Source organism: Lonchura striata, chromosome 5 (assembly GCF_050655825.1).
Source record: "Lonchura striata isolate lonStrDom1 chromosome 5, ASM5065582v1, whole genome shotgun sequence".
NCBI lineage: Eukaryota > Metazoa > Chordata > Aves > Passeriformes > Estrildidae > Lonchura > Lonchura striata.
This window is the reverse complement of record NC_140707.1, coordinates 45,563,772-45,635,860: the sequence shown is the minus strand read 5'-3', so window position 1 is coordinate 45,635,860 and position 72,089 is coordinate 45,563,772. Positions and strand designations below refer to the sequence as shown.

The 72,089-nt window shown below is 34.5% G+C and overlaps 1 long non-coding RNA gene across 1 annotated transcript; it reads left to right on the top strand.

Moving 5' to 3' along the window:
* The first annotated feature begins 26,651 nt into the window (after positions 1-26,651).
* LOC146767351 (uncharacterized) lies at positions 26,652-60,242 on the top strand. The gene is made up of 2 exons (XR_014955624.1): positions 26,652-39,063; positions 56,148-60,242. It is a non-coding gene; the product is annotated as an uncharacterized LOC146767351 (long non-coding RNA).
* Positions 60,243-72,089: the final 11,847 nt, after the last annotated feature.

Below are 72,089 nucleotides of genomic sequence, written 5' to 3'. Positions count from 1 at the left end.
GCCAACATTTTTCAAAAAAAACAAAAATACTGATGTAAGAGTATAAAATAGTAGATTACTTGCAAATAAATATTGTGCCTTCCATATAATTCTGCATTTTTTTGTTAAAACCTCTGAACTCACTAGCTGCAAATAATAAGTAGATATCTTCAAACTACTTCACTCTGACTGCTTGAAATTAGGTTAGTATGGTTTGATCTACAGTAAAAACAAGTGATTAATTTCCTTATAAAAGTTTTTTCAAGAACTTCACTATTTGTTTAAGCCCCTTGGGCTGCTTTATCATTGTATCAGTACATCCCAAAAGGAGCTTTTTTCTACAAATTTCACATTACAAAAATATTCACGTATGGAAAATTATGCTATTTCTCCTATGTCTGGGAAATTCAGGAAATTTACTTTCATATAAAGGTTTCAGAATAGCAGAAATATTGTCTTCATTTCATTCCTCAGATAATTTCTTCTTTTCCCAACTGGCCATGGGGCATTCTGTCCATGCAATATACAATTAAAATAAAAGGGAAAAGGGAAAAGGGAAAAGGGAAAAGGGAAAAGGAAAAGGAAAAGGAAAAGGAAAAGGAAAAGGAAAAGGAAAAGGAAAAGGAAAAGGAAAAGGAAAAGGAAAAGGAAAAGGAAAAGGAAAAGGAAAAGGAAAAGGAAATACTTTACTTTTATTCCAGTGTTACTAGCCACTTAAATCTGATCATTGAGGAGAATGCTTTTTTTTGCACACATGTCTTTCCTCTGGGGTATTGCACACGCATTTTGTTACAGTACAGGAGAAAAAAATCAATCTGTGCTTGCTTAAAGGTGCAGGTAACAATAATTGCCCTTTGATCCTTATATTTCTCTGTGTATTTCATATGCTCCATTTTGATAATGTCAAACTGACTTTCTGGAATTCTTCTTTTTAAATAACTTTTCACCTAATTAGAACTGTCCAGTTCAGTTCTCGCAATGAATTTGCAACATTTTTGCTGTTTCTCTCTCACTTTCAGTTCCTAAAACAATGGGACAAAAAACCCCTCTTAGCCATATGAATAAATATGTACCTGGAATACTTAATCAGAAGAAGTTAAAAATGTTGAATCCAGGGACTAATATTGCATAATACTAGGCAATGTTGCAAATGGTTGATAAGTATTTAACCCCAATGTTTTATAAAGATAACAGTTTATCAGTGTTGGCCAACAATTGGGATCTTTGGGTAGTCACAATTTTTTATTAAATGTTTAGTCATTTTTTGTGGGTTTTTTCTGTGGTTTTGGGGTATTTTGGTGTTTGTTTGTTTGTTCTTCAGTTTTATTGTAGACTTTTTTAGATTTGGTCATGGTTTTTTTTCAGGGAAAGGCTGTGTCAGAGTCAGCTTGCTTTCAGTTATCTAGACTGTATGCTTCCCTGCTTGTTGTGCTCCTTCAAATTCAAGGTGATCTGTTAGGGTCAGAAGAACACCTAGAAGACCAGACAACTATTCCATCATAATGCTTTGTGTTAGTCTCTTTATGCCCTTACTGTGCTTACTATTTTCTTGTAACTGTCTTTTCCCTTTTAATTATTCCATTTTGCCTGACATAACATCTGACTTCCACTTCTGCATGGAGAATGTGTTCCACTGGGTTTAGAAATCTATGGGTACATAATACCACTACCAGTCCCCAGTGGAAATGGGAACACGACCACACCCTAACTAGTCATTCCCATGAAGGTGTAAAATAGATGAATTAAGAGAAACAGACCCTTCCTGAGATTCATTGGTTAAAGAAACAAATCAGCTTGTTCTGTCTCACTTCAAATCCTGAATGCTATTACCATTTAAACTATCAATTATTGCTAAAGCCAAGGTTAGGCATTGCAACAGTGCTGCTATACAGTGCAAACAGAACTCTACACAACAGTTGCTTCTGTCTGCTCCATATGAGAATGTTCCATTTGACTTCTCACCATGCTCTAGAAATAATGAGAAAAACTCTTGACGTCAAAAGAAATATCAAATTTTAAAAGAAAATATTAAGAATTGTGAAATATTGTAATAAATATAGCCCAAACATGGAAAGGATAAGTGATTCTTTCAGGTACCACAGTATATTTCCTCCTGTGAAGGAAATAGAAACCCTGAAGAATACAATTTGTTGCCCCAAGGAAGCTATGCACCATTAAAATTTGTTTCCTCCTGGAGAATGAAAATAGGATAAAAACTTTAAAACTGAGTAACAAAATTATTGCCAAGAAGCTGCAGTTGGATTATGATTATTATTTTTGTATTTTTTTAACCACAAAAACTTTCTGAACGACTGTCTTTTGAAACCTGCATGAAACCCCAAATAAATTAAATTAATACCTCTCCAGTAACTTCATCAGGTAGTACACTTTCATGACTGTGAAATTTGTTTTGCAAAAAATAATCTTTCTATATAATTTAAAATTTAAAGCTATTGTGCAGTAATATGTATATATTTTTTCAAAATGATGTTGAGTTTAAGTATTTGACCTTTCTCATTGTTTTATCAATCTTGTCTTCTTCTTCCATTTTGTACCAGTTCATCCACATAAGGAAAAGGCTGAACTGCAATGCCCATGATGCACATAATTCTAACCCCAGAAAGTGAGCAGACACAGCTCTGAACAGTGAAGAATTTTATGACCACTATGCATGGTTAGTCAGCATGTTACTACTTCACAAAAGAAGACTAAATACTGGGAATAAACCTGTAATACAAATCACAGACAAAATTATGAAAATGAGGTATATACAAATTTGTAGCAAGTCAAAATGAAGTTTTCTTCAGCAAATAAAGAAAAATTAAAGTATCAAATATATTAAAGTATCAAAATCAAAACCTTTTAATTTTAACCAGAAATTTCTTAATTAAGGTTTTGGCATGACAGTATGGTATGGAAACTTTTGCAGAAATTCTTTATTTGGCATGACAGCTACAAATGAAATGAATGCATTTTCTGCAAGATTTTTTAAAACCCAGTCATATTAAAATTATGTATATGACAAAATACTTTATTGTTATATGTGAATATAGAGTCTTTCATAATTGAAGAAATTCATGTGAATATATCTGCAGTCTGTGACCTAAAATTAACCAGTTTTTCATTTAATCCTTTTGAATTGTAGGGTGTTCCCACAAATAATACTTTAACATTCCTAAAGTGTTATAAAATTTCCAACATTTGCTGGTTGCCTTGGTTGCAGGCAGTAACAGATGTTTCAAAACATAAGCCAGGTCATGAGCCACAGGACTGAATAAACAGCTTAAAATAAATAAATAAATGAAATGCTATATTAATTATACTAGCTAAATTGCAAAATTTCCACTGGCTTGACTCTTTACTTTCTTCTGCTGTAAACAGAGCCAGAAACTTACTCTGAGTCAGACAAGCCCTATTCTACATTGTTCTGCAAAGTTGCAGACGCCATTTATTCTCTACCATTAAATTATAAACAGACTTTTAATTTACTTAATATCTAGAAGAGAGGAAGTATGGTGCAAAACATTTACTTTGGAGCCACAGGTTCTACAAAAGTTTGGGATTTCTAGTAACCTTTGATCTCTAGGAGAGAGAGACAAATAATACTTCAAAAGTGTATTTTGTTCTCAAATGTTCATAGCATGATTTTTTTTTCATAAAAATAACCCATTTTCATGTGCTGCATCTTGGGGCACTCTTTTTTGGTTGATTTCTTCTCTCACTTGCATGTCTATATTTATAAGTGCTAGTGGAAATATTTGCATAACACCAGCACTATCCTTTATTTTTCTCTGCTTTTGCAGGTACCTTCTTAGTTCAACAAAAAAAGCTGCTATTCTTTGAGTCTTACTGGAGATGAAGGTGTTTATTCTTGATATCATATTTTAAACTCCCATTGTTTCTACTGGGAAGCAGAAATGTTTATGAGGTGCAGTGCTGAATTCAAAGTGTTGTATGTTACTACAGTGCTTTTCATCAAGTGATTTTGATATTAAAACTTTGGAATTTATATTGGGCAGACAATAATTTCAATAGAAAACTATTTAATATATTCCCCCTTTACATCTGTCGAAATTTGACAGAGTGGTGGTGCAGAGAGTGACCCAGAGGTCAAAACATTTAGAATGCTTCCTTTCTAATAATTTTCTATTGATTTTGTTGAAATTTGAAGAAGAGTAGTGGATGGTACAGATCTTTAGACTTTGGAATAGAACCTACAGCTGTGTGAAGGAGACTCTTAGAATCCAGTTGAAAGAGTTTTATCTGACCATTCACCAACTTGTCTTCACTGGTCATGAGCTGCCTGTGACAAAGTGTTTCTCCTTGGGATTGTGAGGATAACTCTCCACAATGCTTCTTCCAACAGTGTAACTACTGACTTGCACTTATAAAGGTCAGGCAGCTCCTACAGTTATTGGAAGGGAGAACACTAACTCCAGCAATGCCCTCTGAGAAGAATTTAACCTTCAAATGACAAAAAAAAAAAAAAAAAAAAAAAAAAAAAAAAAAAGCTCAAAAGAGCCAGAACTTCAGTCAGCTTGAAAATTAATCTTCTCTCCAAACAGATATGTGGACTTCATTGTTGCCCCAGTAAAATAAAAATAAATAAATCAAACAATTAAGTGGATAAAGAATCCAAGAGTTATGTACCTCTTAGACATTTTATTTTTCATTTTAAAAAGTTGGTAGATGGTATGGAAAGAGTAATTTTTGGACTTCTTAGCTTCCAAAACAAATAATGACTTCAACTTTTAAGAGCACTGTGCACAAAGATAAAGCATTGCATACATTTCTTTCTATTGTTCTGATGTCAGATCAAAGGAGCTGATTCCCAGTGAAGCACAGCAACCTAGTTAGCTCACCTTTGAAAATTCTTCTTTATTTGCTATCATGCAGAGTCAAGCTCAGAGCACAGCTGAGGTAATTGAAGGTCTGTAGGAATCAGGCTGTTACTGATCAGGTCCTGTGGTACATGGCAAGAAGGATGACAGTGTGGTAGCAGAGCTGCAAATGAGAATGAAGGCTCACTTTTCATCTTGATGGAGTGTAAAAAATAATATTTTTAATTTTTAATGCAACACATTTATATTGTGTCAGTTGTGGCAGTAGGCTCATATTGCATATAAATGAAGATGATTATTTGGTTTGTAGGAGAGTAAAGAAGACATTATGATGAACAGTGTATCACGGATGCAATAAAAAGGAAGAAATGTGTGCAAGTCTTGGCTGTTTAGAAAAAGCATTGCTTTCTGAGTTTAGGCATTCATTTTAATGCATTATAAGTTTCACAGTTTTAAGTTTGGTATCTGGCAGATTCGAGACTCTGTAAAAATCATCCTTAATGGCCTTTCTGCCTCATCAGTAGGGCCACCATTCAAGTAACAAAGTGCTAATCAGTTGCTCTTGTTTTCCTTTAGCGTCAAGATATTGCTGGAGAGCTTTTTGCAGAGATCATGATCTCTCTGCTTTAGATACCATTTATTATAACTATAGTTAGAGATCTTCAAGCTTATCCCTTATAACCCCTTAATTTTTTGACTGATTTTTTTTCTCCAGAATAAGACATAGCTTGCTAAGTTTCATTTCCCCTTGACCATCCTTACCTTCCTTCACAGAACAGGTTTTAGTATATCTGAAAGACATGGAAAATAAAAAATAATAAAAAAGATAACTGTGTAGTTTTATTCAAAATATGAAAAGGAAAGAACAAATAGGTTCTTCTAAGGTGTTTCACTGTATTGCTCCAGATCTAATTAAATTGATTTTTTAAAATGAAAATGAAATTTCATGGTCAATTAGTAAGCGAAATAAATCACTTATGAAAAAAAGAATGCAGTATGAAATCAGAGAAAATATGTGAATTATACACAGTTCTTATGTTGAGTGAAGGAAATAAACAAGTTTGTTCCTCTTCTCTGGATGGTTTTTAAATTCATCTGCCTCAGTTATCACTTATTTTTGGCCTATCAAGTTAATTTACAGTGTTATTTTAGTTAATAAAGTGTAATTACAGTGTAATTTTAGTTAATACAGTCATACAGTGCACTGGATAATACAAGTATTTATTTTCAAAACATGTGCCAAATGGTTTCCTGTGTTTCTGGAAATTAACCAGGAAAAAATTACAATATTCTCTTGGTATAAAATAGAGGAAATACTGGTCTGATTTTCAGCCATTACAACATGGCAGTCATTACCATAATAGACCAAAGTAGTGCAGTTCACTGACACTTGAATTAAATGTAAATCTTTATGATTTGTCATCATATTTGCTAACACCTAATTCCTACAAAAACAACATAGTATTTAAGCATTTGCTTAAACTTAAGTTCCAGACAGCTTTTTGTATTTTATTTTAAAACTTGCCTTATAGTTTACAGAACAGAAAGGTGCATTTTTTATATACTATTGTGAATAAAAATATCCTAGTCAAACTGTTATTTACTTGAGTGTACCAAAGAGAAAATAAACCAAACTCTCAGAATAAACAATGAGAATAACTCTAAGTTATTATATAAAGAAAACAACCCCACATTCTGCAATGTAGGACACTTCAATTTCAATATTAAAAAAAAAAAAACCCAGAAAAAATTTACCTTTTTCTCTTATTTTAAATTCCAAACTGTTAATTTCTAAATATTTTCGTATTTAGGAGATTACACTGGAGATAAATATAATAACATTTTATTGGTTCATAAAAAATTCTTTATTTGAACGACCTGCAAATTATATTCCTCATCTTGACACCCAAGTTGCATCCAGGCTTCATCACCTAAATTGTGACTTGATTTATACTAGGACATACACCAAGAATAGATGATGTGAAGCACATGAACAAAATTTCTTAATTACTAAAGAGTTCTAATGCTAAAGAGTCAGTTCAGGATTCCATGAACTTTAAACTGCAAAACCCAACCCAAAATTGCATCTTTTGTTAAATCCCAATTTCAGTTACTTTAGTAATTAATTACAACACTACCCCTTCTCCCAACAATTATCCCCAGTAATTATTACCTCACAATTATCAAGAATGGGCAAGCACAAAGTGATAAACTTTCCAAGAAAAAGGTACAAACCCAGGTCTTCCTTGCTTGAATGTCGTTAGAAAAAATTCATATAGTTTTTTACCAGTTCTTCAACACACTGCTTTGACATTTCTTAGATTAACCTGATGGCTTCAAGTGGTAGTGCATAAAACTTTTCAGTCTACTGTATCAAATGTACCTGAATTGCTCAGGTAAACAAACTATAGTGACTGAAGCAGTTACTGTCTTCTGTCAGCTGACTCAGAGAAGGTTTCAGAATTGGCTTTATCCTGTTAGACAGAAACAGTTCAGAAACTATATTTGTAGGACTGCATTTCCTATTATATGATGGCTTTAAAGCACTTAAAGCACTCTTTAATTTTAGTTATATTCTTACATCATTAGATAATAGTACATTAAATATATGTATTTGGGAAAGACATATCTTAAAGTGTCATTGAAAACTTGTGACTTCCCTCACTTTGTAATCAATTCTTAACTGATGAAAAAAAGGAACTGTGATCTCGTATCAGCAATTGAATTGATATGCAGGAATATGTCACACTGCTGTTTAATAGATACTCTTGAAATTATTTAGGAAGGATTAAATTGCAACAAAGTAACTTAAAATGTGGCTTTTAGAATCTCTAATAATATTAGAGAATTCATAATAGAATTAGAAAATAAGTTATTACTAAGTATTATAAATAATTTTCTTGAAGCATTTTCTAAAGGATAAATCAGTATTTTTCCTCAGCCAGTAGGCTTTGGTTCAAAACCTAAACCTCAGGGCTGCTTTTTAAATAGAACATGTGAGGAAGAGGATTATAAGGACATCCTTAATTGAGAAGACAAGAAGTCCATCATGGTTAGCGAACTCAGTCTGGCAGGGACCATGATCATATACTTATGGAAAGACTATGAGAACAGATAAACATATAATAATAATGCTTCAGTGAAAAACTTGACAGTTTTTATTAGTTTGCATTTGAGGTACTTTTTGCATGCATGGTTGTAGCTGTGTACTAACTAGTGCTGGCTGGATTATTTTTTTCTTCAATTGATGTAATTTCTTGAACTTTTAGTTTTCACAATAGCTTACAGAATTTTGCTCCAGTATAGATATTTAATGAAAATAAAAAAAAAAAAGTAATGTCAAGACAATCCTTGACTGTACCACCAGACATTATTTAAATTTGATGTTTCTCAGGATGTTTTATTATTAGAAATAAATAGAATCATGAATATCCTGAATTGGAAGGGACCCACAAGTCCAACTTGTGGCTCTGCACACCCTGTGTCTGAGTCTTGTCTAAATTCTTCTTGAGCTGTGTCAGGGTTGGTGCTGTGACCTGTTCCCTGGGGAGGCTGCTCCAGTGCCCAGCCACCCCCTGGAAGATTTTCCTATTCATCTCTCTGCCTCAAAACTTTGTAGACCTCTAGTATAAAGTTGACTCATTGCAGTTGCATATCTGTATATTTTTTGGGTTCCTACAATTTTATAATTTCAGTTTCTGTGAATATCTTGCCTATATCAATACCTTGAACAGTTTATGCCATCTTTAATGAAAATATAGCTCTTCCAATTTTCTAAAGAATCTATTTTTTATCCATCAAAAAAGTCTTTAACTATGACACTAGGAATGTTTTTGAATGCAGATACAAAGTAAAAAATCTCAAGCATTTTGCAGACAGAATATATCTCATTTCTATAACAAAACAGTGTTTTCATATATAGAAGCCACTTATTCACAACATCTGTATATGAAAAATACTGATGATGAATTTTGTGTGTATTTGATATTTTCTCATCTTCATTTATTTATTAAAGCTGCATTTAAAATCTGAAGCTTCTGATATAAAATATTCTTACTCATTTTTTTCCCCTTTTTGATACAAACAATACAAGATTATTAAGAAAAGTAACTTTAAGTATGAAAAAAAAATGGCATTTGAGATAGTACAGCCTTACTGGTGCAAATATGTTTTCATTTACTTTGGTTATTTTCCCAAGTGGTAGTTACTAAGTGACTCACTAATAGCTACATTACGCCTTTCAACAGTACATTGATTTATTTCATTTGCAACGACAAGTTTATTCTTCATGTTTTTTGGAGTAGCCTGCCCAAATTTCAGGTTCTGCCAGTTCAGCAAAAGTTAATTTTTCCAGCAGCTGTCCCAGAGGGTTTTTTTTTTTTACAACAAATGGTTTTGTTGCACTAATAAAACAAGTTTATATAGAACTCATTTCAAAAGCTACCCAGCATAAAATGCACCTCTTTTTACTGACCTGAACATAAGATCATAATATAGCCATTATGTTTTCTTATATAAATTTTCTGTTTGCCCAAATGGGTGGTGAAATTGTAGTTTAAATATTTTATTGCCCCTGTTCTCATCTATGGACCAGGTTCCTTTCTATGGCCAGGATCTCTTCCCTTGCTAGGCTACAATTTGATATTATGGGAATCTCTGCATATAGAATTGAAATGTGGGAAACTGGTCTACATAGGCTATGGACACTTAAGACATAAAGACTGCAACTGCTACAAAGGTATTGTTTTTCAACATGTACTCTATTATTCTCAGAGGAAGCTTCCCACAAAAACAAGTATTTTCCTAAGAAACTTAATTTTATTGAAAAGTTGTTTCATTTAAACTGAAACCCAGTATAGACAGAAGTTTTTCAGCTATGTTTCTTAATCTTAGAGATCCAGGCTGAGGCTGTTAAAGCCTTTGTGCAACCTCATAGTGCATCTTTTGCAAAACAGCTCCTTTTTCCTTTGATTTTTTTTTAACATCTGTAAATAAATAGTTTGAAATAGTTTGTGTGTTTTTTAAAGTGTTGTGTTTGTGTGTTCTATTTGTCAGTACACATGAGATTGTACTAAATATTATACCACATCTATGATGATATTCTATAAGTGTTTGATCTGTGAATAAATAAGGGAAGATCACCAGTTATTTGGTCTTTTCTTTCAAAAAGACAAACTTTCTTCCAATTGGAAGCAAATTTATTGGGGCAGGGGACAAGGAGGGCATAGAGAGCAAGGAATAGAAATGAAAACACCTCTCTTAGATTTCTTTTTACATTGTTTAATAGGAGGGTAATAGCTTGAAACCCTTCATCAGTTTTGTTGTGTTGCAGATGCCATACTCAGAGGAGAGAGTGATCATTTTGACAGCTGGAAGCAATGTCATGTACAGGGTGTAAGCAGCTATCTGACACCCTGGGTTCTGAGCTGGAGGAGAGACTTTTTATCTGTAGGAATTCTCAGAGAACAGTGTTACTAGATGTTCAAACTCTCTCTGTGTTCCCTTAGGCCCATTTCTAATACAGGCCCAGCTGCTGAAGTGGAGAGAAAGGAAAGCACAAGGAAGATGTAACTGGCAGGAGCAGAATGGTAACTGCAGCAGTGAGGAGGAGCTGTGGGGTTATTAAAGCTAAACTATAACATGTGCCAATGTCAGATTGAGCAATCTGCCTCCTGTAGCATCCTAGAAATATGTATAAACATAGATGCTTTTCTGAGGACACTAAAAAAAAAAACAACTTGGCTTAGTGAAAGCAAACACATTACATCAGAGAAAACTATGTTACGCATAACATTATGTTACGTTCTATGGAAGATAGTACATGACTTCTGATTCTACAAAAAGTAATAACTATATTTACAGGACTTTTGGCTTATTTACTGAGCAATGTTCATGACTAGAGGACATTCACCATTGCTAAACACTTTCTACTTCCTGTGAATACTGGCTTCTTGGTAGGCACAGTCCTGTTCAAATGCAAACAATATAACTTTTGCTCTCATGTTACTCATTGTCTCAGAGGAATCTTAAATATGTTTCTCAGGTGAACTCGATATTTTTCTCTGCTTTGCATTATTGCTCTGTAGCTCAACAGTCCAACAATTATTAGCATTAATCTGACACCCTCATATAGAATATGTCTTTATAGTAACCACTGGCTGCTGTGTTTTTACTTTTATTCTGTTTATTTTTATAAATTGACATTAACATTCACTCTTTCCTTGTCTGGAGAAGGACAACCAGACAAGGTCCCAGAGGACACAGGACCAAACAGTGAACAGTGCATTTGTTCCTCTGCTGTGGGGAATTGAGGTGTGACCATGTGCAACTCAGTTAACTGCGTGCTCTGCAGTCATCACCACTCCTGAAGCAAAGATCACAAGGACATTGATGGATGGGAAACTATGGATCTTAACACTGATTAAATGCTTTCACTATGCCTTTGTTTTACACTGAGAACTCTTAACTGTGTCTTGAATAACATAGATTTGCATACAGGTAAAACCTAGGCCTTGTAACCTTTCTAATGACTGATTTCGTTTCCATTATTCTGATGGTGCTATTACTAACGGGCCAGTGGATCCCTTACAAGCTCTGTAAGTCACTCTGAGAAAAATTTCACAGCTGTCTTTGGAAATCTCAGTCCTGTGGGTGTTTTATTGTACAATTTGAACATGCACTTACAAATAAATATTTGATTTTCAGAAATACATGGTTTTTTTGCTATTTGTTTTCTATGTGGAACTTCCATTTTAAGGTAACAACGTAAAAGAGCTTTATTACAGAATTTAATACAAATTATTACAGTGGTCTGAATACCAGTGCCACTGTGTCCAGAAAACTACTTGTTCCAAATAAATCTAAGATTCTCTTAGAATAGTAGAAGAGTCAAAAGCTCTGCCAAACAGCTCCTCAGTGGATATAAGACCCTTGTTCACTACCATAGAGAGGATATTTGCACCACACCAGGTGCAGGGCTGCAGGAAGGAGGAAACAATGCTCTCTTGTGGAATTAGAGAAAGAAATAGTCTCCTATCTCCTGTGACACTTGTTCTTTGCCAAGAAGACACACTTGTGACCAAAGTGCTAAAACCAGAGGCAAAGAGGGTAGACGTATAATAGAAAAATAGAATTTTAAAAAGGATTGTTTCTTTCTTGCATTAAAAAAGCCTAGAAGTGTGGAATTGGCTTTTCTACTGATAAAGACCCATCAAGAAACATAATTTGCAATGTTATTGTAAGACAAAATTGAGGAAGAGATAAGAGAAAGATTTGCAGGACATGCCACTAGAATGGAAATCACACAGAGATTGATAATTTTAAGGTCTAGTTATCAAATCCTCACAGAAAGAAAAGTTTTAAGAAATTTCACTAATTTTCCACTGCAGCAACATTGCAAAATTTATGGTTAGATCTTCTCTTTGGCAGCCACTAGAGGACAACCTGATCACATACTTTTAAGTTAGTCTGACATTTATACCCACAGCGGCACACAGGCACCAGAAGCCTTTAATGTACTGCCCCTTCCCTCCGAAAAAGCTCTTTTCCAAATGCTATGAAAAACCAAAATTTTTAAACATATGAAAAAAACAAGTGTCTCACAGGTCTGTGTGAGAATCTGTATGAACCTGATCTATAAGTTTTGATCTCAAAAGAAATGTAGAGTTTTGAACAGCTGTCAGGAAACAAAGCAAAGGAATTTTAATGAAAGTAAATAAACAGGGAGTATGGAATTGTGTGACCTCTGATTTGTTTCACCTGAACTGATTCAGGTATTTTGAAGTATGTTCATCTTTTGTTTTTAATAGCATTTTAAATAACTACCATAAGTAGTCTACTGGAACATATATATTACAGTATTGCCAAAAGGCCTCAATTTACCATGTGTAGCAATAATGTACAGTGTGAGTTTCTTCTCTACAAGCTCTACAGAAAAAGCAGTCAAGGCAGAAAAGGTGATAAAAGAAAAAGGTGGTGGTGGGGGGAAAGGGTTCAGTGCCATGCACCAGCAGAAACAAGGGGATGAAAAGAGATGCTGTAACAGGATTTGTCCATGCACCTGGTACCTCAGAGGTGTCAATGCAAGGAATAGCAAACACTTTCTCCCTGTAGACATTGCTCTTAATTTTAAGAATTGGGTACTTATAGTTTCTGCTTTTGAGAAGAACAAGAACTCTTTTTTTTCCTTTAAATCACTCATCTACATAGTTATATAAATATGCCTGGACTTTTATTCTCATGCTTATTAGAGAAGCTAGCAGAAGGAAAACTACCTGTTCTTCTAGCACCCTGAAACCTTCCAGTTTTCTGCTGTGTACTGTGTCTAAGAGTGAATTTTTCTCTGACTGCAGGTATCTACAAACATTTTTATAAGCCAGGACAGTCTTACCTCCATATATTTGCCCATATAAAACATATAGTTCAGTCTGGAACTTCCCTATCTCAAATATATTCCCTCCTTCTTTCCCATTTTTGTCAGACTTTCCCCTGGAGTAACTCATTACATCCAATTTCCATCTGTCCGTACATTGCACAGTGGGATCGAAAAAGGGCTTGTGTTTTATCATTTTACATTGGATAAGATTTTTCCACAAAAATCAGGGCTTCTAGCCCTTAAAGGGTTAGTAAGTAAATGTGCACTGAAAGCTCACTGGGGTGGGAAGGCACAAAGCATTAAGTCAGAACAGCAACAGGGAAACAATGTCAGCACAAGGACAATAAACACTGTTATTCTTAGTGCTCCAGGAATAACAGTGATTATTGTTCTGGTTTAAACATCATGTTGTTTTCATAATTTTTCTGGACAACAGCATAGTGTAAGAGGAAGCACTGAGGTGACCTATAAGGAGATTTTAAAATTATAAAACAAAGAGGAAGAGAAATGTCTTTTTGCTCATGTTAATTTTGCATTGATGGAACTTTAAGAATGCTGAAACCATTACACCTAGACAGATGTGCATACATATTTATTTATTTCTTCTTGACAATAACAGCTTCTGAATTACCACGGCACACAAACAGCCATGTGTATGGCCCCATAAAGGATCCCTTTCCTCTCCCTCATCTGCCTCCTTGGTCATACATCACTCTCTTACACTATGCCTTTCAATGAGATTGCAGGATTTTGAAAGGAAGATCCTATCCATAAATGATGCACCAAGCTAGTTGAAAGCTGTTGAATAAAGCAGCATATTGACAGTGTATCACGATTCCCCACATGAACACCAGTATTGAACAGGTACCAGGGAGATATCTGCCTTTTATGTGTACCTCTGTATTTATATTCACTGCCACTAAATAGATGTTGGGAATCACTATAAAATTTGTCTACAGTGATACTAGCTCACATTGTAAAATATTTGCAATACCTTCATAGTTAGACCACATCCTCCCTGCTGCTCAGAGACCGCCTCACCATTCTAAGGGATTTTGCAAGTTTCAGTACCTTGTCTGAGGCGTCCATTGTGCCCCACTGCATCGTCACTGGAGATGTAACAGCCCAGTATATAGTGTATAGCAACTGCAAACTAATAGCTCACTTTTCCCAGTGCTGTTCCAGAATGTTTCAACTCACATTTCAACAGCAGTTTGGACAGCAGAGATTCAAGTGCCAGCTGTAGAAAACACCAGTTTCAGGCCTGAAAGCATAGGTCAGCACAGTCCAGGCTTCTAACTTTCCTTAATATCTTTTTGAAAGACTTTTGTTAATGCCCAGTTTTATTAAACAACCTTCCACAGGTTTAATTCCTGAAGTACTGACAGATCTCCAGAGAAACATATCAAAATATTTTTAAATAAAATGAATACATAAAATATTTTTTTCATGTTTGTCTTGAATTTGCAAAGTCATTTGATGAAACCAATCCCACAAAATAGGACAATTAGCTCCATTTATTATGTCATATTAGGATTTCTGTTTCTCTTATTCTCTTGAAAAATCTCTCTTAAAAAATAGGCATAGGTGTGAAGTAAGCCATTATGTATTCCAGCCAAAGGCTATTCTACTTTTCCTTTATTTCCAGAAAATCCAAATTACTCCTCCTATCGCATAGTGTTCTACAAATCCTTTGTCTTTGTCCCTTTTGATTTCAACTGCTGCAGATTTAAAGAAAAGACATAGCATGGACTGAATTAGATTGAAGGAACTTTCACCTGCAGAAATATTCTAGCTTCAGAGCACACTCCATTCCAAGTCCCTGTCAGTAATCATATGAAGGAAAAGTGTAACAGCTAAAGCCATGAACAAGCAACAGAAAGAAGCATCAAGAGAAAAACACAACAGTATATACTCCACAGGCTTGACCAGAAAGAGCAAAAAGAGATAACTTACAAAAATAATTCAAACAAAATTCAAACTAATATTTTTTCACATGAAGCACTTAGACAATCTGAAAATGGTATGGTTACACAACCCTGCCCTAAGCAGTATGGTCATTGTCATTCACAAGGCATGAAAAAATCTTTGTGCATGCCGTCCTGATTCAAATATGGAATAGAGGAGATGGTTGCAAATGCAACAAGAGATTTCATAAAGGAGGCACTTTACACTTACATTGGAAAGCAGGGCCAGGCATTGCAGGGGAAGCATGAATCTGAAAGGATCTACCTACAGTAGATCAGCATTGGTTTTTGCAGCATTGGTTTATGTATCTTTATTGCATAAAGATGTATTGGTGCTAAGCTGGACTGTGCATAAGAGGCCAATGACCTTTTAGCTGATAGAAATGCCTTCTCCAAAGCTGTTCATGGGTGAATCACCTACAAAAAGAGAGTAGGAAAAAACAGGGAGGCTGACATGCAATAAGTTTTGCCATACAGGAGTTTACTTCAAAATCTTGAGCGCTGAGCTCAATCACATAATGTTTGTGAATACAGGACTCAAAAAGCACCTGCCAAAAAACCTTTGGAGCACAAGTTCCTGTCTCCTTCAAGGCAACTGTATGGTTGTGGATGTAACTGCCTGTGTGAGACAGATGTTTACAGAGAGTAGTCAAGCACATGTTTCTAACCTTTCATGACTGGAAAAGACTTTATTGCCAGAAAGAACACAACTTTGCAGCTCATATAAACAATCTAAGCTGGCACCAGACTGTTAGATTGCAATACCATTTTAATCATTACTCATAGTGGGTCTAGCAACACAGATATTTACCCCAGGGTCTGATGCTAGTATTTCAGCTGTCCTTGAAGTTTTCTGCACCCTAACTCAGATAAAATCACGTAACTACACCCCAATAACCCTCAAGACCTAGCAGCAATATTTTGTAGGCCTCAAAAAAGTTCATACTTTCCAATTCACTCAAATTTAAGCATTTAAAAAACTGTTCCCCAGTTTGAACAATCAATAACCTTGATGTTGTTTCTGGAGACTGGCAGAAGTTATCAAAGGCTGACTTTTCATTTAGCATTTCCATTAGGTTGTGCCCATCTCTTATGATTAAGTTTGGTACGGCTGGCCAGACCATGCCAGCAATCACATGAATAATTATAGACACAAAGGGATTTTATAGTGTTGACTCTGTTAGCTAAATTAGCTGTTGGTGGTGAGGGCTGCAGGACATCTGTTATTCTTTCTCTTCCTAAAAGCAATTTGTCAAAACCAGTTGTGTTTGTGGCTGTAAAATGAAACACTGGAATAAATTCTTGATTTCAAACAGTCCAGACATATTAAATTATTTTGTGTCTACTTAACATTATTTCTGGAGAAATTAAGAAATGGGAGTAAAAAATTATTTCTATCAATATATGCCACTTAATGTTTCTGGCCAAAAAATACAAAAGTAACTATTTTAGTCATGTGCCTGAAAATGAATGAAGAAGGAACAGAATGGAGGTAGAAAAGTAGACAAAGAAAAAATAAAGTAAGAGCAATATTACAAGAAAAAGCAATAGTAATTGATTTTAAAATCAAATAAACTCTGGAAAGCTTCCAAATGAAACTGCTTCACAGAAACACAAAAGAGTATGAACAAAGAATGCAAATGTTTCAGAAGTGAGTGCAATAGCCCCTCTGGTTTTATGTTTCATATATCATGTAGCCATTTGAGTAAATGGCATTATTTCTTGGTTTTTCCATTGCTTATTTGCTTTGCTGCTCCTTTTTACGCCGATCTTAGAACAGTGACTTTGGACTTGAGTCCTACAAGATCCTACTTATCAAAGTAGGACTTGAGTAGTATCAGCTAAAATTTTAACTTTAAATCCTTGTAGGATGTATCAGCAGGAGCTCAAATTCTAAGTAATTTTTCTTTTTTTTTTCTGAATACTGTATCTTTCAGTAGTTTTCCTCCTGAAGTGTGGGTGCAGAGGTCAGAGTGTGCTTTTTGGGTTGTCTTTACTCAGTTAACTGTAACAGAGAATGCACCAGTGCTTTTATATGTAGGTAGACTGTGACAAGTAGATTTCAACCAGATTTTTTTTTTTTTTTTTGTGTGTGAAATAATTACTGTTCTTTACATCACTTTCTTTCACTTTGATACAGAAAGAAAAAGGTCACATCTGACTTTGAACATTTCTGCACATGACCTTGGAACACTTTTTATCAGCCTTACTTAGCATTTCCTACCAAGGACTCAACTACATGCTGAGTTTGATGGGTTTTTATTACTAGTGATATCAGACCAGCTTCCCTGCTGGATATCAAGTTCATGTATCTAACTTCCTTCCCTACGGCAGTTTTTTCCTTAACTAACTGTGAGCCTGTTTGTCCCTACAGACTCCTTTTAGACATATAATGCTTTCTTGGTTTCACACAGAATGAAAAACTAGGCCTTGGAGGCATCCTAATTTATATGCTTATCTGAAAGTGTCCCTCCAGCAGAAATCACTTTGTAAAAGTGATACCATGGCATCATATAAACATACTCCTAACATAATTTTTCCATCCCAATATTCATTTACTCATCAAAACAATTTTTATCTCCTTTCTCCTTAATTCACATTCCAGTTATAGTATGGCAAAGATAAATTCAACATGCATCTGATTTATTTTAGTAATGTGCAAGGTCCTTTTCAGTAACTTTGATACCAACGGAAAAATTGCTTCCCAGTTGCACATAGAGTGATGTTTATACTTTGGTACCTCAAGGGCTTTTTGCTCTGCAGTGAGTTTCATTTGATTGTGTCAGATTTAGTGAAACAGGTAATTATTTTCCTGAAGGCATAACAGATTTTTAAGGCTTAATAAATATTCACAGTTTTAAAGTTCAAAAATATTTAGATTAGGTGTAAAGAATTAACAAATACTTCTCAACATAAAACACCCATGCAGGGCAGGAATTTTCATTGCCCCCTTTCCCTTAAATCCCATGTTCATCCAGGCATACAGAAAATAGGAAATCCTTCATGTTATGCATTCTGTGTGTCTATTAGTCCTATCAGTACTGTCTCAGGGAATGTATAGTGTGATTTCAGTAGGCAACTCTTTCATTCACCCTTATATGCATCAATCTACAGATCTTCTGAAGCTCTGTCCCTAAGCAGAGGGGTTCCTCTACCTGATGCCACTAGTGCAACCTGATAATACCCTGTACAAACAGATATGATTAGATTAAATTTAACTCATGGGTGTTTTTGTTTTGCTAGACATGAGTAATGAATTTCCCCTAAGTTTGATCTTTTTAAGTTTCTGATAAAAGGTTAAAGTACTGAACACTTTCAGAAACTAATTGGAAATTCAAAGTGTAAATTAAATCTACCACATAAAATCTAAAGTATTTTAAACATCTCATCTCATAGCAAGAGTGGTACTTACTAAAAGTACTAGAAAATAACACAATGAATGAAAGATTATGTGTTTTACAGTTGTATTTATTTGCCTTATTCTTTTTTAAGGAGAAAACATCACAGAACAAAATTTGGAAATTTAAAATAAAGAACGTGTATATCTAGAACTTATTTCCTTGGGCAACAAAATACCTAAGGCATATATCTCTGCAGTTTCCAATTCTAATTAGAGATAATAGGTGTGAAATGAAAATCCAGACCCAAACAACATTAACTAGCACAGAATATGATTTTTTATCATACATTAAGTTTTCAGCAGGTACAAATCTAAATCTGTTCAACTGATAGTATTTGAAGCCTTGAAATGTTTTTTTTCTAAGCCTTTTCTTCTACCATAGAGTGCCCTACACTTTTTGTATTTCAGCATACCCTTGAGAGTTATAAGTAAAATCTCTTTAAATTTTCCCATCAACTGTTAGTATAGAATTTTAAAATAACTTTTCAGCATTTGCTGATTTTTTTAAATTTGTTTTGCAGAAGTTAAACACTAAACTATATATCTTAACTCTCCTTTGTTATTTAATTTGGTTCCAGAATTTTTTTCCTTCTGTCTCACTCCTTTTCATACAAATTCAATTGATCATCTGGATCAAATGAGGAAATTAATAAATAAGAATAAAAAGTCTGCCAAAAACCCCTACTGTGCTCTCACAAGCAGATGTCATTTCCACAATAAGTTCTGCCACAAAAGTACTCCTAACCCTGAACTTCAAGGCAAAATGGTGTTGAGCCATGAAGTAACTAATCCAGTGATTGCCAAAGCTTTCTCTTTTGCTCATCTGTAGTGCATTGACCTTGGCTGGATGCCACCAAGCCACTCCATCACTCCCCAGTGAGACAGAGGAGAGAAAATAAGATGGAAAACAACTAGCAGATTGAGATAAAGGAAAGAAAGAAAAGGAAAGAAAAAAGTTTGTGAGCATTTGCTCCAGAGGGGAAACAATGTAAAATAACAAATAACCCCTCCCCTCTCAGCTTTTATATCTGAGCTGACATCATGTGGTTTGGAATATTCCTTTGGTTAATTAGGGTCAGCTGGCCTGGTTGTGTCTTTTCTCAAGATCTTGCCCACCCCCAGCCTCCTGATGGGAGGAATTTTGAGAGATGATGCTCTGCCAGCCCAGCTTAGCAGTAGCCAGAACACTGGTGTGTTTCTAGCTACCAGTGCAAAGCACAGCACTGTGAGGGCTGCTGCAGGGAATGCACTTCATCTCAGCCAGGTCCAATACAGCATCACAGCTGTAAAAGGTGTTTTGGGACCTTCCTGCACCCAGCACCCACATTTTGTTTTCAGCGTAGTTAACATTAATGATGCTCTGGCTCATGTGTGTCATGGGCAGACAAATGTATTGCTAATTTCCTGAAAACTTGAAAGGGATAATTTGAACAATTCCCTACACTTATAAGGTTTTGGTTTGTGTCATAGCTAGAAGAGGAAGATTCACCAAGGAAGTGGACTAGATTAGTGTTTTGTCTATTTTTTTCCTTATAGTAGGTCAATTCAAAGAGTAATACATACAGTGTGTACACTTTATTACTATAGGATGGATTTCATATATATATTATTTCATAGTCATATTAATTAATAATATTTCATATTCATATTATATGTATATAATTTCATATGATAGATACAAATGTTCATTTGCCCTATTTGTTATATTTAGTAAAATTATGAAAATGATTACTATAGAAATAACAGCTACTTACAAAAAGAAATAAATAATAGTCTTTGTGTCCAAATAATTATTTATCAGCATGAATTTGCTCCCAAAGCTAATGTAAATGAAAATAGATTGAACATTCAGTGTTGATCAGAGAGACACTATGATGTACTTCTAACAATTCATTGACAAATACAGATGGGAAAGGGTCAATGCATTTATATTCCTAGCTGTTATTTGGACAGATGGCCAGATACTGCAGCTGAAATTTTTCCCCCTTAATTTAAAATTAATGAAGTACAAGAGATCCACTAAATTGTTTTATTTTTTAAAATATTTCCTGAAAGAAATAAATGTATTTCTGTCTTTTTTCTCCCTCCTCCTCCAAGCAGCATTTCTGTCTCACTCTGAAGGTGCTGCTTAGAAAATTAACAAGTGCAGCTCTCACCTATATGAAGCTCATGATTCTAAGATCAGAATAAAAAAAAAATTGCCATCATTTTTTACAGTGAAAAAAAATATCTCAATACTTTGGTGGGGTTTTAGGTGGTTTGGGGTATTTTTTGTTTATTTGTAGGTTTTTGGTATTGTATGCATGCATGTTGTTTAGACTTGGCTTCGATAGAGTATCTTTGGCCTAAGTGAAACTGGGAAAAAAATCCAGATTTTTAAATGAACTTATAGTTTTCTGTATCTATCATTCTCTGAGAAAAAATGTTACATTTTAAAAATTGTACACTTTTTATGTAGTCTTCCAGCCAGAACTGTTACCTCAGAAAGTCTATTCCCAGAACTATGTGAACATCATTGATGATGTAATTACAGATGCTTTTGACAAATAAAATTACAGTCATAACAAATAAGTCACATTGGCTGGGAACCAGGAAGAAACAGGGGAAAACCAATGTTTATTGGAATAGAAATAACCAAAGTGGACAAGAAAGAAATGTTTCTAAGAAGATGGTTAAAAAGAGTGAAAGAAAAGAACAAATATCAAAAGTTCAAGCAAGAACACTGGATCTCATCATTTCAGAACTTAAGAAAAATGAGAATTTGAATATTAACATATCATACCTGTCTCGAGCCATATTTTTCTAAGTTCTTAACTCTTAAACCCTTGGTCTTATCAGTCAGCATTTTTTGCATATGATACACTGATTTATTTTACTTACTACAGGTGAAAATCATTTAGCTAAAAATCAAAAAGCTCTTTTCTCTCGTACTGCTACTTTTGGCTTGCCCTCCATCTGAGTTCCACTTTAAATGTGCTTAGCCATCATCTCTAAGAACAGTAGCAGTTATGGTTTCAATATTGATGTGAGATGGCTCTAGGTGTGAAGTGCATGGATAGACAATGTCAAGTGAACATGTATAAGATTCCTTTAAGAGGAGACAGATGTGTAATGCCACCTTCTCCAAGTGGTTGAAAGAAAACACTGATATTCTGGAAATAACAGTGTACCAGTGTTTTTTCAAGATAAAAATGCTCTGCATTTCTAATTTACCTGGCTTAAAAATAAATAAAAAATCAGTGGAAAAACATTTTTTTGATATTTTTTTAAAGACATCTCTGTCTATTAGTGTTCTGAAGTTATTGAAACAACTGTTTGATGCTCACGGGAAAGTCTCAACTATGTAATCAGAATAGCTTAATATTTTAGACTAAATATGATCATAGATGAAGAACATAGAACAACAGTTAGTCAGTCTAGAAGGTATGCTTCTGCCCACAAAACCACAGCAGGAACATAAAATGTCCCTACTAGGTTGGTAGAGAAACAGTTAATACAAACTCAGTTTGAGCTTGGTGTGTTGACACAGCTGCAGACTATGACAATAAAATCAAGTTAAGGGAGGGTGGCTTTTTGCCATGATAACTTTGGGGTGGAAGCAGGCTTTCTGAGGCACCTCTGTGTGTCACTGTTAGATGAATAAAACCACTGGCAGATCTTTTCAGCAAGCATTACTTCATACTGTACTGTAGTTCTTTTAATTTGTCTTGTGCTCTTACCCAGAAGGGAGTGATGTGATGGACACTGTGTGTAGTAGGACATCCAAAGGTTTGTTTGGGACCTCATGTGTGTTGATGTGAAGTTCTGTATGTGGCTGACAATCAAGAAGTGCTCAGTAGCTCTTACTGGGATGAAGGATTCATTATGAAAGAGGCAAGTTTTTGCAAGGACCAGAGTAGTAGCAAAGAATGAAAGTAGTGATATTTTCTTTAAATAATGGAGGCATTACATTGATTATAGAATACTTTCTCACAGGTAGCAGTACTTCTGCCTCAAGTGGTTCAAGAGATACTGTATCAACTATATATATTATACTGTTGGGAACCAGAAACCATGTAGATACCTTTTTGTAACTGCTGTGATATATGGGCTTTTTGGTCCATAATTGAAAAGTGTAAAGAAATTAAGAACTTTGAGCACATTTTAATAACTAATGAAGTATATTTGTTAGAATTGTACCAACGGGGCTTTGTTTGTTATTTTCTTTGCCACAAACTAAAAAAAACATGAACAAGATGCATTTATTTCTGTCTAGTGTCAAGGCAAACTGCAAGTATAAAATTTGCTATATTCTCCAAATAATAAATCCAAGTTTGTGTAGTTTGTAACTAGCCCTGTTTACCCATAATTTTCACTAGGTCTGAAATTGCAATGCTGAGGCTCAGATTAAAAATTGACTGTGTGCATATGAGTGTTATGATACTATGTTGATTTCAAGGATTGTGGATAAAATCTCTGCCTCTCAACTGATACATTTTTTTCAAACACTGCTCTGAAAGCCACACTCTTTTCAGTGGGATAGAAGGCTGAGTGGTACAACTTACACCTAACTTCTGTTATATAGAACCTGGAGGCAGTTACTTCTTTTGTTAAATCTTTTCATATTAAAAACTTCTAATCAAGTCCATTTCAAGTCATACTTCAGTGGCATTTATAGAAGCCAGTAGACTGCACAATGTTATTATAGTCATTATTATTATAATGACTATAATATTTGCTTGGTAGGGAAGAAACTGGAAATGGAGACTTTCAATCTGTATTACAACCATTCATCCACTTGCAGTGCTACAAAATACTGCCCACATACCACCAAATAATCCCATTCCTCTCTAATTTCAGCTTTCCAAATAATGAAGTGCAGGTATTTGTCAAGATGGAAACTAATTTATTCAGAGTTAAAATGCGGCATTAAGATGGATACTTTTTTTCTTTTTCCTTTTCCCTTATTAATATGAAGCTTTGAGTATGCACATGGAAATTTGCATACATGCAACCAGTAAAGTAATTACACATCTCATAAGATACATAAGTTCCTACCCAGCCAGAGGAATATGAAAAATAACTAAATTATCTGTACTTTATTTAACAGTCCAGTTGAGCATATGCAGAAAACTAGGATTTTACCTATTTACTTATCCTTTCTTATTACACATTTTCTACATTCACATTCTTAACAAAACAAACCAACAAAAATTAATTTTATAAAATACATCTTTACATGATACTGAAGTGCAGCTCTGTTTAATGCAGGTTTTATAAACCTCTAGTTAATGAGGTAGAATATACTTTCAGAAGGCAAAGAAAAATCCTTCAAGTTTTCTTCAAATAAAATTACAAATGATCTTTGGAGGGAAATCTCATCACCTTCAATTGTTTTTAAATGGAGAATAGAAACATAGTTAACTTTTTCTCATTATCATGCACACTTGTGTTAATTCTTTGGGAACAATGGACAAAAATTACAATATTGAAGTAATGATTTAATGAAGAAACTTTCCAAAGCCCTTTCCAAAAAGCTTCTCTGATTGGTGTAGATGTGTGCAACACACTACTACTCAAATTGGAACAGGATACATATGGGAAACACTTAGGACTGAGGCTGGATCTATACTATTCTCTTAAAGGTCTCTATTACAGAGACTTTAGGAGGATTTTTCTTTTTTTTTTTCATTTGATTTCCTCCTGGAGGACCCTTGAAGCTCTAACTAGAGTAGCCAACCATCGTGAAAAGGTCCTCCAGGACTATTCAGGCTTACACATTTCTGAGGCCCTTTGGTTATGACTAATATTCAAGGATATCCCTCCTGAAAAGAGAGAACAGATTTCCAGGTTGCTAAGGTAGAGAACATGCCACTTTAGGTTTCATTATGTTTCTTTAAAAGTTCCAATCCTGTAATTTACTGACCTTCCTTTCCTGAAATGATAGAAATATAACAGGGTTGCAAGAAAGATGCCCTTTGCATCACAACAGACTGATACATTACCTCTCCTGGGGTTTAGTTCCCAGTTGTCCCAGCCCACATCTTTCATCATCTTTCTAATTTATCCCTATCTTTTCATAGTCCTAAGGAACTATGCTAGCAGCAAAGCAAAAGGTATTTGACCTTTGCAATGGATAAAGATATAAAATGTCTTCAGCTTATCCAGCCTTGCTTTTATATATCTATTTATTTATTTATTTCAGAAAGTTGTCTCCTTTAAAACTGTGTCCCTAGTGCCCAGAAATGTCTTCAGCAATCCTTGCCAGGGTAACCTTGGACAGCACTGCCCAATTGCAATGTAATTTTTTTGGCCATTGATATCCTGAGCATCCTTGAAACTACTTCAATAGCTGTCGAATACAGCAACAGTCAATGCTCTGGATAAATTTTCCTTCTCTGATTTATGCTGACTTTTCCAACAACATTATTTTGAACAGGGAAATGAAACTATTTTTTGTGATTATAGGTAGCCATATAAACAAAAGTCCAAGAGGCCTGAGTTTTGACCTCTATTAGGAATAAAATTATCACTGTATTTTACAGATTTTGCTTTATTTGCCTGTCAATTTCCTGCTCTCCTTCATGCCCATCACATGCAGCAGAGGTGAGTACAGTAGAACTCTGTTGAACAGATTGAAAAACCCAGCCTCAGGTTGCTGGGCTTTCTAGTAGAACTATCACCTTTCCATTCATGACATGTATTTTCATCTTTTGATGAAAAACAGCATAGAAAAAGGTAATAGGCCATTGATTTGGAAAATAATACCAATAGAGTAATCAGTATATAATGTTTCCACCATCCTCACTCCATTTGTGGTTCAAGTATTAACACAACCTTTCCGTCACCGCACCCCTGTCTCGAGCATTAGTAGTTTTGTTTTGTTTTGTTTAATTCATGTGATGGTGCTGTGCTCCTGGCAGAGAGCCACTTACACAGTCTGCCACTTCATCTGTAAATCTGGAATCATTCATTGGTTTAATTTACTCTTCAGGCCTGGGAAAGGCTTCATTTTGACAGACTGAGACTATTCCTGCTGGTTCTACTAAGCAGTTTGACTGCAGTTGTTTCATTGAGTCCTATTGTATGGTTTTACTACCTACATGCTTACCCCCAGCAAAACTTCATTTTGTATAGAAGCTTTAAATATTTTTTGAAATATTTTGAAAGTTTTTGAAAATAACTTTATTATGTGGTTTGGAATATGCTTGCACACAAGGAATATATAATTTCAAAGCATACTTGGAGATCCTTGCTATAAAATAAAAAAAAAAGCCAATGTGAAATGTCAACTCAGGCCCTCAGCTGGGTAATAATTAGCATTTGACTCCATGATTGCAGAAGGATGATCAATTGCTTTATTATATCATCTTATACTATATTATACTATACTTATTAAGAAACTCAGTAACCCTTACAACCAGTCTGGTACAGCTTTGACATAATTGGTCAATCCATCCAAACAGCATCCAGTGTCCAATTAAGAAATCACAAAACAAATCTCCATGTGTGCACAACAGCAAGTGCAACAAGTGGAGATAAAAATTGTTTTTCATTCTTTTCTCTGGTCTTCTCACAGTCTTCTCTGGGAAAATGCCTGGGAAAGTCTGTGCCCGCTCTCTGTGGCCAGAGAGCTGCTGCCACAGTGGAATCTTTAAAGACAGCCATCCTACACAGTGATAAAACTTGCTTGGGTTCTTTCCCAGCAGCATCCCTTTCCTCTGACTATCTTCCCAAAAGAGGTGATAATCTTCTATGCTATATGGTTTAACACTCCCTTACTGCATCTGTCTATAAAATCCTACCTCACTATCCTCCAGCAATATGAGAACACTTGGAAATCAAAAAGTAGTATGCTTGCAATTTGGTGGAGTGTTTTTTGCCTTTTCTTAGGAAATGAGACTTTTGTTCTGAAAAGCCTATATGCAGACTGAAAATATATTCAGACCCTGCCCAACAGATATTGGATGGTGAAGAATCTGACTCCAAATGCCTAATGAAGTTATATGATGTGAGAAAATAAGAATCATAGGAAAGCAATATTTTGCAATATAATTTGAAATACATAGTATTATTTTTATGTAATAATGAACTCTTACCTATTTTATAATTCTAATATATTGTCTTTGTGACAATATATAATATATATTTTTACTTATTCCATAATATATAATAATATAAAGTATTAATTACTACTTTTTTTACATTACATATTTACTATATTTCTGTATACATGTTGAATGTGTCTCAGCTTTAAGTCTTCTAAGTCTTCTGTCCAAGGGTAAGAGTCCCTGGTCATACTGAAACTCTACTCTTTTTTTTGTATTTTGTGTTCAGACAGATCTTCCTGAGTAGTTTACCTCTGTTAATAATCACTTTAATTGTACAAGTTCCATAAATAGAGTAGATTAAAACTAATGCAAAATAAATAATAATATCTGCTGCTCATAAGTTCAAGTACCACAGGTAGAAGTTTTACTTCAGCAAAACATTTAAGCATGTGCTGAATTGCTTTTCTTTCTTTTTGTTAGGATATAGTTCTTTTTCTGCTACACTCTTCCAAGAATTTATGACTTTATCTTCATCTATGTTTTAGTAAGGCTGGCATTACTTTTCTGACCTAACAAATCCACTGCTTTTTTTCAAACTCTAATTTAATTTTTGAAGTTGGACCGCTTTGATCATTAATTCAACTCTGATGTAGTATCCATCTAGGCTTCCAGCTAGTGTTAAATGTCTTCTTAGCCCATCTTTTCTATATATCTTATATTCTTATTGAAGTCTTGCAGGTGGTCTTGACATGCTTACAAAAAATCTCAGCAGTAGTGAGAGCTATATAGTAGAAAAGTTTTATATATTCCGAATATAGAGGAGAATAATATGTCAAGCAGGCAAAGTCTGAACCTGTATATTATACCTTACAGAGTCTGGACTGTAAACTTCTTCAGCTTTAAGATGTTTTCCTTATAAGAATAATTATATAATTCTTGCAGTACCTAGTCTTTTGAAGGTACAGCTTAAAACAAATAATTAATTATAAGCAAATATATATAACATATACTGACCCTACATTGAAATAGGTGAAGCAGAGATTCATATTTTATCTACAGACATGATTTAAAATTAGATACACTTGCATTGGGAGTGGAAGACAAAAAAATCTGAAAATCAAGTCTGGAAATGTAAAGAGTGAAAGGAGATTAATGTAAATGGCAGAGAAGTTAGATGGTGTTAAGACTGAAAAATATAAAGACAAAATATATCTCTGAGGTTTTGGATAAATACTAATCACTAAAGATTCCCTCATCTATTATTCTATCTATTGGTACCAGGCATTCACAGACTGTTTCAGACTAAGGACTGTTTTAGTGTGTGGTTGTTGTAAAATGGTTGTGGCTTTAAAAACAGAGTGAAATCAGTATTCTTTATAGCCTTGTTATTAGGTTTCAAAGTTTTGGCAACAATGAAAACTGCTCTTGAAAAGCAATTAAATTTAATAATCAGACTATTAACCAAGGATATTTGCTGCGCATTACACAGAGACAAATTAAAAAGATTACTAAAGCTTCCAGAAAACATCTGTTAAACAATGCCAAATTGATGATAAAGAAAATTGAGTTGCCTTTGCAGTTAAGTTTAATTCATCTGTACCTAACATAAAAGAGCTATCAAATACAACAATTCATTTGTTGTTACTTCAGAAATGTTATATCTATGAATCCTTAAAACCTGAGACCCAACTTACTGCCAAGTTTTTCTTTATCTGAATTGATGGAAACAAGGATAGATGAGTTAAGCTCCTCCATCTAGAGGATAAAGCTATACCTTTATTTTATGACACTATACAAAGATATGGAGCTAGGTTTCATTTTGATTTGACTTCAAGTAAAGCAAAAAAAGAGAAGACAAGCTGTGGGAGAAAGAAACCAACCAAGCAAAAAAACACTGCAGCGCCAAGGAAACCAAACCACAGATGATTTATCTACCCTTTTAAAATACAGGTAATAAAGAATGTAGGTGTAACATTTCATACTAATGAGCTATTATCTGGTTTTCAATCTTCAGTTTTTATTTTGTTTTTTTTTATAAGAGGTATTTTAATTTCTGGAAGTAATTGCTATTTCCAAGTCAGTAAAGAGTACAAACCAATGAGAGGACACTGACAGAGTGAAAACAGATCTATGTTAGTGCTATATGCATTTCATAAGGTTTGACTTTGGACTGCTTCTAATTAATTTTTGTGGATTGAGTGCCCATTAGTGATTAAATGCAGGATTTTAATTTCGTTTTGTCCAGAAGAAGTAGAATTTGTAAGTTTGAAAAACAGTCTGCAATGTGTAACTAAATGCAGTGACAGGGAATGATCAGGAAACTGTACTCAGACAATTACCCAAACAAAAACACTGATAGAAATGGGAATCCAGTATGACTACTTCATGAAAAATTAGGAGTTATTAGCTCATGCTGGTTCACACATTTCCCTACAAATAGAAACATTAATTTCAGAGGTGCTGGGATAGAAAAATGAACTTCAATCTCCTCTCACTCCCCAGCCCTCCCCCCATTAATTTTTAGTTCTACACTTACAGTTCAAGTTGAAGACTTTCTGATTACCTTATAGCTCCTTTTCTTCACTGAATTGTTGTAGATGTTTTTAATGTGAACAACTTATTCCTGGTTTATATATCCACTTAACCTACTCATTTGGGTGACAGAGAACAACTACCAAAAATTATGGCAATTTTACATGTTAGAATTGAATTTGGCTTAAGTTGTCCTTTGAAGAAAGTAGGTTTTAATAACAAATTCCTGCTATTACTTACCACTTGCAAGAATTAATAAATTTGAATTAATGTCTTAAGATGTACCTTAGATCTTAGACATCATTGCCCCTTTTTTAATCTTGAAATAATATTTTTTTCCATTAGCCTTTCCCATTTTCCCTTCTCAAACATAATATTTATAAATGGAATACTAACAAAAAATAAAATCTATAAACAGAAAAAAATAAGGAGTTGAAATAATGAAGTAATGGCACACTGTAGAACCCTAGCACTATAAGACAGTTCAGGCTGGAAGGGACATCAGAGGGTCTGTCACAGCTGGATCAGAGGTAAGGTACTGCCAGGCTACTGAGGGCTTTGGCCAGTGTGGTCTTGAAAACCTCTGTGAATAAAGATGTCAGAACCTCACTTAGCAACCTCTTTCACTGCTCAATGCCTTCATGGTGGAAGAAAAAATTCTGTTAGGTTCACTTTGGACCTCTTTTGTTTACACTGACTCTGTATTAATGATCTCCTTGTAGGCATTGGGAGGCTGCTATTAGCTGCTTCTTTGAGCTGAACAGGCAAACTTCCTCAGACTTGTCCCACAGAACAAGAGCTCCAGCTCCCTCCCCCATCTTGGTAGTCCTCTACTGAACAAGCACCAGTTTCTTAATGCCTTTCTTATATTGGAGGAGTCCCAAATCTGGACGCACTACTTTAGAATAGTTTAAGAAAGCACAAAATAGAGGGGAACAATGATTGTCATGACTGTAAGCACATTCTCTCTTCTAGGAGCTTAATTTTCTGAGTCCCACTGCTAGCAGCTGCTGTGGAGAAAGGTGGAAGTGAGGATCTGTTCCTCCCTCCCTGGGAAGTTCCTTCTGAACTAGCGGTCTCAGAACTAAACATCGCTGCAATTGAGTAGCAGCCACGTCTGCTCCTTAGCCACACCACCTTCATTCTACCCCAGCTCTGATGTGCTGCCCGGGCTGACTCCAGGTGTGTCACAGAGCTTAGGCTGACAATGTAAACACCATCTTCCCACCTATCCTGATCCTGGCTTAGTGACTGAACTTTCTGGCTCCTTGTCAGTGCCCTTTCTACTCCTCTGAAATCCACAGGTCCCAGCTTGCCCTCCCATCACAGAGAAGTCCATCACTGCAAGTCCTTGAAAATCTCTTCTGCCATGCCAGAGCACACTGGGCTCAGCTCACTGCCTGACAAGATGCTTAGTGAACCCCCACCTTCCACTCTTGCAAAGGGATCTTCCTCTCCTGTTGCAGGACCTTTCATTCGTCCTTTTTGAAATGTATTGGCTGATTTTAAAAGCAGCACAAACTATTTACATTATTTCTTAAGAAAATAAACATGTATAAGCTAAAATTTATGGACTAATATTTTCAAACAAGCAATTACAAAAAAAAAGTGTTAATTAAAATGAAAAGCCTAAGACAAGAATTGCATTCGCATATTACATAAAAGAGGCCCACTTTAATGGCATTCATTTCTGTGATACAAACTGCCTTATGGAAAGTAAACAGATCAAAATGGAAACAGCAGCTGTGGCTTAAAATTAACATCAAAGACCAAAAAAAAATCACTGAAAATAGCAATTAAGAATGAAAATACATTGATGGAGCTGACAAAGCTTCTTGCAATGCTAATATCATTATCAAATGCAAGAAGAATCATGACAAATACATCAGATTATCATGGCTACAATTTTTTTTCCTGTTTTAAACATTTCTTATTTTATTAAACAAAAACCTCTAAAATTTGCAGCCAATGGCACTAAAATTTATGGAGTTTTTTTAATATAGTCCTATGACAGGAATGTTTTGAGTGTTACTACCAGCAGTGTTGATAGGTACTAATTCAACACTAATTTCAGTGAAACTGAAGTTTAACAAATATCACAGCTTTAATGAGGTAAGGGTATTAACAATCTTACTGTCTAACCTTTTTTTGTACTACTGTGCAGAGTCAAGCCGTTAGTGATCTACATCACTTAAGTCTATAGCAAGATAATATTTTGCTATAAAAGTATAGGAAAGTATTCCTCCAGTACACTTAAAAGTGGTGGCCTACAAGCCACAGCACCACTATTCAAAGGTCCTGGCCACCATGACACAACCCCGCCTTCAATCTCCCCCTCCCACAACAAAGTTCAGAGTGGGATAGAATAAGATAGACACACTTTGCCCAGATAGCAAGGGAAGAAAACAAGACAAAAAAGAGAGTACAAGGAATATTACTAGTCCTTAGAGCCCACACTTGTCCTGCCACATGGATGGTCCAGAGTGGGATAAAAAATGTGAACAAAAGAGAAAGAGAAGAAAGAAAGAGATTCTCTCCCTTTCATAGTTCACCTGGTGCACACCTCTTATGTAAACTAGATTTTTCATGCTGTGAATGTGAAATACATTGCAAATGAAACACATGCAAATGTGAATACATTCGCACAGCCAATTCTTTTGCAGGAAGTGAGTTAGAGGGATAGAAATGAGCATGAATCTCAAGTGGAGCAAGCAATTGGCTCAGAACAGTGCTGCCCCATTTACATGGTACCCTCTCCTCTGATCACTCCTTTCCTGTAGTGATACTCAGAATGTTTGAGAGAAAACGTGCTTAGATCTGTTTCTCTACACAAAAGTATGTAAAAACACATTGTGCAACATATTAATTCCTAGTCTCTTCATGGGAAGGGCTTCCTTCCTTGGCTTTATGATTACTGGACAGCAGACGATATCTCTGTTATCACTTATTGACATAAAAATAGAGTTTATGATTATATAAGCAAGCATTTTAAAATAAACATTGTTTTTCCTTAATTCCTCACTTCACTGACTCACCAGTATTAGGACCATAGTGACAGTTTCAAATTAAGTCATGGATACATGGTATTATTTGAATGTATGGAGAAGGGACAAAGACATTGTAGTGCTTAACTTTAATGCATTTGGGCCTAAACTTTCAGAGTAAGAATTATGCATTTCACAGATGGAATCCAAAGACTTATAGGCTGAATAAAGAACTGCAAGCTTCCCAGCAATAAATGATAAATAGAAAATGGTATCTAATAAACAAATCTGAGAGCTGAGATGATATTCTGTCAAGAGAGGAAGCAGAACCAGGACGCTCACTTACAGTTAATTTCAAAATGCTGAGCAGCATTTAAGTAGTCTTGATATTGAAATGAAATTAAATTCTCCTGAACCAACCCTTTTGCACCAACTTGCAACCTAAACCATTCATCCAGAGAAAGGAAAACTCTAGTCTCTTTTATTCTTAACCACAATGAATACAAATACAATTCTCAAACCATAGAAACCAGAGCTAAATGATCGATTCTTGCCTTTCTTGTAAAGTGTACTCACCTACCTGGCTGCAAGATCTGTGGGGCACAAAGGAAAGTGACTCTGGAGCTCTGTGTTTAGTGACAATGTGAATTCTCATTGTTCTAGATCCCATTTCTACATCCAAGATAATTTTTATAATTTTCATCCAATGTAGATGGATACAGTGTGGAAAGCAGTGAGGTAGATGATTGAAGCATACATCTCCTCAATCAGCCTTTCAAGACATTAAATGACCTAACAGTAATGTACAGTCACATCACTGGTGATATATCTTTCTTTCTTAACTTCCTCAGTCTTGAAGTCTTTCCAATAGAGACTTCCAGAGATGTATATGAGAAAATAGTTGCTCTTATTGTACTCTATGAAAATGTGGGCATTTATGACACCCCTTCAACTGGATTTTAAAAGTGATATTATTATCAATGCTTCTGGCCCCAGAGTTGTCACAACTCTCAAGCATTTCAAAATATGAAAGTCAAATTAGTTTGTGTTGAAACAAATCATGATACTACCACAACTAAAAATTGTTAACTATTTAATACTTGGATTATCTAAAGCCTGAACTAGGAATGAACAGTATGACTAACATATTTGTTTTATCAGATCTGTTTCTGAACTCTTTTTTGCTACAATGGGCTGATCCACCAGCCATTTCAGCAATGACTTTTATTAGACTTTCAAAGAACTTCAGAGAACTTAGTGGCATTTTCTACCTGCCTTACATAATACGTTGAGGTCTACACCACTTGGAACAGAGAGTTAGGTTAGCTCCATCAATGAACTGTTGCACAGGTTTGGGTCTTCTACTCAGAAGGGTGACTTCAAAAGTAATTTTACCAAGGGGAGCCTGATTCAACATGCAAAAGAATGCAAAATTTTGACTCTTCATAAACACTTTAGCCTTTAGAGTACTGTCTTTTATTTGTGCTCATCCGAACAGGAATTGATCCTTTTACATAAAAGCTTAGGAAAACTTTCATTACTCTTCATCCTTTATAATCTATCCCTCCTCCTCATCAGTTCATTTACTAGCTCAATATTAGTGTAATATCCAAAAATAAAACTTGAACTCCAAACATTCAACGTAAAAGCCTACACAGCAAATACTGAGGTGAAATTATGACACACATAAATTAAGCCTTTCAAAGCTAGTTTTTATTTTTGTTTCTATTTCCTTTGTAGAGTGAAAAAGAAGTTTTCTTTTCAGTTCAAGTCTTCTAGCTATAGGACATAGGTTTTTTTCACTGAGCTAACAAAATTTAAAGAACTGTTATTTTTATGCTTAGAAGTATCTTGAAACAGCAGAACAGCTTTGTGTAATTTAAAATACATTTTTATTCCTATCAGAGAAATATCAAAGCAGATGGGTTTATTTGGTCACTAGATGTCAGCAGTATGTGAAATTAACAAAGCAAAATAATGACAAAAGTGGAGCTTCCTGTTCTAAAAAGACAGAGTAACTTCCAACATAATGAGATTTTATTTTAATTACCTATTTAGAAAATTCTATAACCCTTATCATAATCATGATGCAGTTCATCAGTGTGTACAAATGTCATTGACATGATAAATAACACAGTCCTTAGGTTAGAACCATGCATTTTTAAATATAATTTCAATATACTATTAATTATTTAATTTTCAATTTAGAATGCCATCGTTACACCCACTAATAGGTAGTTTCTGGCAAGAAAGTTCTGTCATCTCTAAAAAAATTCCTACTCTAGCTACTGAATAAAGAAGTTGTTTTCAAACTTTTTCATGACTTTGGAAAGTGTCATGGGTTTACTTTATTTTATTTTTTTATTGTTCAAAAGGGATACTTAAAAGATCTGTCCTTCTTATCATATACTAGCTGTACAACTATAACATTCTGTATTTACCTCCAAAACTGATATAAGAACAGGAAGTTTTTCTGCATCCAAGAAGGTCCCATATTGTTCCTATTCATCCTTTTACACTGAAACTTATAGATTTATTTTTTTATTATTACAATTACACACTGGTATACTTTATCAGCTTCTTACTGTAAGACTGTGTTCCTGTGACATGCTCCTGACTCATTTGCCTCTATTAATTTAGGATCTTGATCCAGATAAATCAAGACCAAGAGGAGTAGATCTTGCAAAATATGCTATTTCCAAATAGAAGAAAACTCTGGGTGTCATTAAGGTGAGGCACAAATCCTATGCTAGATTTTGTACTTCCTGTGGTTTGACTTCAATGCCTGGACTTATCTCTGCCACTTTTGTTAATAAGAGTTTAACCATTTAGGCCACACTTAGAGTGATTATGAACTCAGTGTAGATGCGACAGGAAGAACTCCAGGTTATATTTGTGTAGCAGTAACATCTAAAGTGGAAACCAACTTTCACTTCATATCATGTTCAAAATAGCAATGTCAAATCTTAAATTGTGATAATATAGAAAAAATCCCCCATTGAAATGAATCTATTTTGCTGTGTTCCCATAATAATAGCATGCAATATTATTTTGTTCAGTTTCTGACATATATTATGTATGCATGGATCCAATTAAAAAAGAAATTACTTAGCTTTCCTCTTCTTTTACATTTGCAAATACATGTGAAAATGCTCAGCCAAAGTATCTATAATCGCATCCACTGAGTAGAGGGCTGGATTGAAAATGAGTAGAGTCTCACTATAAGTAGCATGGTACTCTTTCCACAAAAACAAGACTTTTATGGGTGTAATGAAATAATACACATTACCAGTGAAGGTGCAAATTAAATAGCCTTCATGAGAATTTGCGAAGTGGGAAACAATGCATCATTTATGGCAATTGTTCAAAATCCCCATTTTATCTGGGCTAATCCTAGTACCGGAAAACATCTACCAGTCTTCTGACTGCTTGCCATGATATTTGTGAAATAAGGTTATTTTTGTAGAATTCAGTCAGTTTGAATAAAGATAATAATAAAAAGCCCTTCTATATAATGCAATTTTTATCAAACATTTTAACAAACCTATCAAACATTTTATCTAACACCTTGGATATTTATTTCTCTGCTGTCACCACCTTTCTGTCGTTTTGCACACTTTGAAGCCAAGAGTCATACAGTATTTAAAACCAGACAGCATGGTATGCATAAAAAATTGGTAACTCCATGGCCTATAGCAACCTTCAATGTTCTCTTACAGTCATGATGCAAAGAGAATGAAATAGTAAGCTCCTGATATATCATAAGGAAGTATTTTTTAACCTGTCTAGTTCATTTATATATTTATATTTTGAAAAGCACTTTTGGGGAAGGGTAAAAGTTTTTGAATAGTTATTAAAACAGACATGAAAAAAACAAGAAAAATTGAGAATCCTCTATTGGTATAAGCCATGTTTCATGAAAAATCAGAAGCAGCTTCTGCCAGAAGCTAAGCAGGTAAGCTAGAAATAGTTTGGGTTTTGTGTTCAGTGACTGCTGCATTAGAACCCGTGTAACCTTGTTAGATCTCATTTCTTGTCTAATACTGAATAAAACTACTTCTTGGCCATCACTGATTTTAACTAAAAGAGTAAACTATATAAAATAATGGGAGGAAACATGCACATAGAAGCTAATGCTGTCACTGGCAGCTTTCCAATATGAAACTGAAATTATAATTCAGTGGGGAAAAAAATGGAGAGATATATTGCAGATATAGAGGCAGGCAGATAAAGAAAGGGAAAAAAATAAGCCTTTCTTGTGTCTGTTTTCAAAGATAGTTTTTTAAATGCAAACGTGCTGGAGCAAAAGTATTATTAATGATAAAAATAAAATTTTTCTTGTAATTCTCTGTATTTTAGCATAACACAATTATAACATACCTAGTAAATTAAACTCCTTAATCATCTTCTATATTTTCCCATTTTATCTAAAGATCGTGGTGTTGTTCATCTATAATATTCATCCCAGAAATAAAATCATTAATCACCTTGGCATCCAGAAAAAAGGGTTACGTATTATTTCTTATGATATCTAGGGTACAAAAACTGAGGAAGATATTAGTTTTTAATAATTCTGATCCACTTGTTGGGATTTATCATGTTGAATAAGCATGTAGTCCTCTTCCAATAAATTTCAGTGTAACACATAGAAGCAAAACACTCACAATTCAATGTTGTTTAAATATCGTACATCATCATGTTTTCCCCCAGCAGGGTTAATACTGAATGAAAAATGAAAGGTATTCATACTGAGAAACGCTAAATTTTAATTACCTATGTTATGAAATAGATTCTATGGGCTTTGGCAGTTTGTGGAGAAAGATAAAATTTTAAGAAAACAATTCAGTTCACATGTTAGTTCTCTGACCTTAAACATTCTGGAAAAATGGTAGCAATTGTACAGATAAAAGGGATGTAGGGAGACTGGCCAACTGACTTCTGTCCCTAACGTTTGGTATTATGAATAGCTCCCCAAACTTTTCTCTTACAGAACTCCCTTTCTGCTGCTCTATTCTTCAAAGTATTAAGTCTTGTTGATTGTGGAAAATTCAGATGTGGGTAGATCATATTTCCAGAGTCTGTCTTCCCACAGAACTCTGGAACATTCCTGTAAAACAGCTGGGGGTTGAAGATAGATTAATTTCAGCAGCTTTTATCTTGGTATTTCAGGAAGAAAAAAAGTCAGAGGCACATAAGTTTTTGCTCAGGTACTTCTATTTCAGAATTTAGGATCCCAAAGCTTTTGGGTAAAGCTGAAATTATGTAAATAAAAAACAAGAGACCTTCGACTTCGGTTCTTTTGTAGATGATGATACAGAGAGATAGGCAGAAAACTTTTAGTGGGAAACAAAAAGACAGACTAATAATACCTTTCCTTTACCCTTCCCAGGTTCAGATTCAGTCCTTTATTTCAGTCTCTCCTGCCAGGGCAGTGGGTTGTGGAGTGTTACAGTCAGTACATAACAGTTTCTCTCTGTTACTACTTTCCCTTTGCGTTTTCAAAATCACAGTTCCTTTGTCCACAAGCTGCAGGGATAACTGCTCCAGCATCATGGACCACTTACTCTTCCTATTATTACCTTAGTGTTTTTCCTCTTGCTGCTTCTCACTCTTTTTGTTCTCTTCTCTTCTGTCCATCCAGTATTTTTGCCCTTTCTTAAATATGTTTTCACATTGGGTCCATATTGGAGCCAGCTACAAACCACCTGAATGCTCTCTCTCACTCAAGCGCCTTTCTTAATTCTACAGTTTATATGTAATGAAAAAAAATCATTCCATATGATCAGACTTCCCTACTGAATTGAGATTTTAAAATTTGTTTTTAATACTCAAATTGTTAATTTTTACTCTAGTATCTGTTGCCTCTGAGGTTTAAATAATTTTCTTCTTGGAAAAGAAAACTGATTCTGATTTTTTGCACTTCCACCAACTCCAGGGATAAACACACCACTGAAAATATACTATTTTATTATTCCTATGCAGATTACTCCTGATATTTCTTTTTTTTTTTTTTAAGTAAACTCAAGTAATCTTTAAAAATATGTTTGCCAAATTTCAGTAACTACAGAAATCATTCTGCTCACTTTTGGCACTTCTGCTTACAGTGCAAAGTATTTGACATCATACTGCAATCTGAAAATTATTACAACAAATAAACATTACAAAAAAAAATCCAATCACAAACCATTAAAAAATTTACCTCAAACATTGCAGACACAGTTTTCAGTAGTTTTGTGGTGTCAAGCCTTTCTAAGTAAAGACCTACCTCCTTAAAAAAAATGGAAGGATGTTCACTGTTCTAGGAAATTCAAAAGGCATATTAGCATATTTTAGATTATGAACATTTGGAAAATTAATCCTTGTATACAGTCTCAACTGTTTTGTTATGATTTCTATCCCACATAAGTAGATTAATCCAATATTTTTTTCAGCCAGTACCGCATGGACACAATGTGCAATGTGTGCATGTACCTTTTTGAGTGTGACAAACTTTTCCATGGCAACATTTTCTGTAAGAAATTATATTGCTCTCCATACTAGGTAGCACCCTGATTATATTGAAAAGAAGATTTCTCCTTAAGTAAGATAAGGAATATATTATTTTAACAGTCTGGGGGTTGATTCTTCCATTTTCTTGTGTTGCAGGTTATCACAAAATCATGGAATCATAGAATACTCTGACTTGGAAGGGTCCCACAAGGATCATTGTGTCCAACTGGCCTTGCACAGAACATCACTGGAGTTACACCCTGTGCCTGAGAACATTTTCAGAAGCTTCTTGAACTCTGTCAAGCCTGGGGCTGTGACCACTTCCCTGGGGAGCCTGTTCCAGTATTCAACCACCTTATGGGTGAAGAACTTTTTCCATATATCCAACCTAAATCTCCTCTGACACAGCTTCATACCATTTCCTCAAGTCCTATCATTTGCTAAAACCTGCATGAAATGAGTATCAGGTACTGCCATATTGACCTAGCAGCTTTCTTTGCTCCTTTTTCTAAGCGTAAATGACTGCAATATCTTTAAAATCCAGTTTTCATCTCTGATCGAAAAAAAAAAAATAAAAGCCACTGATTCCTATAATCTAGCAATTAGATCTTACTGCAACTGGTTGCCATAGCTACCAGTTACCTGCTAAAGACTGTTGTCTTTTTGCCAGGAGCTCCTTAGAAACCTTGACACAGACAGCAGCACTCACAGCCTCGGTTCCTGCCCTCTGCTGAGGTCTGCATAAGACCATGTTCCAGACCCTGGAATAAGGGTCTCCCAGTCCCCTGGAGACTTACATCTTCTATTGGGAGCATCTGATAAGTAACCTGTCCTTACCTGGAGAATCAGATTTGGCTGCTTTGTATCCTACAGACTCCTCAAACCCTTTTAACCTGGATGGAAATTGTCACTTCTCAATTAATTGGATAACTTTCTCATAATAAATTGGCATGCATTTGCTCAAATATAGTGACTTCATTCCTTTTATCTTTTTGCTGTTTTATCTTTTTATTATCCCTTATGTCTTCACTACCTAATCAGAACAAAATCTTAGTTCCCACAACTGAGCATATATGTGATTTTATATACAGGGGTTGTGGGGGAGAGGGTGTGTTTGTGTAGGTGTGTGTATATATATATCTATATAGGGAGAGAGAGAGAGAGATGATAGTACAAGTAAGCAGATATTATAGGTCATATCTTTTTATTACACATTGAATTGCTGACACCATTTCAGATAGGTAAATATCTGGGCAGTTAACTGCTGAATGCATAAGACAACTTGTTTATTAAAGTGTTTAATAAAATAAAAAATCAAAACCCCAACAAAACACACTACTCTCTTCCCCCAAATACTACTAATAAAACAAACAAATAATCAAAATAACTAACCCACCACCAACTTCAAAGACCATTGATGTAACTAGCAAAAGTTGAAGTAAAAATAATTTAAAAAAGAAATATAGAAACTGCTATTTCTAATGAGGGTAAGAATCATATAGAGGAAGCATTTCAGATGCTTCAGAGAAGGAAGAAAATTTTTTGCTAGGAGGAGGAGGCATCCTCAGCACATACAATTAATTATGTGTTAAAGATGAAAGACAATGAAGATAATAAGATATGGCACTTTAACTAATCTAGTGAATCTAAATAAACTTATAGCCAGGCTTTCCCGGAAATTAAGAATATAACAGTTTCAATGCATAACACTTCAAAAAGAGATTTTGTCTCCTTTTCTTGTCTGAGTAGCTAAGAACTGGGGGAAATTGATGGTATTTTTATTGAGATATCTTGCTAGAATCCTGATTAAAAGGAGTTTGGAGAGTTCAGTGTCCAAATTAAGATGTTATCAGGAACATTAAGTTTGATAGAGAGGGTCAGTTCTTGTACTTAATTTTGGTGTTCAGATTGAACTATAAAAGTAGAAATTGATATTATTCTTTCTCCATAGTGGAGTATTCTCTGGAATCTGTAAAGGATTTGATGAAAGAATATGGATAAAATACTATAGGCTGCATCATTTTGTTGACTTATTGATGTTCCTTTTTAATCCATAATATTCTATTTAGAAATATTCTTTAAAATCCATATTTTCTTATGATGACTGTGATGTGAAAATAGGCTAATATAATTTCATATGCATAATTCTACCTTTTCTTGGTTATCCATTACACTTCATGAGCTAGTTGATTATTTATAACTATTTCAGTCTTTTTATTACTTATACACTGGTTGCATGAAGAAATTAATGCTTATATTGTACCTTATTCATTTTTTAATCTTTCTTAAAAATTTTTGCTAAATATCTATTTTAGAAATATATATATATTTAAAAAACTATGCTACACAAACAAAATAATTCTGATTTTGGTTTTTTGCAACAATGGAGATTCTTTAGCTTATCGCAGTTCACTCTTTAACAAATATTAACAAGAAAAAATAATTTCCTTTCATGACTGCTAATTCTTTCACCTCTTTATCATTCTCTTTGTTTTGGTATGTATACACATATATAGACCATAAAAACCTGGGACCTTTAGATTTCCTGTTTGTTCTCCTAGTTGTCTTTGCATTTGGTTGCTCTCAGGCACATGGTGTTACTGGTGGATGGTCCTGTGGGCCAGGACTCAGACTTGATGATCCTTGTGGGTCCCTTCCAACTCAGCATAATTTGGGATTCTGTGATTGTGTGATTCATACTGTCTATGCTCCATTCATGTAAATGGCTGCTTCAATGATCAGGATCATTTTCTTTTACTATGTCTTCATGTCTCTGAAACTGGGTAGTATTTTTAATAACAGAGGTGTTAACCAGTAGTTTCAGTATGTACTGTTCACAGTATTAAATCTTGACCAGAGATAAACACCTTTTATGACACTCTTATTCGCCTCAAAGATGGGCAATGGCATGGATTGCAAGCTGACTAAACGTTGTGAAAATGATACTTGGTTTCACTTGTACTGATTTTTCATTTAACCCCACAAGATCACTGCACCATAACTTGCAAGAGCTAATAGAAGGTTCAACTTATTCCATCTAAAAGCTATGTTTCTCATTTGTTATTGATATTGTGGTAGAAACAATCATACTCACATTTGTGTCCATTGTGCCTATTTGTGTTCAGTTCAGTTTCTGATATTACTGATTTTCAATAGACAGATTGTTTCATTCTGATGCCTCGGAAATCAGTAAAGGAAAAAATTCTTTGAAAGATATAATGATTTTTCTAGCCTTTTTTGCATTGTAAAACAAGTGGAGTTTGAAGGTAATAAATTTAAGTGAGGTTTCAATCACTTACATAAACAGAAATGAGACTAACTCACATGACAGAGTGACTTACTACAGGCTTGAGTACATATATGCTATGGAAATCAGATAAGTTGCACCTATATATATCTAAAATTAATTTGACTCAGAAGGCAGTAGTATACAGTTTCTCTTGGTCAGCAAATATGTGTGATGGAGACCTCAGTGTAATCACATCTGTTCTTTCCCTCTTAGTCTAGCACTAGACTGTGTCATGAGTTCTAGATTTGGATGAGTAATGAAAGCTGAATTCTTCCTGTTTAAAATGTATAACATACACTATGTCAGATATTTCGGGTTTTAAAAATATCTTGTTTCACCTACAAAAACAGAAATGAGTGCAAGAAATCCTATGAAACTACTAAAAATCCAAATTCTATAGAAAGTAATTCCAGAATTAATAATATTACTGAAAAAAATTGATAAATTTGAAAAGTTATTATTTTATCTGCCCTATAAATTTCTCACAATAGCAAATTATAGTAAGCTCTGTTTTTTTATCTTTTTTTTTTGCTCTATTTAGGCTTCATGAAATATTTCTTGTAGTGTTACAGGGACGTTGTAGGTTTTGTATCATCTTTTAGTATTTGCTCAGTGCAAACGCATGAAGGACTATATCCAGTTATTTTTGTGCTTGGTTTTGTTTTGTTTTGTTTTCAATTACCTCATCTAAAGCAAACTGCATTACTCATAAGAGGGAAGTGAAAATATTGTGGTATTTCCACTGATATGCAGCTTAACTACAAAACTAAACTGCACCAAAGCATTATTATGTTAGTGTGCAATTATCTATACTGATAAATTATTATTCTCCCCCCTGAAGGAGAGTCCTTCCTATAACAGCAGCACTCTTTCAAATAATTACCAACAGTGACTTACAGATAGTTTTTAATGGATTTAGTTTTTTGCATGGAGTATAGGGGAAGAGATGTTGGCCATACTGAAATAAAGATACAATATAGCAACACCAAACAAATATGCAAATAAATATAACCAGTTCTCTGTGACACCTCATCTATCTACTGTAACTGTAAATGATTCCCATTTCATATTTTTATTCTTCTTTTGTATATAGTTCATAGATTATACTTTACAAAATTGTGTCATCCTGTATTTGTATAGCTTCCACCATGCATGGAAGCTTTCCTAACCACTACATAATCCCTAATAAGAGGTTGCTTTGGGAGGAGGGGGATTTTTATGTGTCAACAACACTAGAAAGGTAATGGCTATAGTAAAAAATACAGTTCATATCAAAGTACAACTCTCTGGTTGAGTCGTGAGATGCTCAAAATGTTATTGAATTTTCTTTTATTAAACCCTTTGGTTTGCTTAATATATCAGAAAAAATAAGCATGTGAGTTGCATATCTCCACAAATGTTATAAATGAAATCTGCAATGAAGTTTAAAATCAAGCAGGTTTAGTCTTAAGCCCTGTTGCAGACAAGTTGCAGTCTCATCCAAGGTGCTTAATCTCAATAAATGAAATGTATCCAGAATATCTGCTGTCCTTTACAAAGAAAATTAGAATAAATAATTCAACACCAATTTCAGTTCCAAATTCCAACAAACAAGCCTATCTGAGGGGAGATTTGCAATCATATGCAGTCTAGTTGTTTAGAATTATTTTCTTTGTCACAGGCCAGGTGATACTATAGAGAAATGTGTGTGATTCAAGTGCAAAATCCATGACTACTGCATAAACAGTATTTTAAAAAGGGGAAAAAAATTCTGGATCTTAGTAACTGCAAAATTAATCAGGGAATGTACTATAATCAGAAAATATACTATACCTTTATTCCTTATCTATGGGCCATTTTTACACTATATATTTTTTTTAATAACTTCATGGTCATTTTAGCAATAAGTAGAACCCTCTATACCCTGATAGTCCCTTGAATCTGCTGTGGATGACAGTTGTTAACTATTGAAGTATTAAAGTAATTGGATTGAGAGAAAATAGAATGGTGAACACTGTGTTTCTTTAACAACTCAAGTGTTTTGGATTTGTCAGGGGTTTTGGAGGTTTTTTGTAAGCCTTATTTTTTAACCCAGCACAATATTTCTGACAGTAGACAGAAAAGGCTGTTTAAGGAAAGATGACAAGGAGTAATTCTTTCCTAGGAGTGCCTTTTCCCACGGTGCAGTATTCAGTGGTCCTTTGAGGCAGGAGCTGGCAGCAGTCCTCTCATGCACCACGTTCAGTTGGACCCGTCCTACACAAAGACATCTCCTACCTAATTGAACATTGTTTATATTCTTGACCCCTGCAAAATTTACAGAGAAAGTTTCACAAGATGATGACACACAGCTGATGACACATTTTTTTTGCTACATTATTCAGTCTCTTTCCCGGATCCAGCCTGTGTGTATAATATGTACAATAATATATATTATATATATGTATATAATTGTGCAGGAACAATATACATTATATGTTGTATATAATTGTGCAGGAACATTAGAGATCACTGGATGACTTGATATAGTCATTGTCCCCATCAATTCCTGTGAAGATTTTTTCTCTAATCTGTTTTTTATCTTTGAAAGATGTCTTCTAAATTAGATTAACGCAGTCCCTGGTGTGATTTTAGACCTTTTTTCCCTCAAGGAGGGTTTTAATGAGATTTTATTTTTTAGTTCAACAACTTTAAAGTCACACATTTTGTTCGCTTTGCATTTTCACTTGCATTGTGGCACTCTCTGATGCATTTCCATTGAAGCACAATAGGTTCTCTCCTACTTCATGACCCATGCAAGAGGCACAGGTGTATGACTAGACCTGTGATCACCTGAAAGTAATCTGGAGAGGAAACCATCAGAAAGAATTCTTTGTGCTCCAGCTGCTGAAATAAAAGTGGGAGATAAGACCTTCAGAGATCCCACCTTCTGCCTCTCCAAAGGCTCATTCCCAAGTGTAATTTGTTATGTTCTCTCCATGGTAACTGACAGATCAGAATTTACTGTAGCCACTGGCATTGTATAGAACAATACTCTGAACCCCATATATTTCTATTAGTAGCAACTGAGTCCTAAATATATACACAGACAGTACATACCTCAAAATATATGGTATGTAACCATACTTCTTTTAATGTGGATTCTTTATTCTGTCTCCGTGAATTACTTGGAATACCATAGTTATACAATCCCACTTCCATGTGCCTATGAGATCACTTTCATAGCAAAATATGTATTTTGAATGGATAAAATATTTCCCTTCCACCTTGTACAAGACATAGTCTAGTACAGCATGGCATAGGTTTCTGAATGTCACACACTCTCCTTGAATTTATCTTTGACCAGAACATTAATAATTATGAAGGAACCGTGAATAAAGAATGGTATTTATCTTTCTGCTATAATGTTATCTTGACCCACAGTGCCACAGATAGTGTTGTCTCTGTCTCATTTTGGTCATTCCGTATTCACCTGTCTCAAGGTCAATGGGATGATACAATAATGAGAAAGTAGAACAAACACTGTCTAATGGAAGAATCATTTCATAAAAACCTGTGATGGCATCTCAACAAAGACAGCAAAGGAATGCAGCTTTTTAGCTGAGCACTACCTGACAGATTCAATAATCAGGGGAAAGACTTAATTGATGACATTTCATTAGCATAATGAGTTGAAGCTGGGAAAAGAAAGTCTCTTATTAATTAATCAAACAAACCACGAACTGTTTCAGTCCCTTACTCTCTGCCATTTTCCATTAATCATAAGTCTGTGTATTAAACTCATTTCAATTCACTAGGTGTTGAGTATTTCTGTGGGGAAAGTATTGGCAGAGTGGCATGCTCAAGTGAACACACTTGTGTAGCTATGAAGCACATTAGAAATTCATGTTTGTAAACTTAAGCTCTCATCTCTGCAGGAAGTGCTGACAACATTTCTTAAAAAAACACCAGACCTCAGTAGCCAGAATCATACAGATGAAAGTTACCTCCTCTCCATCCATTGGTTACTTGGCTAAAAGTATTGAATCCATTAGGGTGAATTTTCAGTGTAACAGGGAATGCAGGGACTATACTGACAGATGACAGAACAACTTTTTCACATGTTTGCATGCATTGGAAACTTTTCCTTATTATTCCCGGTAGTATTTTCTTTGTGTTTTGCTTTGCATTTATATAAATAAAGAAAACAAAAGCCAGAGGTGTTCAGGAGTTCAAAAGGGCTAAATTTCTGCTTGCTGTTGTTGTATTTATTTGTTGAAGAATATTTGTAGCCTGTGATGATGACTACCTCAATAAGTTTTTAGTAGATAGGAAAAAGAAAGTAAATCAGGAGTCTTCTGTGATCTAAGCAGAACGATATTTTTCCTTTTCATCTTTAGTGAACTTTTTCCATTGGAAGAGAAAAATATATCTGAATACCAGAAAGAAGCAGGTTTTTGTCTCTTTCTGGTAGCGCTTATATTGAAGACACATTTCAGAAGTCTGCATATTCAATTTCTACATCTTTACTATTGAACTCATTTTCAACTCTGTAAATGGCAGAGGCTTTTCTTTTTATGAAGCTGGTAGTTGTAATAATAAGCTTGAGAATCCTGTAAATCTTGAATTCATTCTTAAAACTGGCTTAGTGTCAGTAAAAAAGAGAAAAATTTTATACAGAGACCCCTTTGTAGTTCAGTCTCTCACAAAGGTTTCTTTGGATACTTGCTGATGTGGAGGTGATTGAAGTGATGTCAGATACAGAAGTACCTGCTAGCTATCAGATATTTTAGAGGAAAATGGCCATCATCCATTTGAGAAAATATGTTTGTTAGCTGTGTTTTCAGTAGAACTCCCGTCTCAACACACATTTATTTCAAGCTCAGATAGAGGGTCAGGTCTTTAAGAGACTGTAAGTAGATTCTTACTATGCTTAGTAATTATTCAGTTCTTCCAAGGTGACTGCAGTACAGAGAAAATTTAGGCATATAAATGTTTTACTTACCAAAAAGTAGTTGCAGAGAGTGTTAAGAGCTTTACAAAGTCATGCTTTTTGATTTAATTTCATCAGCCCCTTATTCAAATATGATTTAGTGTCTAAATATCACTGAAAACCTTGACAGGAATATTTCTCTACTTGCTAGGTGACAAATTTAATTTCTCTTCCCTTTGAAAATAGAATCAATAGATTAAGTAGTTTCTCATAAGCCTTAAATTTAATGGATGAAGACCACTGAAGAAAGGTATTTAGTGGTGATGAGACTGCACACACTTGCCACTGCACCTGAATATTATTTCAGCAGATAATAAACTCTGAAGACAAACTTACAAGAATTATTTTTTCATAAGGTAGTATTAATTAATTTAATATTGACAGGATTAGTACAGCAGGTATATTCTGTAGTTACCTAGGTTTGTTTTAGCAGTAAGGCTGATGCACTTCAGTTTGATAGAGCTGATGCACTGCAGTATAGAACTATATAAATATTGCAGTGATGCAACCTTTTTTTTTACTTTTCATTTTAGTATATACACATTCATGTTTATGTCTAGTGCCAGAAACAATACATTTTTAGTAAAGTCATTATAGTAATTGCAGAATTGTATTTTTAACTTTGTTCCAAAACTTCCATATAAACTTTGAAATCTACTGCACTGTAATTTCAGATCATATGTCTGTTTCTCTACATTCAGTCATAACATTCTCACAATTCACATGGAAATAAATGATATCCACACAACTATTGTGCAACATCTTTTATAGCTATGCTATCAATGGATGTGAAGAAAGAATGTAGAATTGATCAACAGATATAACACTTCCAGCTAGAGGAAAAGAAAAAGTGAATCAAGAAAAACTGAATTCATAATTCAAATTTTGTGTATATTTCCCGTGGTCCTTAATCTAGTCAAGGTTCCTGAATGAGGCTTATGTATGATTTAAAACATGATTTGCTTAATATGAATCAAAAATATAGATAATAAAAAAGTGCAATTTTTTTTTCCTAATGATAAGTGTAAAAGAGAACATACTCCATTTTTATTTATTTGCTAAGAATTTTATGTTCTTTAATAGCATATTTGGAAAAAAAAAAAGCTCTGTTTTAAAAATGCATTGTTGCAGGTTTTTTTGCAAGAACAGACTGAATATAATTTTTTCTGAATACTTTTATTACAAGATAATTAAGAAATCTATCAAATTTTGGTAATTCAACATCCAGCTTTTTCTAGTATTAAAATATTAAATATTCATACTTTGTAAATAGGGATTGGTACTATCAGTGAACAATATAAAAGCAATACTGACAGATATGTGAATATTTTAAGACTTAAAATTACATCCTGGAAATTTATTTTTTACAACTAATTCTAACCACTGTGGAATCTGTAGAGAAATACAATGAGACAAAAATCACACAATCAAACTAAAAAGGCTATGTTTATTTCATCTGGGCAGCATATTTTCCTGAGGCTGCAGGAAGGTTTTTTGGTCATTTTGTAACAGGGAGTTGCAGGTATTCTCCATTTGGATGACACTAATGGCCATATTCCAACCTCAGCATCAGCATGGTTTGTAAAAATGGTGCTGATTTAAATTCAAAAGCAGATTAGTGAGACCTTTTGAAGTGAAAATCTATGAATGAAAAAAATTAGTGGAAGTAGACATACAATAGTGGCAGATTTTATAGAGTACTTCCAGTTAAAGTTTTCAGTCATATCCAGTTAAATGGGTGTGAGAACTTAGAGAATGCACTTGAATGTCTCAGAACTCTGTCAGAGAGGGAATTCCCATAAGATAAGCCACCACAATGGAACTGGGGACAGCAACAGCAGTAAGATGGTAATTCCAGGCCTGGTAAAGCAGATTTGGGTAATGCATCTGAACAAAAATTCACATGGTAGCAAACTGGGAAAGAACAAACACACTGTCCCAAGCTGTGTAAGTGGCATCTAGACCCCATGGACATGCAAGACTTGGACAGTATCAAGGTGGTACCTGCAGAAGAATGACTCCAGGACCTCCACCACTGAAGTCCCAAGTGAAGAAGGACCAGTAGGATGTCACAGGAAATCATATGGTGGTGACATCTTTTGCTTAATCTCTCTCTTTCACTCTCTTTCACTCTCTTTTTCTCCTCCCCGCTCCAGTTTCTACTTCTCTACCTCACATTCACTGTTAAACAAAATTCATACTATTGACTTTATTTATAGTCTTGTTTGCATTTGAATTTGGACAGAGTAATCTCCTAATTGGATCATGTCAGTGAGTTACATTTTCCTGCTCAAAGCTGATTATTAGCACATGCAGCCACCAAAATGTACAGAAAACAGTCACCAAACTAGAAAAGGTCTTTCCCCATACTTTATTGCCCATATTTAATTCTTACTCAAGAATTGTCAATTCCTAAGACACCTAATTTGTTAACTTTGTAAAAGAAGATCTGCACAGTCCTCAGAAAACTTTTTTTAAAGATCTGATTTCACAGGCGTAGGGTGAATATGGACATAGAAGTAAATAATTTGGAAAAAAAAGCTAGAATAAAATTCTTACAGACACTTGTACTTGAAAAAGATTTAGGGTTTTTGCATGCATCTACTGTCAGAGAGTCATGCTTCCTAACTATGTCATGTTTCCTAACTACGTATAGTGTATATGTATAGCTCAAAGACTGAGCTTTTAGGCTAAATTATTTTTGCAACTTTAGCCCACAGTGAGCTGTTACATTTTAATTGTCCCTGTGAAGTACTATATAACTTATTTGGTTATAAGGCATGTAGTAAAATAAATTCATCGTTCCAGATGTGACCCTTCATTTTGCTATTTCCCATAGGAACTTTTTCTTTTAGCCTTTCTCAATGGGCTCTTATGAAAATAGCATCTGTATAGTTAGTTTTCACATTAAATATAAATGCACATATTAAAGGGGAAAAATATATTTAAAACAAAGTTTTGCCAAGAGGTCTAATTAGGGAAAGAAGAAAATATTAAATACATATTAACCCCAAATCTGTACATCCTATAGTATGTTCTAACACATACAATGCAGACCACTAAAATCAGTGGAAGCTATCAGAAATTAATATTTGGATATCAGGATGTACTGGTTTGGACTATTTAGCTCAGCGAATTCTGAGAAATTAAATGTAGTAAAGAATCACTTAATACAGGTGGCATCTCTCGTCACATGGAGTGTGAATATCTGGGTCGTAGCACCATATGAATGAAGCTGAATTTCCTTATTTTTGCATTGTATTATATCAGGAACATTAATAATCTCAACTTGTAGTAATAAAAAAATTATATGTGGGTGGACCTGCTATTCCTGGAGTATCCCTCTACTGGGATAAATAACCACTTGAATAATTTCATGCAGCATAGAAACTGACTTGAGCATATTAAGAATGACAAAGTAAACATTAAACATTGCAAACACACATTTTCAAGATGAAATATTTCAACTTCTCATAACAAAAACATTTCCAATAATTGAATTTGTAAGATTTTTTCTCTTCGTAGAAAACCCGCTTCTTGTAGAAACTAATTTTAAATACATCTGTATTTAATTTGTGTTCTGCATATACAGTAGTATGCTATTTATTGCTGTTATAAGTAAATTCTCATAATATATTTTCTGCAGAATGTACATGAAATGTAGTCTTGATAATATTATTTATTTAAAGCTACAATAGTTTTCAACAACTGTTTTGGAAGTCAAATTAAGTAAAAATAATTATCTTGCTTCTTAAAAAAATACCTTACCATAGCAAAAAAAAATCTAATACTTCAAATGCAAACAGTATTGCTAAAGAATATGAGAATAGCATGTTTACAAAAAAGAATATATTTATATGCAAGTTGTCCTTATACCTAAACCAAAGTTGGTAGAACTGAGAATCTTCATCTATAAATGCAGGCAAGTAATTATACATTTTCTTACAAAAAATTGTTTATAAATTGGATGCAAGGTAACATCTATTTGCACTTGACAAAAAATACTAGGATATATTTAATACAATGTGTAAACTCTTTCTTTACTGGTTAACATCTAACTGATTATAATGTGATACAGAATGTATGCAGAGTATTTCTATGGGGAAAAAAATAAGATAATTTTATCCAAAAAAGAAAAGATGTGTATGACTTGTGCACTGCATATAGTGCTCTTATAAAAATGCCAAAGATATTTGAAATAGAAATTAATAAATGTAATTATTTTCTTTTTTTTACACAGAGTGAAATGCTCTACATAAACCCCATTTGTAATCTGACCAGATTTTATGCTTTTTTGTGACTTGTCAATATTTCTGTGTGACTTCAACATATAAGTTTGAAGCAGCTGTTGGCTGTTATCACTGTGCTTAGTAAGACAGACAACTGAAGAAATGACCTCATAAATATTCCTAATACAAATTTATCAGTGCTTGCTTTTATTTTTGAATGTTATTATGATAACCATTTATGAGAATTATGTAATTTCACACAGACTGTCACCTCTTAGAATTTTTTGGCACATGGTTAACTCTTTTTACCTGGTTATTTACCTAAGTTCCTACAACTATAAAACCCCAAATTACTTACACTTCTTAATGTTTCCTAAATATTTCAGAAGAATTTTCTCCATAATTGAGCAACATACGCAAAAAGAACCTTTGTCTGAATCCATTTGCTATATCTAATTAGGTGTGAAGTTTTTATCTCAATTATGCTGTTACTAGCTAGATGTTTGGAAACAGAAAAGATGATGCCTCAAAGAGCGGTATGAGAAAAACACATAAGGACATTAAATTGACTAAACTTGCAAATGACTGAGAAGGGTTTTTTTTTTAGATCTCACATATGCTGTGAAAGAAAAATGGAATAGAGCCAGAAAACTGACTATACAGGACATTAATCAAAGCATTCTGACTCTACATTCTAATCTGATTTCTAACTCCATAAGAAAGTTCAGCAGAACTTTATGCCGGAAATCATTGCAGTGTATCAGCAAACAAATGAAGCAGAGAAAACCTAGCCTTTGATGTTTGGAACCCAATACAGAGAATATTATTCTAGACAGAGTGAAAATCAGACGGAAGCCATATATTCCCCATTCACCAACACATCTATATCCTTCAAATAACAACAACTCAAATGAGCATATTATGAAAGGAAAGAAATTAAGTCCTTTCCATTTCTAAAATATGACAGTCCCTAATGTCCCAGACATTCCTACCCCATGGTTGGCTTAGTAGATATATACTTAGTAAATATACACATATAGATATATACTGGTTTTACAGTATATATCTATATATATACAGACCTTATAAATATAAGAATCATGAATTCTGTTCTGCTAATGTGTACCTGTACACACATTATTCACAATGTCAAATGTAGCTGTTCTGTCAGTGACCACTGTTGACGGTACCTGATATTTTACCCTCACTCAGATGCATTTATCATTTGAATGAAGAATCTCAGACTTAGAAAAAGAAATTTCTCTTAGAAACTGGCAATTGGCAATTAATTTCTTGAATAGCATTTTTCCTAATAATATCCTGTGGGTTGGAGGGCAAATATTTAAAAGATGTATGTCTTATTAACCATTATTCATCCTTTTCTTAAAGTCTGTCTGTACTCAGGAATTTTTTAACCATTTCAGATATGCTTATTCTGTCTAATTTCCTAGCTTTCAAGTGTGACTGAAGCAGAGATAGCTTCTATAAAATATCTTTGGAATGTATTGTTCAACACACAATTGCTAAATCCATGCACTCAGAACTGAATAAAAACTATCACATTCACCATCTGTCACAATCTCTTCAGATGCCAGCTCCAACTGGCATATTGACTGATGGTCTGAGAATGTCCTCTTGGTTTACCGAGAAACCTAGAAGTCAAGAAAATCATGCTATTCTCAGGTATCCCTAGTGTATTTTAATTTTTAATGAGAATAACATAGTAATGTTTAAAGTCCTCAAAGGCACATTTTAAGGTGATGCTTAGTTTTTTTAATTAATTTTTAAAAACTGTTTTGAGATCTTGAGATTAAATGCTTTTTAAGATCAATACTTTTTAAATACATGCAAAGCATTATCTTTGAGTTCATCTTATTTGCTCTATAGTTAACCTAAAGTTATTCTTATTCTCTCACTGATCTCTCTCAAAAGATCTGTGATCTTTTTTTCTGTGGTTTTTGGGGTGATATGCAACTTTCTTCTATTCGTTCTCCATTACCCAAGTCCTGCTTGTGGATATTTAGACTCATTGTTTCATGATCTTATTTTCTTTATTTTCAAATCAGTTTCCTAAACCAAAGAGTCATATATATTTTCACTTATATATTTTCACTAAAATAAGTTAATTATTTTTAGAGTATTATGTCCAGGAAAGATATGATAATAGTTTTATTTTTCTAGAAGTTAAGACTCCTGCATTTTAGCCACAGCAGATAGATAATTAGGTGTGAGGGAAGCTGCACCCAACTGCACACCATCTACAAGAAAAGCCCTGTTCCTAATTACAGTAAAAATGAGGACAGGAATCATGCAAAGATACAAAAAGGGATCCTGTCTACAGTGCCATCAGCATGTTAGAGGTACACCTAATCTAGTTTTAAACTAGTTAGATCAAGCTATAAGCTAGCTGAAGCAGCACAAGGCTCTAACCTTTTCCTTTCTATGACATCACTGTGTAGAGGTCTCAGACAGCAACTGTCCATTTCAGTGCCATACTGAAGGTGTGTTTTGCCCTTCCTTTCTTCTTAGTGAAACTTGATCTGTAAGTTCTTTCAATAGCTCCTTAGCAGCCTAATTTATACCAGGAAATTGGTGCAGGAAACAGGTGCTTTTCTCTGAGAATTTTAAGAAGCAGAAAATGTGACTTCAGCCTTATTGCATTTCACCTGCCTATCAGGCTTCATATCACCTGCAGTGAAAGAAAAGTTTGAGATGACCATGTATCAGACCAGAATAACACAGAGCAACTTCTCTGCCTTCCTAGCATTACTTAATATGAAACATAAACAATAAATACAATTATTTACCATAAAATTAATATGATTGGAAATTGTCTTTTAGGAAGGCAGTTGTAAAGTAAAATTTGAAAGATCATCTGTCTTTTCTCCATTTATTTTTCCATATATTTGGACAACTATATGCTATCCCATTTTTTTTATTTCATTAAAATTTGATCATTATTTTTTCTTCTATGCAAATATGAAACATTTCCATGTCTTTTTACTCCCTTTTCCTACCATTTCCTTTGCCTGATTTGTCCTCTGCGTTTTGGTTCTTCTGTATCTCATCATATCTGGCATTAACCAAATTCAGGTATACTTCCTGTATGAAACTCACAATATTCCTAGTAGGGCTGAAGCAGTACTGATGTTATTATTAACTTTTCTCTGCAAACTTTGAACATGCTTGGTTTTTATGTTTCCATATGCATGGTTGATTTACTTATAAAAGCTATTGTGAAGCCTTGCTTTAGAGTGACCATTGACATACTTCTATATCCAAGCTTGATATAAATTGGAAGTCATTCCAAGAGCAGAAAACTTGATCTGCATAGTTTAGTCATTAATCAGTTATTAATCCAGTACTCTTTATGTTCTGGGATTTTTTTAATTGACTTTTAGGAAAAATAAGACTGTTGTTTGGTACCAGAAATAACAGTATGGCATTATAGATTTCCAACATTGCAATGCTACTTCCACAGCAAAAAAAAAAAGGATTCTTAGATTATGCAAATCTGCAATAGTTTCCTTGACAACCATGGTGAATGTGAATTTATGCTACATACATGTTTTAACTACAGTATTCATTGATGCAGCAGTGATGCTGCATATAATTCTTTCACATCATTAATTTGCTTTTAATGGCATTTTTTAGCTGATCCTAAATGTAGTATTGATTCAAATATTATTCCTACACTTGCACATTCTTAGATATTACTGTTAATGTTGTCCTGAGAAGGAATCTGGAAGAAACTGGTACCCATTTTAGAAAGAAAATAAAAAATTCAATTAGAATCTCATTTTGACAGCAACTTTCTTGCTAGTGTGAGATCTTCAATATTGTAATTGATGGATTTTCTTTTATTTGGTTCACTTTAATTTAATTTTTTGCTATGGAAGTGAAGATCTATGTCAAATTTTGAATAAATCCAATCAGAGGCTTATGTTTATTATTCTGACTCCACAGTCTTCGATGTCATATTATCTTAATGTGGCAAATTTAGATGAACTAAGTGTTTTCTTAATTTGCAAGCCTAACTCTTCTTTCACATACCAATCAGATTAACATAACTTGTTTGATCTTTTTGTGGAGAACATGTCTTTATGCTATTCCTGTGTATTTCTCTGTGTCTGTACATATGGTTAACAAATCTGGTTGAGTTCATATTTTGTTCACAACCATACTGTATTTTAACACTTACTATGCATATATGTTTGTACAAGGGGAACAATCTGCCTGAAAAAGATCCATTGAAGGTACTGCTAGCAGTTGGTTTGGAATTCATGCTGGGAAAAGTATTGTTACACAAGATGTTGGAACAGAAACTATGCCAGATAACAACCTGTCATTATGTACAGAGATTTCCAGCTATTCCTAGTTAGAAAACAATGGTTTTACAACCTCCTAAAAGGAGTCAGCCTAAACAAGAAACAACCAAAAGAAATCAGTCTTTCTGAATAGAGGACAATTATTAAGCACATAAAACAATGATAGACATGATCAGTTTAGGTATTTGTGTACTACTTTGATACCTTTCTGCTCAATGAATAAGGATGTATGGGTTGACCTGGTGTTGTAATCCAGATGGAGAATTCATTTCATATTTACAGAACAAGAATACAAGTCATATTATTTATACTAAATTCTATCACTGTAGGATATAGATTATATTAAGTTTGTGCTTTTCACATTGGATATAGAGACAATTTTGATTCTGGCCTAAAAAATTTGTTTGAACCCACAGTCAATGATAATACTGCCTACATTCTCAAAAATATATTAAATACTTATGACAATTTTATAATAACAACATGATAAGCATGTCAGAAAGTGGCTTTTCCATATTAAAGATATTTCAGCCCAAACTGCCTTATTCTTTCCTGATAACCAGATATTGATGAGCAGATAATCACGAGCAGATATCGAATAATCATGAGCATTTCAGGGTTCACTTAGATTCAGAAACTGTATTTCAGCCATATATGTAGAAAATGTCATCTAAAAAATGGGCTTTTTCAAAGGAGAACTTTAAAGTCCTTCCTGCTGTTACTTATCTCTCACTGTAATTTCATGTCCCTACAGGAGGCACCACTCCACCATTCTATATGACCGTTGTTGGCAAATCAAAGCAATGGAACAAATGCCAGCCCTTCCAAAGCCAAATCCTGTCAATGCCTGCTCCCTGGTTGGCAGAGAGCACCCTACTCAAATGCTAAGAGGTTTTTTGGCTTCACTGTCTGCTATAATTCACCTTGTTACGGAAGAAAACAGCTGTCCCACGATCATGTCCTGGATATGTGCCATAACAACTCACTGAGTTAAAATCCCAACTTGACTGCTCGTACTAGGATTCGGTGTCATGACTGCTGGTGGATGAATTGTAGAGTAATCTCAAGGGGATAGAGTGTAATTGATTACTTTTTAATGCTATGTCTGGAAAATGGTCTGTGCTTGAAAATATTTATTGCATGCACAATTAGCACAGCTCTGATATTTTATGTGTTCAGAAAGCAGAGAAGTCAAATTAAACTTTTCATTACATGCACAACATTATACACACTGGTAGGATTTGCTATCCATTTGTCAGATACAGATACTGACTGTTCTACCCATACACAGACACCAATAGCTGTAAAGTAAAACAAACCACCTTTATCCCCAGGAGGCATCTTTCTACTTTCCTATCTAATATGGACATCAATTCAATATCACAATCTTATGTTAAAATGCTTTGCTAAAGAATTTCACTCTAGTATTACATAACCAAATGGATTCAGGTTCTGAATAGAAAGATATTAATTACTAAAATATACTTTAAGCTAGATTTAGGCCTCCAGTGGCTTTAATCCTCTATCTTTTCCAGTTAATAATAGCCTTTAATTTTAGGAAAAAAAGAAAAAGAAATGTCATAAAGAGCAACTCAGAATCAATCTGTTCCCAGTCTGAAGGTCACCTATGAACTTTTAATTCCCTGCAAAATATTCTTAAATTATTTTCAAAGCACAAACTTTCACTGGAATATGTGATTTAGTTTTCACAGTAAAATAAAAATAGAAATAATAAATAAAATAATAAATAAAATAAAATAAAAATAGAAATAAAATAAAGACAAAAAGAAAGCAGAAGAATTTATAAAAGACTGAAAAATTACGTAATGTCAGATAAATGACTGGCAGTTTATATAGTTAATTTTAGGGGAATCTAGGTGTACCTGCAGTCACATATGCAGATTGACAGGATATAGATTTCTTGCTTTGACAAATTCATTAAATATAAGAAATCTGAAAATGGAAAAGGAATGCATTTTTACAGATATATATTTTGTCTCTTGAATATCTTTTCATTTCTAGTAGTAAGTGTAATTTCTGTTTTGGGTGTGTCATTTTGTAATACAAATATCATTCTCTAAAACTTCTTGTTATGGAAAAGTGACTTGTATTTCCTCAATAGAGAAAACAAAAAATGTGAAAATAAGCAAGAAATATTAGTGTGTTTTTAATGATTTCAGTAAAACCCACTGAAACAACTTTCATAGAACACTACCACTTTGAGTGATTAAAAGTAATGGAATCTGGACTTTAGCACAAATATTTCTTACTCTCTGATTTTTTTTTTTAATTTTACTCAAAAATTAAATTTGGATAGCGTTATTACAGGTTCATAGAAAACCAGCAAGTTATACCTTGAATAGTGTTCTCATTCTAGAAAGAATATTTGGGCCACCAGACCCATTCAGTTCTTTCAGTCATTGACAGCTGACCAGTGCTTTGGTCAGAATTTGTGACTCAAAAGCTCCCTTGTCAGCTAGTTACAGGCTAGCAGCCTGCCACCTAGGAACCCAGAGCAAATGATTCCACTGATATGACACTTAAGAAGTCTGCTATTGTTCATAGCTCTGTAGGACACACTGCATGAGATGTGGTCCATCCCTTTATGCAGAGTTGAAAGTATTCTGAAGGTGGTGGGTGCCCATTACACCACTATGACAGCACCTGGCAGGAATTCAAGGCAGAAGGTGTTGAACTGCTTTCCTTTGAACCTGTCCAGCAGTGCTCGAGTCCTTGTTCTGGCAATTTACTATAGCACATATCCCTGTATTTTTTTGAATACTTGTGAAAATATTAAAATCTTCCTAATCAGTACTATTTTTAATTGTGACAGTGAAATTGCTAGCACAGACATTTGTTGCTAATGAGCAAAACCAGTACTGACATTTATCATGAAAACAGATGCAAAGAATGTTAAAAATTATTAATTTGTATATTTTAATATTATTTTTGTATTAAATTTTCAATAGTACTTTGCAAATGTATTAGTCAGAAGCTGACAATTTGCAGACTATACAGGGAAACAAAACACCTTAAATCTCAGCTGCAATTCAAACACTGGTCATAGACCAGATGCTGCAGATTAAAAAAGAATCTTTCACAGAATACTGAATTCCTTCCACAGTGATGCTTAGGAGCCATAAAAACTACACCTTCACTGCAGTACTAAATACCTGCAATGATTTGTACTCATGGACATTATAATCTGTTTTATTGAGCAAGGGGAATTTTATCAATTGCTCTATAATTCGCTTCACTGAGAGGCTGATATATTTTACTTGCATTTGATTTTACAAGCCAAAATATATAGCACAGCTTCTTTATAAATTAACAGTTTAGCAAACTTTTCTGTAATTCCTGTTAATGTTCAGTACTCTTCTTCATAAAACTACAAGAAAACAAAATTAAACCTAAAACCTTCAAAAATTGTCATATCATAATAAAGAGGCATTAAAACAGATTTAATCATAGCTTAATAATTGTCTAATTATGAATTGCCACCTCAGAACAATATGATATATTTATAATGTCATTTTTAATACTTTTTTTTAATAGTGAAATAAAAAGTATAAATCACATTTGTCCATGGAAGTGGTGATACACAGTATTTTATGAGCACTTTCATCTTATATATAATATTTTTAATGTGTGAACTTTCAAAGACTGGACATTCTCAAGCAAAGGGTGAGTAGATGGAGTTAACAGGACCTTCTATCACCAAATGACCTGCAAATGTAAACCCTGATCATCTTCTTATTCCCCTACTAAACAAGAGTCTTTACTGATAATTTATAAAGCAAGCAAAAGTGATTCATGTCATAGAAGGATCATCAACAATGAAGAGTAGCACATAATTTACATTAAAATTTCAGGTTGGCAGTGTTGAAAATTATCAACACAAGATCAATTTACTAGAAGGTTGTGCTTTCTGCCCTGCAGACTTCTAAACTTGAAGAGAAAGTTACAGTAATTTAAAAGGTTTAAGGTCTAAGTTGAACTATAGGTAACCTATACCTTCTACATTTGCTTCCAAGTAATACCACTTTACATTGTGTTAATGAAGAACTACTTCAAAACAGATATTAAATAGAATGTCTTAATAAATGAAGACTTCACTGAATTCAATATGAGCATGAAAGGTGTTTTAACTTGTGAGAGCTCAAAATCCCTAATAGGTTTGTAATTCTTTCTCTGCCATTGTAATCAAACTATTTCTTAGGGTTGGGAGAGAAAGTGATGTGGATTCTGAAAGATAATTGAGGCAACAGGGCAGTCTGCATTAAATAAACACCTGGTAATCTACACCACTAGCTAGCTCTGAATACGTGTAGATTTTGGTGTTTCTCTGACACTTGCACAGCATAGGCCACTCCTATTTGGAAGTTGTACATAGCTACAACCCTCAAAAATCTCTGCAGTAACTGATACTGCCTGGAGCCCAGCTTTAGAATCTTCAAAGAGAATATAAAATGAAATCTGGGCTCTCAGTGTGGACAGGCAACTAGACAATATTGTACTACGGGAGAGTATGTCCATACACAAAGCACTTCACTATGAATATGATTTTCAAATCTAAGTGAAATGCATTCAGACTATTACAGAAAAATATACAAATTCTGTAGACCCTTGCTGTTTACAAGTGGCCTCTATTTCTTTCAAATTTTTCATCCCTTCCCTTTTCTTACTGAAAGAAGGAAGACAGTTTTTTTTAATTTTTTTTTTCCCAAATAACTGCATTCAATGAAATTTTAAATACAGGATCTTAAAATATTGTTTGTACAACTATAGTCACATCTCATGGGTCTATTTTGGCAAAAACAATATATTAATAAAATACATCTTGTCTTCATTTCTTGTTGTCTTTAATTTATCTTACAGTTTGGCTTTCCTATAAAAATACAGTCTCTCTGACAGGGTGAGACTGTTTTAGTTTTCCTTTCAAATCAGTCACCACAAGTATTAAGTTAGAAAGGTAGGTCATATTTCAAATAATGACATAATCTTGGCTTTTGTGTCATGTTCAAGGATATAATTTACATGTGGTGAACCTATGGAAATTCATATTAAACCTCCTTTCTCCTCTACTTTTTTTTTCACATACTTGGATGTAGTCTAGGCTTACCTGAAAGCACTGCTCTGACAAATTTAAATGTATATATATTATTCAGAAAACAACTGGTGATGGTTTTTCTCCTCCAGACTCTGGATCCATAGATTTGACTTTTGGTTAAAATGTTATGTTTTATCTGGGGGACTGATGCAAAATAAAACCATTTTTTTTTTATTTTTTCTTCTTGATATGACTTTCTCCCTTAAAATCATTAACACTATGTTGTTTATTTATCTAGACTCCTCAGATTGTTAATTGGTGGTAAGCATTAAATATTTCTCAGAAGCTCTTTATTCGATATAAATCTACAGCTGTATTAGTTTCATTGGTGCTCTGTCAGTGTACCCCAGCACAAGTTATAAAGCACAATATTTAATTATAAGAGCATGCTCGAGAAGTAATAAGCACCTCATCAAAAGCCCTCAAGGTCTTTCAGAAACATTAACTGAACAAAATATATTTCACCAATGTGTGGTAGACAAGCAATATTAGATTCCCTGGTGTTCTCTTTATCAAAAATTTGAAGTTGTTATGTTTATAAACTGTTTCAAAGGAAGGGAACTACATTTTAGAGAAACTGGATAATAAAATGTTTTGTCTTAAATAGCATTTCTAAAATAATTACTGAAGTTAACAGGAAAGTTCACTCTAACTTCTCCGAACCAGCACAAACTTCTAGGTGACTACCAATCAAATTGTAAAGGTAGCATAAAAATATTTTGATGAAGAAAGTTCAGCTAAATTTAAATATGACAGCCAACTGGTTTTTAGATCTTTGATCAGCTTTATTGCATTGATCCAGAGACTGGGGAGAAACCACTGCTTGAATGAGCAGATATGTGATGTGTGTTTGTGTGTGTGTGTGTGTGCAAGGCTGGCAGGGTTTTTTTAAACATATTTTGAAAGAATGGTGTTAAAGAACTCTACTTAAATTTAAGTTAGGTAACTAAGAGAAGTCTCTGATCTTTAGAGCCCTTTCATAAACCAGGAGGGATGAAAAATCTTGTATCATGTCTAAAAATATGCTACCTACTTAGAAGTACTTCCACTGTTACCACAAGTCATCTTGATAGTAAGTTAAGATTGCAAGGTTCCAAGGCCAGTTTCTTTTATCATCAAATGTGTTTCTTTATCTACCTTTTCAGGTTGCCTTGAAAATCACTTTTCTATCTATCTCACTATATGTGTCTTCATATCAAGCTACTAGCTCCTTATATTCAATATTTCTTCCTAAATAATCCCCATTATGTTATCTCTACACCTATACACACACACACACATATATATATATATATATATTTCATTTTCTCACTCTAATACTTTATTGTGCCTACCTCACAAACCATCCATAGAGTAATCCAAACCTCTCTAAGAAAATACTGTTAATTTACTAACCAGCCTCCTCTTTGGCCAGCTGTCCCATTTAATCCAATGTTTGCAAATGTACGGTCTTATATCTTTCTTGTTTTCAAATAAAGAATAAAGGTGTCATTTTTAATTTCTCTGTCTTGCCGATCTTGCTCTTATGGCATACTGTTTGTCAGTATCTCTCACATACTCAGTTTCCTCTATCACTATTTTCCTCAAATTCATCTCCTTTCCTGTTCACTCCTGCTCTCCTGGGAAAAAAAAAATAACAAAAAAAAAAAAAGAAGATGCATTGTTTTCCAATGTGGGACAGAAAAGGCTGTGAAACAGCCTGTCTGGTTTTCTTCCTTAATGGCATAAAATTACTCTGGCCCACTGAGAGTCTTATCCCTTCTCCCTCATCAAACCATGGCTTTCTAATAGCTTAACTTTACAGATTCCATTCTGAACTTATGACTATCATTCTTGGTAAAGAGGCAACAAGCTATTACATTTGATCAGTGAAACAAACTGAATATATTTTTAGGCATGGCTTGTTTATAACCTAATTTTCTCTCTTTACTTTACAAAGGTGACCTTGTTTCATAGCTTTTACCACCTGACATTATAAAAGTGAAATTCTTTTCAAATCTCCTCTGTTAATGTGTTCCTGCTCTGAAACACATGCAAGATAACATTAATATTCTTCCCACAAAATATGTGCTAATTTGCTTGCAGTGAAGATAGAAAGCATTTCATTACATATCACAAACTTCATTTATGTGGAATGAGTCACCAGGCCTTCTGAAAAGCCAAAATGAGTACCTAATCTCTAATGCTGCCTTTAGCTATAACATCAATCCTCCCTGATTCCAGTCATCTTTTATCAGCTATTCAGTTTCTAAAATTTTCCATTCTGTTACAAAATTGTGTTGTTCATCTGTCAAAACAGCTTGATGGATTTTCAATATTAAAGCATCAGAAAAAAAAGCTCACAGTAGAATACTACTTTTTTTTATTAGAGAGTCAGTGCTACAAAAAATTATTAACACTGTTTTACACAATTTTGGACATAATTAACTTTATAAAAGTCATACTGCTGATAATAAACTCTGGGATACTAATAATACCTATTATTTTCTGACTCCTTGTCTTCTGCAGAGAACATATTGTAAGAGGCATATAATGTATACAAATAAATCTAGGTATATGGTAAATTATTTACACAAAATATAAGTGATCTATAAAGTCTACTTTTGCTTATAAATTAATAAAAGCTACTTTCTGTAAGTTGTTGTACAATTGAAAACAGGTGCCTGAAACCATGCAAATGGAAAGCCTAAAATGTATGAGAAATTGTTTTGGAACTGGTCAAATTGATCATTAACAGCATTTTGGCAAAATAACCAAAGCAATTTATGGTGACTTAAAATTAATTGTGAATTTTGGCTCAAGTTCCTTGTATAACTTCAGCTGAAAAATAGTCAACTGAAAGTGAGGATTTGATTTCACTCTGAAATCAAGAAATCATTTATGCAACAAGATCAAAGACAGTGTGGCTCATCCAAGATGTGCAAAACTCAGATTCTGTTCTTCAGTTTCCTAAAAGGACTTTAACTTATATTGGCAAATTTTCAAGTCTGTGACCTATCGGCTAATAGTCTATAAAAGAAGTGAAAGAAAACGGAAAAGGAAAGGAATTGGAACTCACATGTCCAGAGTGAAAGAAAAAGGAAAAGGAAAGGAATTGGAACTCACATGTCCAGAACTACAATTCTCCCAAACAGAAGGATATGAAATCACAGAATCAAAAAAAAGAGTTTGAGATAGGAAGGGACCTTTCAAGATTATCTGGTCATTCTTTTTGGATTACTAAATAGGTTGAGTCCTGCCTGGAAAGTTTTTGGCCATTAAGATTTTTGCAAGTTAAGTTTTTGGTTGTGAATATCTTATGCTCCGATGTATTAGAAAATGCACACAGGAGACAAAATTTGTTTTCCCTCAGGCAGAAGGAGGTCTCCTAAATCTAATTCCCAGTGTACTGACCTAACCAGAGAAAGAACCATCATCTTCCACCTGATCCATAAGGGCTCTGTCTTCTAATTTTAGCTACATTAAAAATAAATATTATTATCTTCCATGAGAACTAAATATTGCTATTTGATAATACATGGGTTACATATTCATTTTGGTAAACAATATAAACATAACAATAAAATGCTTTTTCTCTGTTTGATGTAAACTACTACAACAATTTTTAAGCTGTTTTTCATATTAAAAAAATGCCCTAGTGGTCTGCTGGTCTAGATGATTAAAAAAATTCAGTTTATTACTGAAGAATCTAGAGAAAATATAATGAGAAATTGAGAGAAATAATGATGTAAAACCATCGAGGGAAAAAACACTGGAGAAATAGCAGCTTTAAAATTTTGGTACCCTTTCCTTATGTTTTCTTCCATAATGTCATACATACATACAATATGTGTCATATTTAATTTTATCATTGACAATGAGTGTCTAAAGAGTAGCTAGGATGTATAGTCTTTTCACTCTCCTGTGGCTTCTTATGAGAAGGGACAGACATACATCTGCTACAAACCAGGGTGTTAGAATGGGCAGGTTGCCTTATTTTAAAGTCTTCTCTAGCAAAGGCCACTGCTAGTGTAAACTTGGATTCTAGACCATACTTTTATGTGGCCTAGCTGCCTTCATAACACCCACAAGGTGAGGACATAAATGTTAGAAAGGGGCAGGCCAAGGAGCTATCTCCCCTCTGTGCTCAGATTTTGAGTAGACTATGGGACGTGGTGACCTCTTAGTTACAGCAGAAGTACAGGCACCCTTGTGGTGTTCATTTTTGCCAGACCCAGGGCATAGGTCTATCAAGATAATGAGAATACATCTGGAATTCCTGCCAAATGTGTTGTCAAAGACAAAGCAGATACCTGCCTAGGGCAACAAACAAGAAGCAGTAACATATCCATTCCATTTACTTTGCCCATTTTGAGTGTGTTGACAACAGAATAGGGCATTAGCAGAGGTCACCAGCCACAATCTATTCTCCACTCCACAGTTCCTCTTCTGCTGTATTCCAGCTATACTCTTGCTCTTTCCCTCTTGGGACAGGACTCCAGAAATTTACTGGTTTTAACTTATTTGGTTGCCTAATCTGCATAGAAACAAGCATTTTTCTCCAAGTACATTTTTGGCTGAAGTTTCAGGGAAGGCCATCATCCTTACACAGTATTTTGCCCAGCTACATGTAATTAAATACACAGAATTCATGCTTGATTGCTGACTTATGGCTTTACTAGAGAATGGGGAAATGCCACAGAACCAGAGTGGCAAATCATGGCTTTCCTATTCTCACATTTTTAGGTGAGGTTGTCATCCTCATGAGGAGAATATGGCTGCATTACCTAAGTCTACAATACTAAGTAATTTTGCAGTATTCTTTGAATGTTCTGAGATCATGTTTTGCTTACTGACTGGGAGCGATTCCTGGTGAACTTGCAGCAATTCCATAGAGTCAAGACAATGTGTATATGCAGTAGCAGAAGGATGAGGAATACACACTATGTGTGCTTCACAGACTAATGACATATGTTAAATGAGTTCTTGCTAAAAGTTATGGAAGAGTGAAAAGGTATATTGGAAAAGTTTAACTTAGCTTGTAAAGGAAATGCAGACACTTCCTCTTTTTTCTGATTGGTAATAGCCTGTAAGAACACCTTGAGTGAGAAAATGCTTTTCTAAGAGCATTAGCATTTAAAGAGCCTTTATTGATGGTCTGAAGAAGTGCAAGTGGTATATTGCCCTCTAAAAGTCTTGCTGGTGGATGTTATTTTTAAACTAATGTATTGAAAATCAAGAAGAAAAAGTGTGTTTTGATTTAAAGACTATAGTCTTTCTTTTGTGTCAGTCAACTGCATTAAGATAATTTTGTTTTCAATTATCGCCTTTCATTGAGCACCATTATCACTCATCAGGCCCTGAACAAATATCCCACTGTCCATCTTCCCAAGCAAGTACTATAATTACTCAATAACTGCAATATTGATTCTGGAAAACCTGAGTCTTGCTGGCTGGCATACCAAGTTACTTACTAACTCAGAATTACAACTGGGGAGAGGCTTGTCTAGTGCAGCTCTAAGCAGGAGGTGACTCAAATTAAATTTAAAGCTTTATCTCCTTATTTGATGCCTAGTGTTATTTAATCAGATTTAAAATCATGTGTGAACTGAAAGCCTGCAGTTTTGTAAAGTTGTGTTGGAGGCCTGCAAAGTTTGACACAAGCAAAAGAATATCAGATGTCACACAGCCTTTTCAGAACACATTTGAAATGTATTGCCAAAACATCATATTGTGAAACATCAAATCCATGAAGAGGCAGCCCAGAGCAGAGCATCACACAGCTATGCCCAGTACATAGGCTTTGCTTTCAGCTTCTCATTTACAAACCTGTTTTCTCATTCTTGCTTGACAGAACGTTATCCTCTTCAATGCTTCCAGTGGCAAGCTAACAGCACAAACCATATCTCTAAAATGGAAAACAATTTATTCAGCACTTGCATGTGGTAGGACATGGAACCCATTTTTGAAAAGTCTCACTGAAACACTCATACTTTTGCCATATATTCTCGTGTAAATTAAAAGAACACACCAAAGGATGCCTGGGAATCCTTGTAGATGTACTGCAACTGGGGAACTGTAATGCATGCCAGACATACTTAGAGACTGCAAGATCTCCAGTAACTTCATGACAAGGATGTTTGTACCTGAACCATGCTGTTTAGAAGCTCCTTTACTAGATGAATTGCTTTCTGAGTTTTTGTTTCTCTGAATGGGCCATTGAGCTGTTAACAGTAATGCAAGAAAATATTTGTATGCAAAAGCAATTTGTGGGACAAGAGTCATACAGCAGGACCTACCTGAAATTGTTTCTCTTTAAACCTGTAGGCTGCTGTAATGTAATTTGGGTATATGGGGAGGTAGAAAATTTTCATTCTGTTTTGTAGGAGACCTTCAGCAGTTGTTGATCTGGTTATCACTGATTTAAATGTCAAGTTGATTGTTTCAGAATCTTCATGGTTTCTCTTTTTTTCTTGTGCCTAGCTCCCTACACAATGTTGCCATTTGCAATCAATATGCATTAACAGCTGACTCTCAGAACCATTTTGTCTATCTTTGCTACCATTATCTTTTAAGGCAATGACAATATATTTGTTAGGACCACAGAAGCTCTGAGAATGTATGGTGTAAATGGACTGGCAAATGCACACTGGAGTGAACAAATCAGTACTGCAGTACTGAGTACTCAGTTTATTATTTTTATACAGAAAATTCTGTAAAAATGTGCCACAACAAAACTGACTCACCACTGACAAAGTCAATCTTAAGACTCTCACCTGTGGAGGATTTAGCATTTGGGAACCATCACAGAAGCCCCATAACTATGATACCTACCAGAAGTATGTTGTAGTGTCAAATGGGATATGTAGAGAGATGGACAACATTTTGGCCACAGATCTATACTTATGTAATCATGCCTGAGACCTTTTCAGAGTGGTCCTAGCTTATTGAAATGGAGTAGTGATAGTCTTATTTTACTTAATATTATTTTCTCCTCAATGTGCATTGCAAAATAGTTACTAACGAGGTAACTAGAATTCTACTTGTACTCTCCTCCTTACTGACTTTTTTTGGATACTACTGATGTTTTTCAAAGGTTTCTATAGACCCATATAATTGTTTGCTCTGCAGATTTTTCTGCTTCTATAAGTTATAAACAAGTGTATACAGTCATGTCCCCAGTGCTTCCAATTGCATCTTGGAAATTACCTAATATTTGCTAATATTGCTGTTATCATGTCACACTCATGTTAGAAATTTAAAAGTTAGAAAGAAGCTAATTTCTGTTGTTATTAAAAAGTTACATCCATAAAAAACAGATTTAAATTCAGCTCTTTAGAGCACTGAAACAGATTTTAGAACATTTTAAGTAATAGTATCAGTAGAAGAAATAATCTATAATAGCTGAATACAGAGGACAAAAACTGAATTTCCAGTTAATTTTGGAAGGTTTCCATATGGGAAGGTTGTCTTCATAGAACAGGTACCACTAGGGAATCTTATACCCCCGAAGGAAACTTATACAAGCAGACTGACATTACAAATTAACTGTGCTTTTAGATAATCAGGCAGAGGACAAAGAGAGCAGCAGCAGTTCAAGTTTTGCATCAACTTTTTACATATTTTAGGCCCAGCAAGTTCCACACTGGAGAAGAGAAGGGGTGACAGAATTCATGCCTGGACTACAGATTTGGACCACCCTGGACCCAGGCTTTTTCACTAGTTTATTTTCTGCACCATGGTAGTATGAAACTGCTACATTTCAGAAGACTCCAGCTCATCATCTTGACAAGCTCCCTTCTAGAGAAGTCAGACCTTACTCTGCTATCAGCATAAACTCAAGCTAGTGAGCCACAGGCAAGAACAAGGAAAAAAGTTATTCCCTGCTTCCTCTTACCACTAATCACCACCTCCCAGCTGAGCCTGAGCTCCTGTGCTCTTTTACTGTCCTGGAAAGTAGCAGCTACTGGCTCCACCTCCTAACTGAGCCAAATATGTCTCCATGTGGCCACCTGGAGAAAGGACAGGAGGACTAAGTTTTGTCTTTACCATCAAGTGAGAAAATGTAATTAAAGGTACTTATCCCAAAGGAGAGTGGTGGTTCAGCACCTGAGTTCTCTCTTCAGTGCATAGCATGCAGTAGCTAACAGCCTTTTCTCCCCCATAAAACTAAGGCAAAGAGGCAAGTTTGGTGGGGTTTTGGGATGTGGGATTTCTTTTTTAATTTTAAACCAGGAATAGGTGCTGTTAGTTTCTGCTTTCTAACGAGAGAAATAGCATAAATTCTGTTCTCTGCTGCAGTGACATAACAGTACTAAGCTGCTCAGATGTAAAGTGGCCTCTTACATATGTATTAGTGACCATGTATGTATTAGTTCCTTCCATATTCTGCCAAAAACATTAGCCAAAAAGAAGCTAACTCTGTTCAAGAAATAATCTGAGCAATTATTATCACTAGCACTGTAACAGGCAAGACTAATTCTTGCTTTTTTACTGATGACATGCACATCTAAATATACTCTAGTTTAGATGAAGTAGCAATACACTCACTTGGCCAAATCTCAAGGCTCTATTGTATAATGTAGGCAGAGAAATAAACTCAGCATTATTCATTAGCAATTCCGTTAAAATATCTTTTATTTCTTCACTTAATTATTTTCACGTCTTTATGGCTTTTCTGTACATTCAGTGCATAGCAAGGCAGTGCCTGATGGATGGTGTTCAGCTGTTTAGGGCGTTAACATACCAATACTTCTGCAGTAAATTACTGAATATGTATATCAGCAGCAAATCAGTAAGATGTGTTACTCCAACTGAATTTCTTCTGGACCTCTGAAGGCAGTTTAGCTCTAAGCAGCAGCTAAGCTTTTCTTCACAGCAGAAGCTAGACAAGATTGTGACTGATGAAAAGTAATGGTCATAACTTTTGCAGGAGCCAGTACGGTCTGACAGTGAAGACCCTGAACTCAATAAATCCTGAAACATGTTGGCATCCACCAGTTGGGTGCAAATCTGCAAGCTCAAGCTCACAGGTTCCACTGCATGCAAAACTCATCAAGATGAAGATGTCCTCATCTCTCATAAGTGAAATATCTCTAGAGCTCAGAAGCTTCAAAACTAGCAAGAGCTGGAATACACTTTCTACCAGAGATGATAGCTCCTAATTTCCAGCATATTCTAGTTTAGCTGGAGCTGGGAGGAAAGCAAAATACTTCCAATGAGCCTGAGAATGAATGACTCTCATCTCCTGCTGAGCTCTTGCTGAGCTGAGAACCTTAATAAACATGATTTTTCCCCCTACCATTCAGGTAATATTAGAATTCTGTACTGTGCTGATAGGTGACCCAAACTCCTGCTGAAATCAAGAGAAATCTTTTAAGCTGCTTCAAAACTCACTATGTCAGGTCATACATCTGTGCTAAACTAGATTGTGCTTTAAAATCCCCCTAGTAGATAATGATTTCTTTTTTATCTCAGGGTATCACTTTATAGGAGAAAGTGAGAAGATTTATGAATTTATGAACCTCAAAAGAACCTTCTACTGGGTAAAACTTCCACACTAAAAAAGAATTGTCTTTTTAATGTTCCATCTGATGTCCACAAACAACCTCAGAGCTGAAGGGTTGTTTTCCATTCAATATAATTTACATAAAAACTAAGGGCATCAGGCTAGTGAGAGATAAGACAAAAAAACATTCCAATCATAACAGGACAGAAAACTAATCCAGTACCATATAAAATTGTTTTGTTTCTGTTCTATCAGTCTATATTGTAACTCTACCTTGTACTTTTATCATACAATTTAATTGCTTTTCTGAGTTTCCAGGGTATTTTTTTTAATTTGTTTTCTTTAATTTCTGCATTCACTAACTGGCTGCGAATTTTGGTTTTGGCTAGCTGCCTCTTTCCTGCCTTAGGGAGTATTTCTTAGTGGCTAACAGTAGGTGCTGAGTCCTGAAGTGTTGATTCAGAGCAGCGGAGACAGGTGGGCCATCAGCAGGAGTAGTAAAGTGATATGCCACCATAAATAGGAAACTGGCAGCCTGCAGAAACAATCTATTTTGCCTTTCAAACTTCAGGCGTAACAGCTTCTAAACTCTAAAAGCCAGATGCATTTAGGAAAAAAACCCACCATAGTTTAGAAATCAATTTCTTATTTTAAGAAATTTTCCTCTGTTTTGATAAAAAGGTATGTATGTAGGAACAGCTTAAAAGCAAGAGAACGTGCTAAGTTGCAACACATGGAAATTCAAAGGGCTGCATTTGGCAAGAGCTTCTCCCCTCAGCCTTCCCCCACTTGGAGACAATTGCAAATGAGATAATGTTTCTCTTTGCGTAAACAGACAGTGATTTAAAATATATTAGATAATACCCTAGGTAGGAAGAACAAACTAACACAGTATTATTTTCAGTATTACTAATATTATGCTATCGTTTGAGTTTTGTCATTTTTGAAGTCTGCAATTGTTCCAAATGAACTTTTCTTCCTCCCCCCTTCTCCTAATTCTCACATAACTTGCACACATTTCTTAACAGTCATCAGTGCTGAAGGAAAGGAAAAAGTAGCTCCTTCACCCTGAAAAGAGAAAAGTTTTGTTTTGGGCTTTTTTTTAAAATGAATTGTTTAAAGATTTATTTAATATTTTCAGTATGTTTAAAGATATTGATTACTGTATTTCAAAATGTTAGTAAACCTTTGAATAGTTAGTAAACATTGGAATGCTGGTGAGATTAAGATGGATGGGTTCCTATAGGCTTTGTTCCTAAAAGCAGGAAAAGATTGTTGTGTCACAGGCAAATATTCACTCCCTTACTTATAAACATTCTGGTTTTCTTGCTAAAGCAGTAGAATGACAGTTTTGCTGTCACTGAGAGCCCCTCTTCTACATTTGAACTGCACAATTCCAAAGAAAATTAATTATATTTAACATTTTCATAGCACTCCCCATGTTCTACTCTTGGCTGGGGTATCTGAGCAATTACAAGTTACCCATAAAGTGGCAGCAAACAGGTAGCACTGTGGCACCACCTAAACAGGCAATGCCATTCACAGATGGAAAAGAAAAGCCATAAGAGAACCAGGTCAGCCATGAAAGACCATGGGGGAGATACTTGCATTTCACCAGCTTTGCTGCCTTGAACCTGTTATGGTCATTTCTGTTTCTTAGAAACACTGGAAAAATCTGTCTTTTCTTACAGAAAGAATTGTGAAACTCCCTCTGAAAAAGGCTGTCGTGTCAAGTAAAATAAAGAGCAAGGGGCATATCAGCAATTTTCTTTCATAAACACAAAATAAAAAACTTCATCAGACAGAGCAGTAAAATGTGACACTTAGGATCCATCATCTTTGAATATTTATGAAAATTTGAAGCCAAAGATTTCTGACAGTTATTATGCTGTTCCCAGATAGTAACTCAAGAAGTTCTTTTATATCTTACCTACTTGAACCTATTTATCACATGAAGTCAGAATTCACTGTTAAAATGCAACAATAATTCCAAAAATGCACCATTATATATAAAGATATTTTTGTTACTTAGCAGGACCCAAAGGAAGATAAAGATAATTTATAAAAGTGATACCCGCCTTGTAAATTTAAAGTAATGC